The sequence below is a fragment of the Pelophylax lessonae genome (genome assembly GCF_965119305.1).
Source record: "Pelophylax lessonae genome assembly, chromosome: 13".
Lineage (NCBI taxonomy): Eukaryota > Metazoa > Chordata > Amphibia > Anura > Ranidae > Pelophylax > Pelophylax lessonae.
This window is the reverse complement of record NC_138780.1, coordinates 12,312,190-12,384,278: the sequence shown is the minus strand read 5'-3', so window position 1 is coordinate 12,384,278 and position 72,089 is coordinate 12,312,190. Positions and strand designations below refer to the sequence as shown.

General features: G+C 44.4%; 1 protein-coding gene across 1 annotated transcript; it reads right to left on the bottom strand.

Annotated features, from left to right (window-relative positions):
• Window positions 1-27,827: 27,827 nt before the first annotated feature.
• On the bottom strand, window positions 27,828-53,179 carry LOC309543408 (cortexin-3-like). Its single transcript, XM_082242884.1, has 2 exons — window positions 53,069-53,179; window positions 27,828-28,574 (listed from the first exon to the last, which is right to left on the bottom strand). Exon 2 carries the CDS (start codon window positions 28,542-28,544, stop codon window positions 28,299-28,301), a length of 246 nt encoding a protein of 81 aa, XP_082099010.1. The 5' UTR covers window positions 28,545-28,574; window positions 53,069-53,179; the 3' UTR covers window positions 27,828-28,298.
• Window positions 53,180-72,089: the final 18,910 nt, after the last annotated feature.

Here is a 72,089-nt window from a genome sequence, read left to right as displayed (position 1 = left end):
GAGAAAAATTCACACCATTATATTCAGACAATAAAAAAGAAAACTGTCGGATGGCAACCTCAAACCACAAACAGTACATAGTCCATGCCATGCCACAATCCCCCCCCCAAGGTTATCACATATACGTACAGTTCGATCCACGTTACAGAGAACATAACATATGTAAATGCAAGAAACTCCCCCCCCCCAGTGCTTGCTTTTTTAACTTTTTTTTTTTTTTTTTTTTTTTTTCTTATTTATTTTTTTTTTTTTATGCTGGTTTCTCATGCAAGGTAACACCGACACCTTCCAAAAATGAATACAAATTTATTGTTAAGGTTATATATTCACCTTTCTGTGCTAGATTTCAATGGAAATGCATAAAAAAATGCAGTGCTTGCATTTTTTTTTTTTTTTTATGCATTTGTTTTCTGGTTTCTCTTGCAAGATAACAAACACCTTCTAAAAATTAATACACATTTTTTTTTTTTATTGTTAAGAAGGTTATGTATTCACCTTGCTGTGCTAGATTCCAATGGAAATGCATAAAAAAAATACAGTACCTGCATTTTTTTTTATTTCTTATGCGTTTGTTATCTTGCAGGAGAAACCAGAAAACAAACGCATAAAAAAAAAAAAAAATGCAAGCACTGCATTTTTTTTTATACATTTCCATTGGAATCTAGCACAGAAAGGTGAATGTATAACCTTAGCAAAAAAAAATGTTGTATTAATTTTTGGAAGGTGTCTGTGTTATCTTGCAGGAGATAGCAGACCCCTTCCAAAAATTAATACAAATTTTTTTTTTTTTTTTGCTAAGGTTATGTATTTACCTTTCTGTGCTAGATTCCAATGGAAATTTTTTTTATATCTTGCAGGAGAAACCAGAAAACAGACACCTTCCAAAAAATAAAAACACTTTTTTTGGCAAGAAGGATAGGATATATATTCACCTTTCTGGGCTAGATTTCAATGGAAATTCCTAAAAAATGCAGTGCTTGCATTTTTTTTTTTTTTTTTTTTTTATGCGTTTGTGTTATCTTGCAGTAGAAACCAGAAAACAAAAAATGCATAAAAAAAAAAAAATGCAAGCACTGCATTTTTTATGAATTTCCATTGAAATCTAGCACAGAAAGGTGAAATATATAACCTTCTTAATAATAAATGTGTATTCAGAAGGTGTCTTATCTTGCCAGGAGAAACCAGCAAAAAAACACATTTAAAAAAAAAAAAATGCAAGCACTGCATTTTTTTATGAATTTCCATTAAAATCTAGCACAGACAGGTGAATACATAACCTTCTTAGCAAAAAAAAAATTTTTATAAATTTTTGGAAGGGTTCTGTTTTCTGGTTTCTCCTGCAAGATAACACAGACACCTTCCAAAAATTAATACAACATTTTTTTTTTTTTGCTAAGGTTGTACATTCACCTTTCTGTGCTAGATTTCAATGGAAATTAAAAAAAAAAAAAAAAAAAATGCAGTGCTTGCATTTTTTTTTTTTTTGTTTGTTTTCTGGTTTCTCCTGCAAGATAACACAAACACATAAGAAATAAAAAAAAAAAAAATGCAAGCACTGCATTTTTTTTTTTTTTAATTTCCATTGAAATCTAGCACAGAAAGGTGAATATATAACCTTCTTGGCAAAAAAAAAAAAAATTTATAAATTTTTGGAAGGGTTCTGTTTTCTGGTTTCTCCTGCAAGATAACACAGACACCTTCCAAAAATGAATACAAAATTTTTTTTTTGCTAAGGTTATATATTCACCTTTCTGTGCTAGATTTTAATGGAAATTCATAAAAAAAATGCAGTGCTTGTATTTTTCTTTTTTTTTTTTTTTTTTTTTTTTTTTTTTTTTTGCTGGTCTCTCCTGGCAAGATAACAGACACCTTCTAAAAAAAATTTTTTGAATCAGAAAAAACTTTTATTGAAAAATGGCATAAATCAGAAAAACATTGTACAGAAGATCTAGAAATCAGTGCAAATGTACATACAACCATAAAGGATCGCAGAAGATAAGTCTTTCCAGTCCTTCTAAAAACTTAATACAGATTTATTGTTAAGGTTAAATGTTCACCTTTCTGTGCTAGATTTCAATGCTCCAAAAATATTTTGGAACGTACTCCCAAAATTTTTCTCATATGGGAACAGAAGAGCTTTTTTTCCTTTTTTTTTTTTTTTTTTTTTTTTTTTTTTTTTTTGTGTACTGTTTTCGTACAAGAAAAATCCAAAAAGACTTTCTGCCCATGACCATTAACAATAGAAAAAGTAAATGGATAACAGCTCAACCTGCTCTTAAGGCTCGTACACACTAAGAAAATAGGGCGAACATTTTCATCCAAAATAATTTTTTTTTCTACATAAAAACCAAAATGTATATCAACTTAAAACATGGATTGAATTAATATCCATGAGCAGCGCTAAAAAATGATCTCTGTAGGAAATGACTGAGAAGATTCAGTCCAATATAGTCCATGGGATATTAATCCAATGAAGCTCCCTTAGGATCCAAGTAGGGGGATATTCACCGGTGCTGGAGCCATAAGAATGACTCCATCCCTTCCCTCACTGAGTGATCCTCTCCCAGAAATTGGACAATTATTCGCCCAGTTTTCTTATAGCGTGTACCCCACTTTAACCACTTGACCCCCACCCACCGTACATATATATACTGCAGCAGGGCAAAGCGACGTATCCCTACGTCGCTTGCTCAGGCACCTGAGCTCTTGCCCCCGCTTGTCCCCTTGGGAGCCAGTGCATGTGCTGTACTAGTAAAAAAAAAAAAATAAAAATTACATAAATCTTTCCTGTAGTTAGTAAACGCAATAACTTTTGCGCAAACCAAAATACGCTTATTGTGATTTTTTTTTTTTTTTTTTTTTTTTTTTACCAAAACTATGTAGCCAAAAACAAATTGGCCTAAAATGTTAAATTTTGTTTTTTACATATTTTTGGTAAAAAAAAAAAAAAAAAATGTAAAAATTAAAAGTTTTTATCATTTTAGGCCAATTTTGTTTTCTGCTACATATTTTTGTTTAAAAAAAAAAAGTAGCAGAAAACAAATTGGCCTAAAATGTTAAATTTAGATTTTTTTTTTTTTTTTATTTTTTTTTACCAAAACTCTGTAGCCGAAAACAAATTGGCCTAAAATAAATTTTGTTTTTTACATATTTTTGGTAAAAAAAAAAAATGTAAAAACTTTTAATTTTTACATCATTTTAGGCCAATTTGTTTTCTGCTACATATTTTTGTTTAAAAAAAAAAAAAAAAAAGTAGCAGAAAACAAATTGGCCTAAAATGTTAAATTTAGATTTTTTTTTTTTTTTTTTTTACCAAAACTATGTAGCCGAAAACAAATTGGCCTAAAATAATTTTTGTTTTTTTACGTATTTTTGGTTAAAAAAAAAAAAATGTAAAAATCAGAAGTTTTTATCATTTTAGGCCAATTTGTTTTCTGCTACATATTTTTGTTTAAAAAAAAAAAAAAAAGTAGCAGAAGGCAAATTGGCCTAAAATGTTAAAATTTATTTTAGGCCAATTTGTTTTCGGCTACATAGTTTTGGTAAAAAAAAAAAAAATCTAAATTTAACATTTTAGGCCAATTTGCCTTCTGCTACTTTTTTTTTTTTTTTTTTTTTTTTTTAAACAAAAATATGTAGCAGAAAACAAATTGGCCTAAAATGATAAAATTTATTTTAGGCCAATTTGTTTTCGGCTACATAGTTTTGGTAAAAAAAAAAAAATCTAAATTTGTTTTTTACATATTTTTGGTAAAAAAAAAAAAATGTAAAAATTAAAAGTTTTTATCATTTTAGGCCAATTTGTTTTCTGCTACATATTTTTGTTTAAAAAAAAAAAAAAAGTAGCAGAAAACAAATTGGCCTAAAATGTTAAATTTAGATTTTTTTTTTTTTTTTTTGAGAATTTCATATAAAAAAAAATTTGAAAAATATTTTTTTTCAAAATTGTTGCACTTTTTTTTTTTTTTTTTTTTTTTTTTTTTTTATCGCACAAAAAATCAATATCGCACAGGTGATCAAATACCACCAAAAGAAAGCTCTATTTATGGGGGGGAAAAAGGGACGTTAATTTCGTTTTAGGTACAGCGTTGCACCACTGCGCGATTGTCCGTTAAAGTCACACAGTGCCGAATCGCAAAATAGGGCCTGGTCATTGAGCAGCCAAATCCTCTGGGGCTAAAGTGGTTAAAGTAGAACAATGCGTTGCTATAATGTGAAATAAAGAAAATTGTAAACAAGTAACCAGGTTTTGTTTGGAGAGATTGAGCCCCGGTTCACACTTTATGCGATGTGGGAAGGCTGCGAATTCGCAGCCTGTTCCCGCATCGCAAACGCACCCCCGGCAGTTCACACTGCCATATGCGATACGCTGGGGGTGTCAATGTAATGTTAACGACACCCCCAGTTTGATCGCATATCGCAGTGCGATCTTACGCTTCGCACAGGATCGGATCGCACAAGTGTGAACCGCTGTGCGATCCGATCCTGATGCGGCTCAAAAAAAGGGTCCTGTGCGTCTTTGCTGCGCGTGCGGTGTGAATTTAGCCATATAAATTGTATGGCTGAATTCGCACTGCACATCCGATTGCATGTAATGAAGGAGCAGTGCGCTCCGATATTACATGCGATCGCCTCAGCCGCACATATGTGAACCGGCACAAGGTTAATCCAAAATTTCACCGCATTTACATTCAGTCCATATTTTATGGTATATGCGTGGCTGACTTAGGGTTACCACAATCAAAAAAAAAAAATAATTTTTTTCACAATTTTCTTTTTCACATTATACACATTGTTCTAGTTTGTGAAGATTGAGGGGGTAAAAAAAAAAATATTCACAATTTTCTTTGTCACATTATAGCAACACATTGTTCTAGTTAAGGAAAGGTTGAGCTGTTTATCCATTTATTTATTTTATTTTTTTTTTTTTTTTTCTATGCATTATATTGTGGAGAAGCTCCCCCTCTGTTTGTTTCTAGGTGACCAGAAACAAACAGCAAAAAAAAAAAAGCCTTGGTCTTGCAAGAATTTTCGTACAAATTTTCATTCGTCGGTTTCCATTTGCTGTGAAACAACAAGGAAAATCAGGACGATCGTTCACCCAGTGTGTATCACACTTTAGGAGGGGGGTTGGGGGCAAGCATGACAACTACAAGGAATACGGATGACCTTTCCAATCATGTCCATATTTCTGGATCTGTTGATTTCTTCACCGTTTTTAACATAAATATTTTTATTTATTTAATTTTTATTATTTTTTTCTTCCCCACATATGCTACATTTTGACTTCCGGAATTGTTTTATTTTTTTTTATTATTTCTTCCCCACATATGCTCCATTTTGACTTCCGGGATTGTTTTTTTTTTTTTTATTATTTCTTCCCCACATATGCTACATTTTGACTTCCGGGATTGGTGGCAGGCTCACTTTAAAGTGCAATCCCCCCCCCCTCCCCCCATACCCATAAATGTGAGGTTGGTATACAGAGATGCCTCCAGAGAATATTTTTGTGGCTTCTTAACCACAAATTTGAATTTTTTTTTTTTCTTATTTTATACATGTTTTATTATGAATTATAAACACATTTTATTTATATATGTGAGACGGAGCATCTGATAGTTTATCGTGTACAGGATTCCTGTTCTTTTTAATTTTTTTTTTTTCCCGTTCCAAAAAAAGTCTTTTGAGTTGGGTCTGTATTTGAAGTACTTGTGAATTATGGTCTACAGCGGGGGGGTCTTCAAACTACGACACCGCAGGGGCCTCAATATCAAAGCTGTACAACGTAGACCGGGGGGGGTCTTCAAACTACGACACCACAGGGGCCTCAATATCAAAGCTGTACAACGTAGACCGGGGGGGGGGGTCTTCAAACTACAACACCGCAGGGGCCCCAAGAAAGCTGTACAACGTAAACCGGGGGGGGGGTTCTTTAATGTAGACCGGGGGGGGGGGGGTCTTCAAACTAAGGCCCTCCAGTCTGCCTGGTCATGTCAATGTCAGCGTTTTGCAATGCCTCATGGGACGTGTAGTTCCGCAAACAGCCAGAGGGCCGTAGTTTTGAGATCTCTGGTCTACAGGGGATCCTCAAACTACGGCCCTCCAGCTGTTGCGGAACTACACGTCCCATGAGGCAGAGGCTTAACTAGAACCTTCAGGGCACCGGTGCAAGAAACCATGAAGGGCCCCCTGGATTCCCCCCCCCCCCCCAAGCTCTTCCCCCAATGATCCTGGGGCCCTTTACTCTTGTTGCGGGGGCCTTTATTCCGGTCCCGCATCGGAACCTATCCACATAAACCCACCCCCCCTCTGGTCTATGTTGAAGACCCCCCCCCCGGTCTATGTTGAAGACCCCCCCCCCCCCCCCCCCCGGTCTATGTTGAAGACCCCCCCCCCCCTGGTCTATGTTGAAGACCCCCCCCCCCCCTGGTCTATGTTGAAGACCCCCCCCCCCCCCCCCTGGTCTATGTTGAAGACCCCCCCCCCCCGGTCTATGTTGTACAGCTTTCTTGATATTGGGGCCCCCGCAGTGTCTGTGTACTTATATTATTTTGGGGGGGGGGGATTTACTAAAACTGGAGCAGTCAGCAGCTGTGCATGGTAGCCAGTCAGGCTACTTCAGCTTGTTTTAATGAAGCTTTAACAATAAGCCCCGCCCCTCCTCCATTCACCCCGGTGCGACTCGTCATGCGATTTGACAGTTCGAAATCGCTTGACAATTCGCACCCCATTGCCAGAAATGGAACCGTTCATGTCACGGCGATTTATGAAAAACTTTCCCTGCCGATTTTCGTTGCGACTTGCATAGACTTCTGTTAAATGAAATCGGTAGTGCAAGTCACACTGGTGTGCGGCTTTGAAATAGCGCAATTTTTTTTTAATCTGCGCCAGTGTGAACGGAGGGTAAACTCTGGAGGCTGATGCTTGGTTACATGTGCCAGATTCTGTGTGCACCAGTTTTATTAAATCCTTGGCACCCCAGATGTTTTGTAACTACATTTCCCTATGATGCAGTGTAGTTGAGCATCATGGGAAATGTAATTCCAAAACATCTGGGGTGCCAAGGTTCACCATCACTGGGGTATCCTAATCCTAGCGGCAGGTGCTGGGAGCTGCACTATGCGGTTTTCTTGCGGCCGTCGCTTTCCTTGCGCGCGCCCCCCTCCCCAGTTCAAATGAATGGGCTGTTATGCCTGAGCAAATGCAGCTGCGGGGAAACCATATAGATTTGAATCAGGGCTCAGAACATTTCACATGCGGTGCTCCCCTCCTCACTGCTCGCTTTGACCCCTTTCTTGCTGCGGCAGTTGTTCACTTGACCGAAAAGGGACAGGGGGTGTAATTCCTGCTGCAGACACTAAGCAAAGCATTGCAGCCATGGCATGTGTATACGGCAAGCCACTACCTCTGTTGCTAAAGAGGGTAGCGATTGGGGAGTGGTAAATGTGAGGCTTAAAGATGAGGATTTACTACTCCTGATCCCGCGTGTGTGAACAAGCCTTAATGGACCTTTAAGTAGAAAGATCCGCACACCAGTAGTTGCTCTTAAAAAAAAAAAAAAAAATCATCTTTATTTAGGTACCACAAAACACAACTGCTTATAAGATCAGTTGATGGGTTTCAGCCTATAAGGCCTTAGTCATAACTTTCTGTGGTTCCTGAATAAAGATGAAGAATTTTTTGAAGGCTTTATAGGCTGAAACCCGCCAACTGATCTTATCAGCAGTTGTGTTTTTGTGGTTCCTGTAAAAATCTTCATCTTTCTTCAGGAACCACAGAAAGTTATGACTAAGGCCTTATAGGCTGAAACCCGTCAACTGATCTTATCGGCAGTTGTGTTTTTATGGTTCCTGGAAAAAATCGTCATCTTTATTCAGGAACCACAGGAAGTTATGACTAAGGCCTTATCGGCTGAAACCCGTCAACTAATCTTATGAGCAGTTGTGTTTTTTGTAGCTCCTGAATAAAGATGAAGATTTTTTTTTTAAGAGCAACTACCGGTGTGCGGATTATCTTTCTACATATGCACTCAGTTAAATGGCTGTGGATCGTGCACCATGGGAGCTCGTTTATTGGTGAGCTGTATAGGTAGTAGCACTGCTCCTTCTGTTTGCTTATTGGACGTTAACCCTGAGGATTTACCCCCCCCCCCCCCCCCAAGTCCTAAAATGCAAGATCTACTTTTACTGTCTGGCCCCCCCCCTTTTTTTTTTTTTTTTTTCTAAACTCCCAATATTCATAAGTTTCTGCCTATAAAGAAAAAAAAAAAATAGTTTGGGGTTACACTTACCTCTGAACGCCGGCTTCCTCCCGCAGCAGCTAGGCGAGGACAACGTTGCACGCTTTGCGGCGAGAGATCCTGCAGAATGCAGAGCATCCAAAATCTGGCGAGGAAGTTATTTTTGCAGAGCACGGGAGTGTATTCTTGCGAGATTTCGCTCGCTTTGCATCCCCTAGGAATCGAAGATGGCGCAGAAAACAGTAGTAAGGTAGGCATAATTCTTACACTTTATTTTTATTATTTTTCTTTTTAATTTATTTGGGGTTTTTTAATATAAATAAATAAATATATATATATATATCTCTGCAAAGAAATAAAAAATAAAATTGAATTAAAACCCCAAAATAAAATAAAAAAACCTAATACACATACATACACTTCATTTTTTTTTTTTTTTTGTTTTTAACTTAATTTATTTGGGTTTTATATATATATATATATATATATATATATATATATATATATATATATATATATTATAAAAAAAAAAAACAAATACATCTAAGTGAAATAAACAAAAAAAAAATGAAGTGTATGTATATTTTTTTTATTTTGTGGGTTTTTAATTAAATTTTATTTTTATTTCTTTGCAGGTATATTTTTACATCTACTACAACAGTAGCAGCTTCATTAAGAGGGAGGGTCCCAGGGAAATTATGAATAGACCTTGCATTTTCTTCTGCCTGGTCTGCTTTTATTACCTTGATTTTTAGATGCATGGAGATATTTTATATATTTAGGGGATGTGTTGGAAAATACTGCGTTGAAAAGATAGGTGGCGCTCCATTCCATATTTTTCTTCTTTTTTTTTTTTTTTTGTTTAGCTGGAAGTTTTTGGGATAGCGCGGTGAGGGGTTAGAATCTCCTTTTTATTGTTATCTAAGCGGAGATTCGCTCTCATTAATTGTCCCGATGTCATCGGAAGTAGCGGGGAATCCAGAATTTGTCCAGGAATAGAAGGGAAATCTCCTTGTTTGGCTTTTTATTATGTTTTTGTTTTTATGGGGGTTTTTTTGCGTTCGTTTATTTATTTTTTTCTGCCTCCATTTTAATTTAGGAATTTTTTTTTTTCTTTTGAATATATCGATTAAAAAAATTTTGCCGTTCACCACCACCTGCGAGGGCGTTGGCTGGCTCGTTTTTTGTTTTTTTTTTTTTGCCTGAAATCCTTGCCTGCCCGGAATTGGATCCCTTCACGACGACACGCGGGACTCTAAAGGCTCGGCGGAAGAGATTGACGCGTCGATACCAAAAAATTTGTATTAATGCCGAGCGCAGCAAAATAACAAAGCCCAGCGACTCGGGCAGAGCCGCGAGGTTACAAAGCTTCTGACAAGAGTTGTCTCCGATCGGCGCTCTTGTCGCCATGGCAGCCGACCTCGGCCCACTTAATATTCATTAAAAACCTGCGACGTTCGAATTTAGCGGCCCGTAGCAGCAGTCGCTCTTCATTAACTCGGCGCTGGATCCCCCCCCCCCCTTTTTTTTTTTTTTTTTTTTGTTTTTTGTTTTTTGTTTTTTTCTCAAAGTGGTGCTTTGCCGTATTAAATTTTTTTTTAACGACACGAAGTAGAAAAAAAAACCAAAAAAAAACTTTAAGGTCGCTTTTAAGATGTGCTTGTTATGTTCCATGTTTTTTAGTCCTTGTTTTTAGGTTGAAGTTTAACCGCTTGTCTACCGCTGCCATTATTTTTTTTTTTACTTTTTTTTTTTTTTTTCCATTGGTTAACCTGATGTTCGCCCCAGCGTCCATATACACACACACACACACACACACACATATATATATATATATATATATATATATATATATATATATATATATATATATATATATATATATATATATATATATCTCTCTTTCAAATCTTCCCAGGGAGGTTTCAAGCATCATTGGTCGTCTAGTAAACCTAGATCTAGCTTCTCTGGACCCGCAGACAAGACCCCTTCAGCATGAGGGTTTGCCCTCGCCCATTATTGGGGTGGGGGGACATCTTTGCTGGTTTCCGGCCACATGGACCTCCTACCTGAGCGTCAAGGGGATTCACAAAATGATTCTTTTGGGGGTACCCAGAAAGGGATACAAAGCTTGTCCTTTTTCAGGTTTCTTAGGTCCTGAGTCTCCTTGTACGGATTTAATTAGTGCAAAGGTTCAGGTGATTTCCAAACTACCTAAGGTCCCCCCTATCCCTGTCCAAGGAATTTATTTACCTAGGTCTGATTCTAATTCTAACCCGAGTGGTCCTTCCTCTGGACAAACTTCAGGAACCACAGGCCGTGATTCACCGACTGCTGTCACACAGATAGTTCTCTCTCCCACCTTGCATAGAGGTTCTGAGTCTGGTGGTATCCACCTTAAAGACAGTTCTGTTTTGCACAGTCCTACATGCAGCTCCTTTAGCAGGTTTGGCTCCACAGGAGGATACCGAGGTTCGTGGCGAGATCACGGGTTCCTCTGGCAGACGTCCAAGGGCCACGGCAAGGCCAGGATCATCCTTGGCTCAGGCGGCTTCCTGCAATTCCTGTGAGGAATCGAGGGCTAGGATCTTCGAATCAGTCTGAGGGCCATAAATGTCCCTTTGGGGCTTCCTCTCAGAGAAGACCAGTTGTCCCAAGGGCTGATCTACCATCCTGCTTTACAGTAGCTGGTTTTAATGGCTTGGCTATTAAAAGCTAGGCACTGAGGGTTAAAGGTCTGTCTGAATCAGTAATCCCTACTATGGTGAAGGTGAGGAAGTAGTCTTCCAGCAAGATATACCATTGTACGTGGAAAGTATACATTTCATGGTGTAAATCGATTGCCGCTCATCCTTGATCCTTCTCTGTGGCTTGGATCTTGACTTTCTTCAACAGGGCGTTGATCAGAAGTTGGCCTTGAGTACCATCAAGGGCCAGATGTCTGCCCTGGCAATCTTCTTTCAGCGGCCCCTAGCCACACACTCTTTAGTTCGTACCTTCATTCAGGGGGTTCGACATGTAGCCTCACCTGTACGGTCTCTTTTGCCGCCATGGGTTTTAAATTTAGTACTTTTTGGTTCTCCAGAAACCTCCATTTGAGAATATTCGGGAGATTCCCTTGCCTATGTTATCTCGAAGGTGACATTCTTGGTGGCTATTACTTTGGCCTGCAGGGTATGGGAATTGGCGGCATTATCCTGTCGCAGTCCCTTTTTAGTGGTCCATAGGGATAAAGTGGTTCTTCGTCCCTGTCCATCATTTCTGCCCAAAGTTTTTTTTTTTTTTTCTGACTTTTTTTGGAATGATGACGTTGTGTTGCCTCCCTTGTGTCCCAAGCTGGCTCATCCCACGGAATTTGCTTTGCATACCTTGGATGTGGTTTGTGCGATTCGGGTGTATCTGGCAGCTACGGAGTCCTTTCGGAGGTCAGACTCGCTTTTTCTGGTTACGGACGGATCAAGAAAAGGGCTGGCCGCTTCTTCGGCTTCCATCTCCAGATGGATCAGACAGACGGTGACTCAGGCCTATTCCATTAAAGGTCGGGTTCCACCTTTCCCTGTCATGGTGCATTCTACCCCTCCATTTTCTTTTTGGCACTGCTTTTGGACGTCCCAGTAGTTATTATTCATGGAGTGCTGTGTCCGTCGATGAATTTAGAGAAATTTTATTTTTACGGTGAGTACAAAAATCCAATTTGTATATCATAGTTTCAGTTAAAAATACACTAAAGCTAATTTTAGAGCATGTAAACTCGACATATTAACCAATTCTTATGATTGTCCATGGGTAATGCTTTAAAAGCCTTTGCACGTCATCTGTTTAGAGTTTACTGTGAATGATGGTCCTAGAATTATTAGTCTCAGACATTTGTGATGATACTCATTATGTGACCCCCAATAAATTACTTAAGGCGCCTCTCCAAGAGCTGACTGTTCTACTTCCAGTGATCCACAGAATCTACACTGGTATGGACTGGGTAATGTGTTAGGATCTATACTGGTATGGACTGGGTAATGTGTTAGGATCTATACTGGTATGGACTGGGTAATGTGTTAGGATCTATACTGGTATGGACTGGGTAATGTGTTAGGATCTATACTGGTATGGACTGGGTAATGTGTTAGGAAGGAAAGGATGCCACATCATTTGATGGGAATGAAAATTATCACCCTACAGAGGGCTGAAGTCAGACACCCCAAAAATCAAAATGAAAAAAATGATGCAGCTGGCGAGTCCATTTTGCTGAAATTTCATTGCAGCAACTCAGAATGGTCCTCAGTAGTTTGTATGGCCCCCATGTGCATGTATGCATGCCTGACAACGTCGGGGCATGCTCCTAATGAGACGGATAGTGTCCTGGGATATTTCCTCCCAGATCTGGACCAGGGCATCACTGAGCTCCTGAACAGACTGAGGTGCAACCTGGTGGCGTTGGATTGACCGACATAATGTCCCAGATGTATTCTATTGGATTTAGTTCAGGGGAGCGTGGGGGCCATTCAATGGTATCCGTTTCTTCATCCTCCAGGAACTGGCTGCATACACTCGCCACATGAGGCCAGGCATTGCCGTGCACCAGGAGGAACCCAGGACCCACTGCACCAGCGTAGGGTCTGACAATGGGTCCAAGGATTTCATCCTGATACCTAATGGCAGTCAGGGTGCCATTGTCTAGCCTGTAGAGGTCTGTGCACCCCTCCATGGATATGCCTCCCCAAACCATCACTGACCTACCACCAAACCGGTCATGCTGGACGATGTTACAGGCAGCATAACGTTCTCCACGGCTTCTCCAGACCCTTTCCCGTCTGTCACATGTGCTCAGGGTGAATCTGCTCTCATCTGTGAAAAGCACAGGGCGCCAGTGGCGGACCTGCCAATTCTGGTCAATTGCAAATACCAATTGAGCGCCATGGTGTCGGGCAGTGAACACAGGGCCCACTGCAGGACCTTCGACAATCCTCATGTTTGGTCAGAGACATTCACACCAGTGTCCTGCTGGAGGTCATTTTGTAGGGCTCTGGCAGTGCTCATCCGGTTCCTCCTTGCACAAAGGAGCAGATACCGGTCCTGCTGATGGGTTAAGGACCTTCTACGGCCCTGTCCAGCTCTCCTAGAGTAACTGCCTGTCTCCTGGAATCTCCTCCATGCTCTTCAGACTGTGCTGGGAGACACAGCAAACCTTCTGGCAATGGCACATATTGATGTGCCTCTTATGTGGTAACGTAATACATGACATGTCCTCCTTTAAGTAAACATATCAGGGGTCTAGTATACTCCTGGGAGGTTGATTTACTAAAACTTGGAGTGCAAAATATGGGGCAGCTGTGCATGGTAGCCATTCAGCTTCTAACTTCAGCTTGTTCAGTTAAGCTTTGACAAAAAAAAAAAAAACATGGATTCTATGCATATCTGCACCAGATTTTGCACCCTCCAGTTTTAATAAAACCAACCCCACCATGTTGCCGCTGGACCCCAGTGAAGCTGATCGAGCATAGATGGTTCTTGATGAACAGGGAAGTGACAAGGATCCCTTCCGGGTTCAGATCGGTTATTCCTTAGCCAGGGATGAAGCTGATCAAGCATAGAGGGTTCTTGATGAACAAGGAAGTGACGAGGATCACTTCCGGGTTCAGATCGGATATTCCCTAGCCAGGGATGAAGCTGATCAAGCATAGAGGGTTCTTGATGAACAAGGAAGTGACAAGGATCACTTCCGGGTTCAGATCGGTTATTCCCTATCCAGGGATGAAGCTGATCAAGCATAGATGCTTCTTGATGAACAAAGAAGTGACCAGGATTACTTCCGGGTTCAGATTGGTTATTCCCTAGCCAGGGATGAAGCTGATCAAGCATAGATGGTTCTTGATGATCAGCTTCATCCCTGGCTAGGGAATAACCGATCTGAACCCGGAAGTGATCCTTGTTACTTCCATGTTCATCAAGAACCATCTATGCTCGAAGTGACAAGGATCACTTCCGGGTTCAGATCGGTTATTCCCTAGCCAGGGATGAAGCTGATCAAGCATAGATGGTTGTTGATCAGCTTCATCCCTGGCTAGGGAATAACCAATCCGAACCTGGAAGTGATCCTTGTCACTTCCTTGTTCATTCGCTGGAGGGGGGAAGATCGGCAAATGATTGCTCGCTGATCCCCCCCCTCCCCCCTCTGCTCTATATGCTGATGCCTGCCATACCCATCCTGGACCTGCAGGTGGGGCAGAGGAGCCTTAGATGCAAAATAGGAGCGTGTTTTTAAAAGCCTTTGCTATCGGTTGATGTTAATAAACAGCACTGATGGCCAAAATGTTAATCGGATTAAATGTTGCCTTCCCTGCTTCCTTCCTTCCTCTCATCATTTTGTAAATAAAGACTTTTTTTCTTTTTTATTACATATCTTTTAGACCTAGTGATGTCATTACTGGCTCTCCATGCTTCTTTATGCAATGCAGGCAGATCATGGCTGGTGGGAGGAGCCATCAGGGGGCTGTACATAGCTTCCTGAACACATCACAGCACCCTGCCCTCAGTGCAATTTTTAAGAGTCCTGAGGCAAGCAGTGGGAGGAGTTATGCAAATATAAAAAAAAATGCCTTGATGGGCCAGTGTGGGGGCATTCCTAAGCAGACTAGGTTTGCATAGGTAACGCCCACATGTGATGCTGAGCCTGCATGATTGAGCTGAGATCCAATGAATGAAAGGGGGTGGGGCCCAGACAGTCAGAGCTAGATGATGCTGGATGTCTTCCAGCCAGGAAATGAGGCGGGGCTCTGTATGACTTGCTGCAGCTTCTAATGCACATGGTGAGAAGCTCACAGTGTGCAGTTAAATCGGGGTAAGCAAATTCAGTCCAGGAGTGGAGACGGCAAAACTGAAGGGCAGTCAAAATGTTTTGTCAATCTGAGCGACTTTTCTAAAAAAAAAAAAAAAAAAAAAAACCCTCCCTGCTCTGTAAGAAGTCCCCCCCCCCCCCTTCTGTGTATAGGCATAATGCTTGTCCTGCTTAAAGAAGACTTTTCTGCATACAGCAAAAAAACAGACCATATTTATATGTTCACCCCTCTTGTAAAGTGTTACCTTGTTAAAGCTTTATGTACAGTAAGTTTAATTTCTATCTGAAATATTTTTGTAAATTTTTTTTTTTCTTGTTTGGAGTTTTTTTTTTTTTTTTTTTGTTTATAAATGTGATATGATCAATATGTATGTTATACTTTTTTTTTTTTTCTACTAATTTGTAAAGATTTTTTATATTTTAATAAATGATTTATATTTTGAACTCTACCCCCCCGTGTCCGATTCTTTGACTCGTGGATCGCGAGAGGGTTAATAGCCCAAATGTTTGGGAGGTCTTGCAAGGAAAGGAGTTTTCCCCGCACAGAACGGACCGGAGGTTAATGGAAAGATCGGGTGGGCAAGCTTTCCTGAAATGGGTAAAGCCCTATTCTTGAGTCAATGTCAACCCTTGACCACCCCCCCTTTATTTAATCACTATTAAAAAAAAAAACAAAAAACGTAATGCCCATTTTTGCTTGCCAAAACCCGCAGTCATGTGATGCCGCCACCCCAGGCCTTCTCTTCTGTTGTTTACTTCCCCCCCCCCCCCCCGGGTGTTTCTTTGAGTATCCAAGTCATCACCTTCCTATTCCAGGCCTTCTCTTCTGTTGTTTACTTCCCCCTTGGGTCCTTCTTTGAGTATCCAAGTCAGTGCCTTCCTATTGGATGTCCAGTGGTGAGGTTCTCTCAGGATCCAGAAGAGTACGATGTCATTGTGGGGGGGGGGTGCATTGGTAATCTTCAGGCAAAAAATTTGGGGGAGCATACCCATGTATTTCCAAAGCTGCTGCAGCTATGAACCAAAAGACATGTATATTAAAAAAGAATAGCGCGCAAATGCAAAAGAAATAACTACCAAATCTGAAGAGAGTCCATAAATAAAAATGGGGATTTGGTCCCACCATATGGCCATATCGTGCTCAAGCCCACTACTGCGTCAAAGTACCCCATTATCAGTGGGTCCGACACTATCCATGAAAAAGAGATGAATCCAGCCCTTCTAACCCTTGGAGATAATACTCCTTGCTGGGAAAAATGTGCAAATGCACTACAGGGGACTCCTCCTATATCCACTTGATGGTGGACACTGATTGAGTACAGGTGTATGTGGGGGGGTGGGGAGGGCTGCTCAACCTCGATAGTCTGGTCAGACCGAATACATAATAAACAGGCAAAAAATTTGGGGGAGCATACCCTTGTATTTCCAAAGCTGCTGCAGCTATGAACCAAAAGACATGTATATTAAAAAAGAATAGCGCGCAAATGCAAAAGAAATTACTACCAAATCTGAAGACAATCCATAAATAAAAATGGGGGTTTGGTCCCACCATATGGCCATATCGTGCTCAAGCCCACTACTGCGTCAAAGTACCCCATTATCAGTGGGTCCTACACAATGGGGTACTTTGACGCAGTAGTGGGCTTGAGCACGATATGGCCATATGGTGGGACCAAACCCCCATTTTTATTTATGGACTCTCTTCAGATTTGGTAGTAATTTCTTTTGCATTTGCGCGCTATTCTTTTTTAATATACATTGGTAATCTTGCCTCCATTTTCAGTCTACTGCACCCCAGAGCTGACGTGGCATGGGACTGGAGGGGGAACTTGGGTGAATATATCTTGGCGTTTACAAGGGGTAATGTAAAATGGACTCGTATTGTTGGTTGGTACCTCAAGCCAAATTGTGGGTGGGGACTTTTAAGGAAAGTGGAAATAATAGTACTATATCTTTCGGGATGCGGCTAAGGTTCTCGTTTTATTCTAAAGGGAAAACACAATCACACATGGAAGGAAAACATTTATGTATGTATACATTTTTCTTCGATACCACATTGAATAAAATCAGTGGTATTTACTATAAGATGAGGAATAACTGTATCTGTATAATCACTCCAGAACGAGTGACTACAAACTACCCTTGAAAAAGGCTCAATTGAGAGCCGAAACGCGTTGGAGAAAAAAAACGCAGGAGAAATTCTCTGACAATACAGAGATTTATCCTAAATACAGTCACATGAATAAACACCTGTCACGAAACTCTTAATTACTTTGCACCTCTCTCACTTGGGTCTATAACCCTTCACAATTGATGGTTGTACTTTGTATATATACTACTGAGTACAAGATATATTAAATACTTGTTTTACTTTTACTACTATGTATCCTTACTATTATTTCCACTTGCCTTAAAAGTCCCCACCCACAATTTGGCTTGAGGTACCAACCAACAATACTATTGCAATTGGGACGACGGCAAAACCCTTATTTCTAAATAGGTTGATAGAGATCAAAACTTCTTTCTCTATGTAAAATGGATTCAGCTCAGCGCTTCACCTGCTGTAAGAGGTCCCTTCATTTTGGGGGGGGGGGGGAGGGGTTGAATATTGGTGATCTTGGGCTCCATTCTCCGTCTACTGCAATCGTTACCAGTGGTGGCAGAGGGGCCTGGAAGGGGAACTTGGGTGAGTACATCTTGGCTTCATGAGGTAAAGAGTATTGTAAAAATGGCTTCAGCTCTGCTCTCCACCTGCAGTAGAGGTTTCTCAGATGCGTTTTTCCCACTAGTGGCCTTAATTGGTGAGGCCTCTACTAGGGATAGACCGATATGGTATTTTAAGGGGCCGATACCAATATTTTGGTCACAACGTATCGGTATCGGCCGATATTTTGTACATTTAAAGTCTTGAAAAATAAGACAATTTTTGACACATCTGGTACTGAACATGTTAATTTTTGTTTAATGCCTAATTGCTGTCTGGCACCCTGTGGTGAGTGGCTGGCTGGCACAGGGGCTGTGGGTGGCTGGCTGGCACCCTGTGGTGACTGGCTGGCACAGGGCCTGTGGGTGTGGGTAGCTGGCTGGCACCGGGCTGCTGTGGATGGGTGTATGGCTGTGATACACTCCCGTGAGACTAGCCCCGACTCCAGACGAGGCTGTCCAAGGCCAGGGAGGTATGTGACTCAGTCTTCTTTACATCCTCCTTGATTCCTTTAAGTGTCCAAGTCATTGCCTTCCTAATCAACGTCCAGTGGTGAGGTACTTTCAGGAACCAGAAGAGGATGACACCATCTTGGGGGGGGGGGTGAGGCAGTAGGGTATTTTGGGGATCTTGGGCTCCATTCTCTGTCTCCTGGAACTGGTGGTAGCAGGGGCCTGGAGGAAGGGACTTTCGAAAGTATATCTGGCTTAACAGGGTAAGGGGGGGGGGTGGTAAATGCCTAGTTGGATGGGTTAAAGGTGGGTGGTGGGGGAACAGAAAACTTTTAACCCAGGATAGGGCTTTAACCCCTTTCCACCTGCCTGGCCACCCCCTCTAACATAATCACTAGGGAATAAAAAAACCTAAGATAAATGCCCGTTTTTTACTTACCATAACTTGTGGTCATGTAACACCATCACCCTGAGTCTTCTCTTCTGTTTACTTCCTTGGGTCCTTCAAGTGTCCGAGTCAGTGCCTTCGCATTGGATGTCCAGTGGTGGGGTTCTCTCAGGATCCTGAAGAGGAAGACTTAAGCTCAGTGGGGCAGTAGGGTATTGGTGATCTTGGACTCCATTCTTGGTCTCCTGGAACCGATGGTGGCAGGGGCCTAGAGAAGGGACTTAGGTGAATATATCTGGCTCCACAAGGTAAGGCGGGAAAATGCCTAGTTGGATGGGTTAGAGGTGGGTGAGGTGGAAAAAAAATTATTTTAGCCAGGGGATAGGGCTTTAACCCCTTTCCACCTGCTTGGTGTACTTTAAAATAATTACGTACTGCACATACAAAGCAAGCCCAGTCCTTTCTTGTATTAACAGAGGTATGGACTCCAGAGAGAGATATCATTTTGCCCCTGTACAAATCATTAGTTAGACGTTATCTGGAATATACAGTTCAGATTTGGGCACCAGTTCTCAAGAAGGATATCGGGGAACTGGAGAAAGTGCAGAGAAGGGCAACCAAACAGGCATGGAGGAGCTCAGCTATGAGGAAGGATTAGAGGAACTGAATTTATTCTCTCTTGAGATTAAGTGGGGGATATGATCAACATGTACAAATACATAAGGGGTCCATATAGTGAACTTGGTGCTGAGTTTTTCACTTTAAGGTCAACACGGAAGACAAGGGGACACTCTTTACGTCTTGAGGAAAAGAGATTCTGTCTCCAAATAGGGAAAGGTTTCTTCACAGTAAGAGCTGTGAAGATGGACTCCCTACAGAGGTGGTTCTGGCTAGTGCAGTAGATTGCTTTAAAAAAGGCCTGGATTCTTTCCTAGATGTAAATGGATATTTATAGGTAAAGTTGATCCAGGGAATATCCGATTGCCTCTCGGGGGATCAGGAAGGAATTTTTTTTTTTCCCCCTGCTGTAACAAATTGGATCATGCTTTGCTGGGCTTTTTGGCCTTCCTCTGGATCAACTGTGGGTATAGGATTGTATAGTTGGGTTTTCTTTACTGTTTTTTTATTGGTTGAGCTAGATGGACTTGTCTTTTTTCAACCTGACTAACTATGTAACAATGTACTGCTGGTGGTCGGCAAGTGGTTAAAAAATATATTTAGTGGCATATTAATAATTACAGAGCTGCATTCATTGTAACGTTTATATCTGCCTAGAGTTCAGCTTTTAATGTGATCTAATCTATCCAAATATCACTTTCAGTCTGAAATTGGATCATTTATATCCTGGACTGTCTTTAGAGAAACTGAACGATGAATAAAAAAAAAAATAAAGTACATTGATTGTACAGTTTTATTTTTCTAGTAGGAAATAGCAAAAAGAAGGGAGCTGAGGTTAATACCAAGCAGAAAAACACCTTCCAGGTCCAAACTAAGCTATGCATTAGCATTGCGAAACGCGTTGACGTCACTAGCAGCCAAGACGCCTCTCCAACGATCCCCGGATGGGTGGCCAGCTGTGGAGCGCACGGCAAGGACTTCCAGATTTACACAGTGACCGACACGGGAGTTACTTTCTCTGAGGAGAGTCAAAGCTTTAAAGGTTGCCACTGGAGTCCTCTTCCCCTTCTCCATGATGACATCACAGAGCTGGTGGATGTTAGAGACCTTGCACTCCTCCACCTTCTGTTTGAGGATGTCCCACAGATGCTCAATAGGGTTTAGGTCTGGAGAGATGCTTGGCCAGTCCATCAACTTTACCCTCAGCTTCTTTAGCAAGGCAGTGGTCATCTTGGAGGTGTTTGGGGCGGTTATCATGTTGGAATATTGCCCTGCGGCCCAGTCTCTGAAGGGAGGGGATCATGCTCTGCTTCAGTATGTCACAGTACATGTTGGCATTCATGGTTCCCTCAATGAACTGTAGCTCCCCAGTGCCGGCAGCACTCATGCAGCCCCAGACCATGACACTCCCACCACCATGCTTGACTGTAGGGAAGACACACTTGTCTTTGTACTCCTCACCTGGTTGCCGCCACACACGCTTGATGCAATCTGAACCAAATAAGTTTATCTTGGTCTCATCAGACCACAGGAGATGGTTCCAGTAATCCATGTCCTTAGTCTGCTTGTCTTCAGCAAACTGTGGGCTTTCTTGTGCATCATCTTTAGAAGAAGCTTCCTTCTGGGACGACAGCCATGCAGACCAGTTTGATGCAGTGTGCGGCGTATGGTCTGAGCACTGACAGGCTGACCCCCCCCACCTCCTGCAGCAATGGTGGCAGCACTCATACATCAATTTTCCAAAGACAACCTCTGGATATGACGCTGAGCACGTGCACTCAACTTCTTTGGTAGACCATGGTGAGGACTGTTCTGAGTGGAACCTGTCCTGTTAAACCGCTGTATGGTCTTGACCACCGTGCTGAAGCTCAGTTTCAGGGTCTTGGCATTCTTCTTATAGCCTAGACCAGGGCTTCCTAAACTTTTTAGGGCCGAGACCCACTTCTGAATACAGTTATTTTTCGGGACCCACTTGCTTGTAATTGAATATTGTAAAGCGCTATAGAATTTGTTGGCGCAATATAAATGCAAATAATAATAATGCATATTTTAAAGGGGGGGGTGTTAAAGTGTTGTCAATTTATTATTGAATACACTTTCCAAATTTTCTAAGTGAGGGGTCAGAAACCTGTGGCATATAAGCGGAGTTGTAAGTAATCAGCACCCTCATAGACAGTAGAAGGCAGGCAGAGGACAGAAATCAACCACCCCAGGACAGTGATCAGCAGGCTATATGGCACTCACCCTTCTTCTTCTCCCAGCGGTCCACAGTGAAGGTGAAGCCCCTATTTGTCCTCTCCAGGGCCCAGCACACTATACCCAGAGTCTCTATGCTGGTCTTGGTGTCCTGGCTCTTCTTCAGATCCTGGGGTCACAGAAGCTGCCATGAACTCCTGACCCCGCCGGGCCACCTTGTCCTCCCATGACACCGAGGCTGCCGTCTCTGCCCGCTATAGCTGAGAGAATCCCGCCGCCAGTCTAGCCACGGCCACCAGCAGGACCGAGGAGCTGGCTCTACACCCCATGAACATATCCTACATAACAGCCCACATACGTACTCACTGATGCAAGTATCCTCCTCGCGGGAAATGCAGACCAGCCTCTGTAAACTGTGTGGGCGGGGTCCTGAATCCATCGCGATTTGACTGCTCTGGCTCTCTGTAATTTGCGCAGGCTCGCACAGCACAATTTCAGTGATTTCCGCCTCAGCTGGACCCACTCAAACGCAGCTCGCAACCCACCAGTGGGTCCCAGCCCACAGTTTGGGAACTCCTGGCCTAGGCCATATTTACGTGGAGCAAGAATTATTTTTTTTCAGATCCTCAGAGAGTTCTTTGCCATGAGGTGCCATGTTGAACTTCCAGTGACCAGTATGAGAGAGTGAGAGCGATAACACCAAATTTAACACACCTGCTCCCCATTCACACCTGAGACCTTGTAACACTAACGTGTCACATGACACTGGGGAGGGAAAATGGATAATTGGGCCCAATTTGGACATTTTCACTTAGGGGTGTACTCACTTTTGTTGCCAGCAGTTTAGACACTAACCCCTTGCTGACCGCCGCACGACTATTTACTGCGGCGGTCAGCCGCTCCTGGGCAAACCGACGTAGGGCTATGTCGCTCGCCCAGGAGCCTGTAGGGGCCGAGCGCCCGCCGCTGGAGGTGTGCTCCCGCCCCTGCTCGTTCACAGTGATCCCCGCACGCGTGACCGGCGGCTCCGATGTCCGCCGGGCACTCGCGATCTCCCGCAGGAGAGGGAGAAAGGCAGACGGCTGATGTAAACAAAGCCGCCTGTCATTCTCCCTGATGTAAGTGCAGAGACTGTATGATCCTGCTATGTAGGATCGTATGTCTCTGTGATTACATCACAAGCCCCGCCCTCCCACAGTTAGAATCACGCCCCTAGGGATACATTTAACCCACTGATCACCAATAAAGTTAACCCCTTCCCTGCCAGTGTCATTTTTACAGTAACAGCGCATATTTTTAGCACTGATTACTGTAGTGATGTCACTGGTACTCCCAAAAGTGTCAAAAATGTCAGTCAGGGGTCCGATCTGTCTGCCGCAATGTCGCAGTCCCGCAAAAAAAGTTGCAGATCGCCGCCATTACTAGTTAAAAAAATAAAATAAAAATGAAATAAATCTTTACCGTAGTTAGTAATTGCAAAAACTTTTGCGCAAACCAATCCAAAAACGCTTATTGCAATTTTTTTTTTACCAAAAATATGTAGCAAAAAACAAATTGGGCTAAAATCTTAAAACATTTTGATTTTTACATTTTTTTTGAGAATTTCATGTAAAAAAAAATGTGAAAAATATTGTTATTTTTTCAAAATTGTCGCTCTTTTTTTGTTTATAGTGCAAAAAATAAAAAAAGCACAGGTGATCAAATACCGCCAAAAGAAAGCTCTGTTTGTGGGGAAAAAAAGGACGTCAATTTCATTTGGGTACGGCGTCGCAATACCGCGCAATTGACTGTTATATTCACGCAGTGCCGAAACGCAAAATAGGGCCTGGTCAGGAAGGGGGTGAAATGTTCCGGGGCTTAAGTAGTTTTAATGGCTGTGTGTTGAGTTATTTTGAGGGGACAGCAAATGTACACTGTTATACAAGCTGTACACTCACTACTTTACATTGTAGCAAAGTGTCATTTCTTCAGTGTTGTCACAGGAAAAGATAGAATAAAATATTTACACAAATGTGAGGGGTGTACTCACTTTTGTGAGGTACTGTATGTAGGGATGACATCATAAATATAATTTTCTCTGAGCCAAGCCAACACTATGCCCCCCTCCGAAACCATAAACTTGTACGTTATGACAATCTAAGCGTTGCCTTCTTACCAAAAAAGAATCTTTCCCGATAACAAAAAAAAAACAAGATTGGTAGCTGAGTATTGCCCGCATCTTCCACCACTTTCTGATGTCTGCAGCCAGCTGCATGCAGTAGTTAGCCTGGTTGTGTTAGTTGTGCATCAGTCGGTCCATGGCTCGGGGCTGTGGTCTATGCGCAGTTGCTGCTGCGCGTGTTGTGTCTAAGATGGGCATCACCTGGTTACCTGTTACCATGGAAACTAAAATGCAAATTGCAGCTCGGTTGCTGTCTGCGTTCTTGTTTTATACAAGGTAACGGGCACATTGTTGCTGTACTGCTTTTATTTTTTTAAGTGCCTCTACTATATTCTAATAATTACAGAAAGAGGGCAGCTGATGGAATCACCTGAGCTGCCACCATCATTAAAAGCCACCTCCTGCAAAAAAAGATGTGTAACGCAGCGCACATGTCACTACCCAACCTTGCTGTACTTTATGGCTGTGTATTGTGGTGCCAACATCATTCTGCAAGCTCTGTACCACCACTCCACTCTCTTCTTCATCACAATCTTTTGTGCTCTGTGCCATTGCCCCGCCCTTTTTTAGCACAATCCTTTGTGCTCTGTGCCATTGCCCCGCCCTCTTTAGCACAATCCTTTGTGCTCTGTGCCATTGCTCCACCCTCTTTAGCACAATCCTTTGTGCTCTGTGCCATTGCCCCGCCCTCTTTAGCACAATCCTTTGTGCTCTGTGCCATTGCTCCACCCTCTTTAGCACAATCCTTTGTGCTCTGTGCCATTGCCCCACCCTATTTAGCACAATCCATTGTGCTCTGTGGAATTGCCCCACCCTCTTTAGCACAATCCTTTGTGCTCTGTGCCATTGCCCCGCCCTCTTTAGCACAATCCTTTGTGCTCTGTGCCACAGCCCCCACCCTCTTTAGCACAATCCTTTGTGCTCTGTGTCATTGTCCCGCCCTCTTTAGCACAATCCTTTGTGTTCTGTACCAGAGCTCCACCCTCTTTAGCACAATTCTTTGTGCTCTTTACCACAGCCCCACCCTATTTAGCACAATCTTTTGTGCTCTGTGCCACTGCCCTGCCCTCTTTAGCACAATCCTTTGTGCTCTGTGTCATTGCCCCGCCCTTTTTAGCACAATCTTTTGTGCTTTGTGCCATTGTCCCGCCCTCTTTAGCACAATCCTTTGTGTTCTATGTCATTGCCCCACCCTATTTAGCACAATCCATTGTGCTCTGTGGAATTGCCCCACCCTCTGTAGCACAATCCTTTGTGTTCTGTGGAATTGACCCACCCTATTTAGCACAATCCTTTGTGCTCTGTACCACAGCCCCACCCTATTTAGCACAATCCTTTGTGCTCTGTGCCATTGCCCCACCCTCTTTAACACAATCCTGCAGGTTCTGTGCCCCTGCCAACCCCCTTTTTTACAATCCTACAAGGAGTTCCCACCATCCCTGTGCTGAGTTCCCAGGTCTGTACACCTGCTGTGCCCATTATGAGGGGTTCCCACCATCCCTCTACTGAGTTCCGGGTCTGTACACCTGTTGTGCCCATTATGAGGGGTTCCCACTGAAGATTGGTATATGCTTTTAAAAAGAAATTAATCGATAAAAATAATTCGCTACATATTGATTTGTGGAAATAAGTTGAGATTCTCCTACCACACAGATCTTTGCTTATTGACATAAATGGATACACTGTGATATTCAGAGCAGTATAAATATTCTGACACCACCATCCTTTTACTGAGTTCCCGGGTCTGTACACCTGCTGTGCCTATTATGAGGAGTTCCCAGCATCCCTGTGCTGAGTTCCCGGGTCTGTACACCTGCTGTGCCCATTATGAGGGGTTCCCACCATCCCTGTGCTAAATTCCTGGGTCTGTACACCTGCTGTGCCCATTATGAGGGGTTCCCACCATCCCTGTGCTAAATTCCTGGGTCTGTACTTCTGCTGTGCCCATTATGAGGGGTTCCCACTATCCCTCTACTGAGTTCCGGGTCTGTACACCTGTTGTGCCCATTATGAGGGGTTCCCACTGAAGATTGGTATATGCTTTTAAAAAGAAATTAATCGATAAAAAGAATTCGCTACATATTGATTTGTGGAAATAAGTTGAGATTCTCCTACCACACAGATCTTTGCTTATTGACATAAATGGATACACTGTGATATTCAGAGCAGTATAAATATTCTGACACCACCATCCTTTTACTGAGTTCCCGGGTCTGTACACCTGCTGTGCCTATTATGAGGAGTTCCCACCATCCCTCTACTGAGTTCCCAGGTTTGTACACCTGCTGTGCCCATTATGAAGGGTTCCCACCATCCCTCTACTGAGTTCCTGGGTCTGTACACCTGCTGTGCCCATTATGAGGAGTTCCCACCATCCCTGTGCTGAGTTCCTGGGTCTGTACACCTGTTGTGCCCATTATGAGGAGTTCCCACCATCCCTGTGCTGAGTTCCTGGGTCTGTACACCTGTTGTGCCCATTATGAGGGGTTCCCACTGAAGATTGGTATATGCTTTTAAAAAGAAATTAATCGATAAAAAGAATTCGCTACATATTGATTTGTGGAAATAAGTTGAGATTCTCCTACCACACAGATCTTTGCTTATTGACATAAATGGATACACTGTGATATTCAGAGCAGTATAAATATTCTGACACCACCATCCTTCTACTGAGTTCCCGGGTCTGTACACCTGCTGTGCCTATTATGAGGGGTTCCCACCATCCCTCTACTGAGTTCCCAGGTTTGTACACCTGCTGTGCCCATAATGAGTGGTTCCTACCATCCCTGTGCTGAGTTCCTGGGTCTGTACTTCTGCTGTGCCCATTATGAGGGGTTCCCACCATCCCTGTGCTGAGTTCCTGGGTCTGTACACCTGCTGTACCCATTATGAAGGGTTCCCACCATCCCTCTACTGAGTTCCTGGGTCTGTACACCTGCTGTACCCATTATGAGGGGTTCCCACCATCCTTCTACTGAATTCCTGGGTCTGTACACCTGCTGTGCCCATTATGAGGGGTTCCCATTATCCCTGCTAGATTTTTTGTATATGGTGGAGAATGCTGGCAACACAATGGCTTATTGATTAGCACTTATGCCGTGCAGCATTAGGGTCCTGGTTTTGAGTCCTGGCCAGGACACTTATCTGCATGCATCTTGCATGTTCTCCCCATGATCTTGGCTTGTTGTAGAAACCAGAAAAAAAAAAGCTTTACGGTTCAAAAACTTCACTTTTATTTCTTAGGGTTTTGCACACAGAAATGGCTGAAACACATTAGCTACTAAGCAGACACTTTTTCGGCACTGGTATCGACAACTGATGGTCTTCCTTGCTTTAATACTCCATGCCTTTACTGCACATGTTTGCGTGAACATCACACCCCCTCCCCACAAGCCTGGTTCATACATTTTAACGGAAAAAAAAAAAAAAACACTTTCTAAAATGTACTCCTCAGTTTCCATGGAGACCAGAGATCTCATCTTCTTTTTTTTCGTTGTCGAGACGCACCTGTGTCTTTGGCACAGGGCAGGCAGGCAGTTAATCGTAGATCATTGCTGGCAGTGACAAATTGGTCCTCTTCGGCCCACTCTTTAGCATTGACTGCAGACAGCAGGGATGTCTACGGACACCTTGGACCCCTTGCCTGACAAAAATTAAAAAAACATCATGCCTTCTGGGGCTCAAATCTGGCTTCCCCCAAAATGGGAGACGTGCTTTATTCTACAATTTGTGCTTGTTTTGTTTAATTAATGGCGCCCTTGCCGGCCCCATGACGGTGCCACCATGGACGCCACCTTTGGAATGTGTCGGCCAAGAATCAAAATTGGCATCTGGTCCCTTTTTTCGTTGTTGCTTTTGTTCCTTGGTCATGACGGCAATGAGGCGATGGAAGTTTTGGTTAAGCGATACAATTCACTTTGTGTGCTCGCAACTACCCACATCGAAAACGACGACTTGAAACGTTAAAACGGCGCTCAAAGCATCGGTAAAAAGACTTTTAGAATCGGCTGAGGATCTTTTTCGGCAAAGTTTTAGGTCCTAGGGTAATCTGGGTAAAGCTTTTCCCGCCTCTCACGGGCGTAAAAAGGTAACATTTTTTTTTTTTGATCAAGGCAACTTTTTGGCCAACTGGCAATTTTCGACATTTTGAAACGCTGTAGTTTGTCTCCTTTTTTGACATCACATCGGTCTAAAAATTTAAGACTGAGGTATTTTTTTCTTTTTTTTTTCTTTTTTTTTTGGATTCGTTAGTAGTACCAGTTAAATCGAAGGAAAATTTGCTCACACTAACAAAAAAAATTGAACTGTCCCTTCGTTTTTGATGTCTCAACACACACCTACAATATCGATAAGACACCCACGACACACTACAGACAACGGCAAGAGTTTACGGCAAAGGGCTTAGTCCACAAAGCCCTGGCGTAGGCTGGCACCAAATGTGCGATTGTTGAGGCTTTTTTTCTTTTGATTTTGTATTGGCAGAATTAGTTTTCACTTTTTTTTTTTCACTTTGACTGGAGCATAGCGTCGGTTATAAAGCTTCGCAGTCGATGTAAACATCACACACAAATAGGCTTTAAGGATACAAAATAGCAACCCAACTTCCCGTCCCCACCCCCCCCACCCCCAAGGTGATTTTTCCCGAAGGCCACCAGTGAAAGTTGGGATCATAGTTTTGAATCCCATAGATTGGGATGAGATCCCAACGTCAGGCCCAGCGGTAATCGAAAGTGTCCTTCTCCATGTAGTCTGTCCATGTTGAAGAGGGCATGCTGCGGTAGGGATCGAGAAGTATCCTAAAGCATCGGATGATGAGAAGGCCCAAGAAGATGAAGAGCAGGAACACCAGGACGAAAGCGGCCTTTTGCTCTAGGGTCAGGGAGCTGACGGGAAGAGCGGAGCCCGGAGTCGACATGATTGTGCTCAGAAGTTCCCCGGTCATTGTTAGAAGCATTTTGGCACCGATTGTCCTCCGACTCTCAACCTGCAGAGAGAAACAATGTGAGAGAATAGGTCTTGCTTTATGGAAATTGTGTTAGGATCCCGAACATATAAATACATCTTTGACTATGGCTGGATGAGATTCATTTTGGGGAGAAGGCCAGTGCTCTAGTTATGGGTCTCACTGATGGTTGATGGACCTCATGTAGGTCCTAGACTCAGTACCGGGACAAGGTCACCTAGAGCTCAGGTTCGACATGCTAAACTGCACCCCCCTCAAAATGTATGAGCATTGTGTGTCAGCAAAACCCCCCCCAAAAAAAAAAAAAAAAACTATGTACAAATCTTCAATGCCTAAAATTTCCCCTCTGAGTAAACATCCCCCCCACTCCAGATCCCCTTCCAGCACAAATTCCCCCTATCCCCTCTCAGATCCCCAAATTTCCCCTCCTAGCAAAACTAGCACAAATACCACCCACTGATGGTTGATGGACCTCATGTAGGTCCTAGACTCAGTACCGGGACAAGGTCATCTAGAGCCCAGGGCCGACATGATAAACTGCACCCCCCTCAAAATGTATGAGCATTGTGTGTCAGTAAACCCCCCCCCCCCCAAAAAAAAAAACTATGTACAAATCCTCAATGCCTAAAGTTTCCCCTCCGAGTAAACACCCCCCTTTCCAGATCCTCTTCCAGCATAAATCCCCCCTATCCCCCCTCAGATCCCCAAATTTCCCCTCGTAGCACAACTAGCACAAATAACCACCCACTGAGGGTTGATGGACCTCATGTAGGTCCTAGACTCAGTACCGGGACAAGGTCACCTAGAGCTCAGGTCCGACATGCTAAACTGCATCCCCCCCAAAATGTATGAGCATTGTGTGTCAGCAAAAATCCCCCCCCCCAAAAAAAAAAAAACTATGTACAAATCTTCAATGCCTAAAATTTCCCCTCCGAGTAAACACCCCCCCCCCCCACTCCAGATCCCCTTCCAGCACAAATTCCCCCTATCCCCCCAGAGTCCCCTCCTTACATTAGAGTTCTCAGTGCTCCTTCCTAATTTAGAGCCCCAAGAGTTTTTTACTTACATCAGAGTCTTCAGAGTTTCTCCTTACCGTTTAAGGGAGTTCAGATGTAAAGGAGAACTCTGCATGTTCAGATGTAAAGGAGAACTCTGCGCGTTCAGATTGAACTCTGTGAATGCAGATTAAGGGGAACTTTGCAAATTCAGATTAATAATCAGATTAACCTAATACCAGAGTTACCCTTTACACCAGAGTCTACAGTGTTTCCCCTTATATCAGAGTGTGCAGAGTTTCCCCTTACCGTTTAAGGGAGTTCAGATGTAAAGGAGAACTCTGCAAGTTTAGATTTAACTCTGTGAATGCAGATTAAGGGGAACTTTGCAAATTCGGATTAATAATCAGATTAACCTTATATCAGAGTTACCCTTTACACCAGAGACTACAGTGTTTCCCCTTACATCAGAGTCCCCTCCTTACATTCGATTTCTCAGTGTTCCTTCTTAATTTAGAGCCCCAAGAGTTTTTTACTTACATTAGAGTCTGCAGAGTTTTCCCTTACTGTTTAAGGGAGTTCAGATGTAAAGGCGAACTCTGCATGTTCAGATGTAAAGGAGAACTCTGCGAGTTCAGATGTAAAGGAGAACTCTGTGAGTTCAGATTTACCTCTGTAAATTCAGTTTAAGGGGAACTTTGCAAATTCAGATTAATAATCAGATTAACCTTATATCAGCATTGCCCTTTACACCAGAGTCTGCAGTGTTTCCCCTTACATCAGAGTCCCCCCCTAACATTAGAGTTCTTAGTGTTCCTTCTTAATTTAGAGCCCCCAGATTACATCAGAGTCTGCAGAGTCTCCCCTTACCGTTTTAGGGAGTTCAGATGTAAAGGAGAACTCTGCGCGTTCAGATTGAACTCTGTGAATGCAGATTAAGGGGAACTTTGCAAATTCAGATTAATAATCAGATTAACCTAATATCAGAGTTACCCTTTACACCAGAGTCTACAGTGTTTCCCCTTACATCAGAGTCCCCTCCTTACATTAGATTTCTCAGTGTTCCTTCCTAATTTAGAGCCCCAAGAGTTTTTCACTTACATCAGAGTCTGCAGAGTTTCCCCTTACCGTTTAAGGGAGTTCAGATGTAAAGGAGAACTCTGCGCGTTCAGATTGAACTCTGTGAATGCAGATTAAGGGGAACTTTGCAAATTCAGATTAATAATCAGATTAACCTTATATCAGAGTTACCCTTTACACCAGAGTCTACAGTGTTTCCCCTTACATCAGAGTCCCCTCCTTACATTAGAGTTCTCAGTGTTCCTTCCTAAATCAGAGCCCCCAGAGTTCTCCCTTACATCAGAGTCTGCAAGAATTAAACATACAGCCAGAATCAGCAAAACAAGAGGCTGTAACCCCGGCCCATTATACCCACAAATAAATAAATAAATAAATAAAAATAAGAGTTATGGGTGGAGTTAATCTTTAACCCTTTCCTCTATACAGCCACTTAACCCAGATGCAGTTACTGCACAATGAGCGATTTCAGCTCCAAGCATTCAGCTTGGGATGTTAGCACCATGTCTTTATCCTGATGACAGGTCCTCTTTAAGCCGCGACTGCACATTTTCTGGGATGGATCGGCTGGCCTTGTCCAGTAATTGTGTCTTGGCCTTGTCAGGACTTTCTTATTTCAAGGCTATACCTCCCGTCCCTCAGGAAAGCCCCGAATTCAATGCTTTTTATCGGCAAACAATACAACGTGCCTTGCTTTTAATTAAGATTAATCGGGGCATCGCTCCGGCCCTGACTATTTCCCTAACCAGCAGAAAGCGCCGCCATATTTTTAAAGCGAGCTTGTCTCAATTAAAAGCAGTGGTTTTATAAAATATATATATATATATATAACATATAGAATAATGATCTGCTGAAATCTCTATCTGTATTTCCGCTTTGGGGAGCGCCCAATGGAAGATCTGAGAGTCCAAAAGATTTTATTATTTGTTCACAAAATTCAACCTAGAATATCCAACATTCACCGATACACTGATCCTGGTTGTATCCAATTTTTTTATACCTTAACCCACTGGTGGCGAACCTTGGCACCCCAGATGTTTTGGAACTACATTTCCCATGATGCTCATGCACTCTGCAGTGTCGTTAAGCATCATGGGAAACGTAGTTCCAAAACATCTGGGGTGCCAAGGTTCCCCATCACTGCCTTAACCACTTTCCGACCAGCTGCCGTACATATACTGCGGCAGGTCGGCTCTGTCCCACGAAACGTTGCACCTGTATGTCGCTTCGCGAGCTCCCATTCGCCAGAGGGGAAGCCAATTAACGGGTCCGGCGGCCGCGATTGCCACCGGGCACCCGCAATCGCTCCCCCGTGGAGCCAGAACGGCGGTCTGCCGTTGTAAACACAGCAGACCGCTGTTCTGTCAGTGATGAACACTATTTAGGAACACAGGTCTCTGTGTTCATGCAGCAAGCCCATCCCCATCCCAATACTATCACTGTATTAATGACACTGGCAGGGAAGGGGTTAACGCCAGGGGCGATCAAAGGCTTAAATGTGCCCCTAGGGCAGTGATGGCGAACCTTGGCACCCCCAGATGTTTTGAAACTGCATTTCCCATGATGCTCAAATGCACCACAGAATGCATGAGCATCATGGGAAATGTAGTTCCAAAACATCTGGGGTGCCAAGGTTCGCCATCACTGACCTAGGGGCACATTTAACCCTTTGGTCGCCCCTGATGTTAACCCCTTCCCTGCCAGTGTCATTAGTACAGTAACAGTGCATATTTTTAGCACTGATCACTGTAGTAATGTCACTGGTCCCCCCGAAAGAGTCAAAAATGTCAATAAGTCCCCATTCACACTAGCGCGACTTGTCAGGCGACTTGGTCGCCTGACAAGTCGCGGTGGGTCGCCTGCCATTGATTAGTACAGGACCCGTTCTAATAGGATCGACACAAGTCGCTCCGACTTAGAAAAAGGGTCCTGTACTACTTTGGGGCGACCTGGAGGCGACTTGCATTGAATTCAATTATATGAAGTCCGTGCATGTCGCGCCGAGGTCGCGGTGCACACAGGTCGCCCCAGCAAGTCGTGTCGCCCCTGTGTGAATGGGCTCTTAGGGGTCCGATCTGTCCGCCGCAATGTCGGAGTCCCGCTAAAAATCGCAGATCGCCGCCATTACTAGTAAAAAAAATTAATAAATAAAAAACAATGACATAAATCTTTCCCCTAGTTTGTAGACGTGATAACTTTTGCGCAAACCACTCAAAATACGCTTATTGGGATTTTCTTTACCAAAAATATGTAGCAGAATACAAATTGGCCTAAAATGACTCAGGAGTCTCCCTAAAAACTTCACAACAGCACATTCCAAGGACAATGTCGTGATAATATCTTTTTTGCAAAATAAAGGACATCCCAGCAAGAGAAGCTGTTATATAAAGAATCCTAACATTAGCATATAAGCACTTAATATCGTCATTTATCCCTCCTCCCCCATGCTAATGCACATGTACATTAGACCAGTGGCAAGAGATCACAATAACAGTCACACAGGATCTCCCTTAAAATGTCTTTCATCCTAACTCATTAGGAATTTGCCCAAGACGCACATAAGAAGTATTACAAGAAACGTTCATTTCTGGTATTAAGGGATGTTAATTTCTGCTATTTTGGAACACCTTATCAGCTTAACCACTTTAGCCCCAGCCCTATTTCGGACACTTTTTGTTCACAAGTTAAAACCAGTATTTTTTCCTAGAAAACTACTTAGAACCCCCAAACATTATATATATTTTTTTAGCAAAGACTCTGGAGAATAAAATGTCGGTCATTGCAAAATTTTTTGTCACGCGGTATTTGCGCAGCGGTCTTTAAAACGCCATTTTTTTGGAAAAAATTTGAAAAATCACATTTCACTGCATTTAAAAAATACTAAACAGTAAAGTTAGCCCATTTTTTTTGTATATTGTGAAAGATGATGTCACGCCGAGTAAATAGATACCAAACATGTTACGGTTTAAAATTGCGCCCCCCCGTGGGATGGCGACAAACTACGGTCAATAGAGATCTCAATCTGCGACGCTTTAAATTTATTTAACGGTTACCAGTTTAGAGTTAGAGTGTAGCTCTTTTTTTTTAATTATTGCCCACGCTCTGGCGATCGCGGCGATACCTCACATGTGTGGTTTGAACAGCGATTTCATTTGCGGCTCGACTTGCGTATACGTTTTTTTTTGTGCGCGAGCTAACGGTGACGGGGACGGCTACATTTTTTTTTTTTTTTTTTTTTCCTATTTATTTTTTCTTTTTTTTTAAACTTTATTACAGGTTTTTAAAAAAAAAAAAATCTGATCACTTTTATTGCTGTCACAAGCAATGTAAACATCCCTGGTGACAGCAATATGTCGTGACAGGTACTCTTTATGGAGGGATCGAGGGTCTAAAAGACCCTAGACCCCTCCACTACACTTCCCTGTATGCAAAACGCCGAAAACGGCATTTTTGCATACAGCCGTTTTTCAAATCTGCCGCCTTTTGCAGCACAGTAACCCGGACGTGACGTCATGGACGCCGCCTCCGGGTTACGTCATCGGAGACCCGATCGATGCCGTTTCCGGCATTCATCGGGACTCCATCCAGCCGGCGGACGTGCCGGCTGGGTGCTCGGGGCTCCCGGTGGGACGGTAGCCCCGAGCAAAGCCGCGGAAGGCGGCGGGAGGGGGGGGACGTCCCCTCCCGCCCCCCCGGGTAACGATCGAGCGGCTCCCGAGCCGCATCGATCGTTACCGACGGAAAGCCGACCGTCGGCTTCAAACAACGGTACCGGGATGATGCCTCTAGCTAGAGGCATCATCCCGGTATAACCACTCAAAGTCTGATCACGTAGAGGTTACGTGACTGGTAGTAAAGTGGTTAATCCAGTGCGCCTTACAATGTTAGGAGACCAGTTACTGTACAAACTACACAACAGCACATTCCAAGGACTTTGTTCTAACAACATCTTCCTGCAAAAGTAAAGGACATCCTAACAAGAGAACCTGTTATATAAAGAACCCTAACATTAGCATATAAGCACTTCATTATTAAGTACTTATATGCTAATATAATAATCATTACCAGGTCCTGGGCACTGGGTTGTGATGCACAGAAAGGCATGCGGTTCTTCTAAGATGCCAATGGTATGATTCAGGGGCGTGACTACAGGGGTTGCAATTGCAACCGGGCCCCATGCTTCAGGGGGCCTGTACGGCTCCCCTGTACACCTGGATAGGAGGGGTGGCGGGGGCTGCATGTAGAGAAATCACTGTCTTCCTTTTTCCTCCTGTAGCTGCATGAAGGAAAATGGAGGAGATTGGTTCCTCTGTATGCTGCCCCCGCCCCTCCTCCTATCCAGTTCACTTGTGTTCTGCTGTCTCTGGGCCCCTGTGTGCTCCCCTGGTCCCCCCCTACTGTGCTGCCCCCCCCCCCACTCCTCCTATCCAGTTCACTTGTGTTCTGCTGTCTCTGGGCCCCTGTGTGCTCCCCTGGTCCCCCCCTACTGTGCTGCCCCCCCACTCCTATCCAGTTCACTTGTGTTCTGCTGTCTCTGGGCCCCTGTGTGCTCCCCTGGTCCCCCCCCCCCCACCTACTATGTGCCCCCCTTCACTGTGCTCCCTCCCCTCTCCTGCCGGCTGCTGCAGGGGATGTGTCACAATAGAGAACCAGGAAGGGGTCGGTAAATATGTAATTTACCAGCTCCTTCCTTTTCTGAATGGACAGAGTCATAGTCAGTGACATTGTAAAAAAATAAAATAAAATGATAAAAAATAATACAATTAAAATACCAAAAAATAAAAACTACTGACACCAGTGGGTGAACTTCCAGGATCGCAAAGGTCACACTTGCGACCGGGCCCTGGCATTCCACCACCGTGGGGAGGCCCCAAGATGGCAGGAATGGGGGCCCACTGCAGAACTTGTGAAAGGGTCCCGCTGCGGGACCGTAATAAAGAGTAAAGGGCCCCAGGATCAGTGGGAAGAGCCCCAGGCTTGAAGGGAAGGGCCCCCGCCCAGGGGTCCGGGTGGGGCCCTTCATGGTTTCTTGCACCGGGGCCCTGAAGGTTCAAGGTACGCCTCTGGTATGATTTGTCTCGCACATACAGCTAACACTTAGCGGATCTCCTCTTTAGTATGCAGAAGCCGGCGCTGTCAATATTGTTTATGTACGGCATCATCTTTGACCGGTAATTCCGGGTGTTTGTCATGACTGCGGATCCGCGTTGCTGCAAATGTCTGTGATTACGCGGCTTTGGCCGGCGAGCAGTAAACACACATTAATTATCCTCTAATGTTTCCACAACCGCGTCCAAGTTCTCTCGCAGCATCTGCTAGGTGGAGGAATCGGAGGAAGCAGCGAAACGGGTGTAAATATGGTTCAAAGACTCAAAAATCATCAATCGGCATTCACTTTTTTTCTTTTCTTCCACGAATATGCAAATTAGCCGATAATCTATTCGATTAAAGGAGCACTCTACCTAAAACTGGCATTTCAGTGTTCGATGTTGGAGAATTAAAGAACTTGATGGCTTTTTCTGGGGACTTTTTAGGCACTTGGGTTCCCAGTAGGGATCAGTCGAATGGACCTGGTCCGATTTGGCGAATGTTCGGCAAATGTAACCTGTAGTTCGGATTCAAACCTGTTAAAATCAATGGGAGCCGATCGTTCAATCCAATAAAAGTCCTTTATTCCTCCAAGATGGGACAAACAGCACAGGGACTTGGCAAACACTTAACGCGTTTCACTCAAAAAAGTGCTTTATCATAAGGTTTAACATAGTAGCTGTTTCTAACAGGACAGTCTCTTGTAATGCAGTAGCGTAATGTGATGTAACAGCCCATGGTCCAAACCTATCACACCCTTCTTCTGGGCGGTACAGCTCTCTTTCTGAGGTTCCCTGCCCAGATGAACCCTCATTTGGCACCCACATGGTCCCTGAATGATTAGGGGGAGGGCTGAACAATAAGTGGGTGTGATATGAGGGGGCCGGGGACAAGGGGTGGGCAGGAGGGACGGCTGTTCTGGGCACTGTGACATCATGTGAGGTGGGGGGTATCATTAGGAGATGGCGCGGAGGGGATTTGTGTTGGGTGCAGAAATTTGGGGGGCAGCAAGGGGTAAGAATTGTTTTAGGAGGGGAAATGTGGCGGTGTGTGCTAGGAAGGGTGATTTGGGGGGGGGGGGGATTTGTGTTGGGAGAGGGGCTAGGGGAAGAGGATTTGTGCTAGAAGTTATATGGTAGAGGGGATTTTTGCTAGGAGAGGACATTTTTATGGGGGGGGGGGGGGGGGGTGTTGTGCTAGTTGGGATGTTTGGAGGGTATTTGTGCTAGGATAAGTTTGGGGGAGGTGATATTTGTGCTAGGAGGGGTGATGGGGTAGCTTGTGTGCTGGGAGGGGGGCTTTGGAGTGGGGGGATTTGTGCTCAGAGGGGAAATTTGAGGGGTTAAGGACTAGTGCTAGGAGGGGAAATTTGCGGGGGCGTGAGATTTGTGCTGGGAGGAGGGATAGGGGATTTGTGCTGGGAGGAGGGCTTTGAAGTCGGGGGGGGGGGGGGATTTGTTCTCAGAGGGGAAATTTGAGGGGTAGATAATTAGAGCTAAGAGGGGTAATTTGAGGGGGGGGGGGTTAGATTTGTGCCGGGAAGAGGGATGGGGGGATTTGTGCTGGGAGGTGAGATTCTGAGTGGGTGGAGAGGATTTGTACTCGGAGGGGAAATTTGAGGGGTAGAGGATTTGTGCTGGGGGGGGGGGGTGTTGGGGTATTTGTGCTGGGGAGATTTGAGGAAAGAGAGGATTTGAGCTGGGAGTGGAGTCGGGGGGGGGGGGGGATAGATTAATCCTGGGAGGGGCAATTTCAGCAGGGGACTGATTTGTCCTGGGAGGAGGGGCTATGTATTCTTAGGGGGCATTCAGATTAGTGCTAGATTTGTTTTGGGGGGGATTTTTGCTAACACACAATGCTCACATATATTGGGGGAAGGGGCCCAGTTTGACATGTTCGCCCAGGGCTCTAGATGGCCTTGCCCCGGCACTGTGAACGGCACCACATGGCAAGTGGGCGTGATCCAGGCGATACCACCCAGAGGAAGGGTGTTATAGATGTGGACCATGGGCGGGGTTGATAGTATACTGGGGGCATGATATGTATGCGCCATGATGGGGGGGGGGGGGCACCAGTCCTCCTGTAGGGGGCCCAGGCACACAGGGGGGCCCCAACAGCACGGGCAATCAGTACGGTAGGGCAGAGGGGCAATTACAGAAGGAGGTCCTGTATGGCTCTCTGCAGCAGCTAAAAACTATTTTCTCCCCCCTCATGCCAGCTTTCAGCTGCTGTAGGGAGAGACACAGACACAGGGCATTGTTCCTGTAATTACTTCTCCGACACTGGCGATCACCCTTCCCCCTGTTCTGCCTGCTTCTGATTCCCCCCATGTGCCCCCTTTTCATTGTGCCAATCCCACAGTGCTGCAGGCTTCCTTGTCCTGTAAAAAAATAGAGAATTGTAAAAAAAAAAAAAAAAAAAAAAAAGAATCTTTAAACATTGTAATGAATCATTTAAAAAAAATGTAAAATAAAATAATTGTAAACATTTTTAACATTTTAAAAAAATATATAATTATAATTTTTTTTTTTTTAAATGTAAAAACCAATTAAAAAGGGCTAATTCACACAAGTTCTCTGTTATGTTTGTGTCTGCTAATAATGATTTTAGTGTATTTTTTGTGAAAATAATGTCTTGGGGGCGGGACCCTGCCAGGTAGGCTGTGGTAGGCCCTGTGATTTCTAACAGCAGCCCTGCCCATGAGCAGGGCCATCTTTAACACAGGGCAAAGGGGGCAGCTGCCCTGGGCCCAGTCATTGTTGTGGGGCCCAAAGCAGGCAGCCTCTTGAGCCCGCATTGCCTGAAAATAGGTAATAAGTGGATTTTGGAGGGCCCAAGAAAATGTTTGTCCAGGGTCCAATTAATATTAAAGATGGCCCTGCCCATGAGCAACCAATGTTATCTGCACATGCTCAGTAATTCAATGAAGGGTGGTGCTGTGATTCCAGGACTGAGCCCAGGGCACGGCATCATCAAGATAGAAAATAAAGATGCAGGACTGCTGCCAGCTATTCAATGTGTCCAAATTTGAACTCAGGTCTCAGAAAGGGGAGTTACATAGCACAAAATCATGTGACAAGAGGCTGCAGTCCCAATCAGAAGCACTGTAGCAGCCCTGTTCAATCTGGCAGCAGGGGGTCATGTAACCATGCATTAAAGGGCAGCAATGTTTTTCTAGCACTTGCAGTTTATCGACTGAATTTACTATTTGCTGGCAGCTGGTATTTTACACCCGCACGTTTCGGCTATAGCGATAAAAAGTAATATTTGCCTAAGACAGATTGTTGGGAGCTGAGTGCCGCCAGCGACGTTCCTGCAATAAATCTAAATAGTATAGAAATAACCGAGGACACTTGTGGTGGGATGAAATACGGCCACCTGCATCCCTCCTAAAGAGTCCCAGCGACAGCTGTGAGGATATACGAGCCGTATTACACGGAGTTGGGTGCCGGAGGGACCGGAGTTTGCCAACCTCTGCCATGGAAGCCACTGGATCAGCATGAAAGCATTAAGGCTGGGCTCACACCATACAGGTGCAACCCAACATGGGTGCATTTCCGTGCTTCCCTTCTGTGATAGGGACCTGAGTATAAAGGGGGGACTCTAGACCCTATTATAAGGGGGGACTATGATGTGGACCTGGGTGTAAGTGAGGACTCTGATGGGGACCCTGGTGTAATGGAGACGCTGATGGGAACCCAAGTGTAAAGAGGGACTATAATGGAGACCCTGTTGTAAGGGGGGATGCTGATAGGGAACCAGGTATAAGGGGGGAATCTGAAGGGGACCCGGGTGTAGGTGGGGACTCTGATAGGGACCTTGGTGTAACAGGGACGCTGATGGGAACCCAAGTGTAAAGAGGGACTCTAATGGGGACCCTGTTGTAAGGGGGGATGCTGATGGGAACCCAGGTATAAGGGGGGAGGGGACCCGGGTGTAAGTGGGGACTCTGATAGGGACCTTGATGTAACGGGGATGCTGATGGGAACCCAAGTGTAAAGATGGACTCTAATGGTGATCCTGTTGTAAGGGGGATGCTAATGGGAACCCAGGTATAAGGGGGGACTCTGAAGGGGACCTTGGTGTAATGGGGGGGGTGCTGATGGGGGCCCAAGTGTAGGGGGGACTCTGAAGGGGACCCTGGTGTAAGGGGGAACTCTGAAGGGGACCAGGGTGTAACTGTAAGGGGAACTCTTATAGGGACCAAGGTGTAAGGGGGGACTCTGATGAGTACCCTGATGTAAGGGGACTCGTGTGTGTACACTGATGTAAGGAGGAACTCTCATGAGGACCCTAATATAAGGGAAACCCTGATGGTGATCCTGATGCAATGGGGAACTCTGATGGTGATCTTGATGTAAGGGGGGACTCTGATGGTGATCTTGATGTAAGCGGGGACACTGATGGAAACCTTGATGGGGATCCTGAAGGAGGGAAAGCTCTGATAGGAACCCCAATCTAAGCGGGAACTCTAATAGGGACCTGAGTGTAAAGGGGGGGGGGGGGGGGACTCTGAACCTGAGGACCTGAGTGTAAGTGAAGACTGTGATGGGGATCCCTGTGTAAGGGGGATGCTGATGGGGACCCAAGTGTAAAGGGGGACTGTGATGGGGACCCTGGTGTAAGAGGAGACTCTAATAGGGACCCTGATTTAAGGGGACACTGGTGGGGACACTGATGTAAGAAGGAACTCTCATGAGGACCCTAATATATGGGGGAACTCTGATGGGGATCCTGATGTAAGGGGGAACTCTTATGGGGATCCTGATGTAAGGGGGAACTCTGATGGGGATCCTGATGTAAGGGGGAACTCTGATGGGGATCTTGATGGAGGGGGAGCTCTGATGGGGACCCCAATCTAAGGGGGAACTCTGATAGGGGCTTAAGTGTAAAGGGGGGGGGAGACTCTGAAGGGGACCTGAGTGTGAGGATTGTGATATGGACCCCTGTGTAAGGGGGATGCTGATGGGGACCCAAATTGAAAGGGGTACTCTGTTGGGGACCCTGGTGTAAGGGGAGACTGTGATGGGGACCATGGTGGAAAAGTTTTGAGACCTCTGGACAATGGAGAAGGTAGGAGGTCCTTTCAGATAGTATTCTCTTCTCAGTAGCAAACAATGTCTAGAAATGTTCCTTGGACTTCGGCACAGCTGTATGGGAAGGCGCACTCATCACCATCCGGAGAAGATACCCCCCACCCTTCCCCTTTCCTTTGTCTGTCAATACGAGGTCACTTTTGCTGGTTTAACACAATCGTGACCTTCGATTACCAATCTCTTTCCAGGTCGTCACCCAGAAGGCTCAATACACGTCGGCGGTTTTGATGTAGCGCTCTGAGCCGCTCCGCGAGCTTGTCAATCCTTGATATACAGCGACACCGTCTAACCTCGCATCAGTCACGGCGGAGGCGATTTAGTGCACGGTCAGCTGATATAGATTACCCTGCCAATACTCTGACCGCCCATTGTATGCTTCATGGAAGACACCAAATACATAAAAATATATAGAGAGATCAATAAATGTCCAAAGACACCAACATCCCAAACGTCGAAATATACTTTCAATGCAATTCAAGGGATTTTTAAGGTACCGAAGGTAAGTAAACCAACACATCATACGTTTATTACCTTGCTAGTACCGGGTTGGACCTCCTTTTGCATTCGGAACTTACTTAATTCTCCATGGCATAGATTCAACAAGGTGTTGGAAACGTTCCTCAGAGATTTTGGTCCATAGTGACATGATGGCATCACGCAGTTTCTGCACATCCATGATGCCAATCTCCTGTTCCACCACATCTCAAAGGTGGTCTGTTGGATGAGATGTGGGGAGTGTGGAGGCCATTGGAGTACAGTGACCGGATCTGGTGAGTGCGGAGGCCATTGGAGTACAGTGACCGGATCTGGTGAGTGTGGAGAACATTGGAGGACAGTGACCTCATTGTCATGTTGAAGAAACCAGTGGTGAGATGATTGGAGCTTTGTGACATGGTGCATTATCCTGCTGGAAGGAGCCATCAGAAGATGGGGACACTGTAGTCATAAAGAGATGGACATCCATGATGCCAACCCCCTGTTCCACTACATCTCAAAGGTGCTCTATTGGATGAGATCTGGTGAGTGTGGAGGCCATTGGAGTACAGTGACCGGATCTGGTGAGTGCGGAGGCCATTGGAGTACAGTGACCTCATTATCATGGTGAAGAAACCAGTGGTGAGATGATCGGAGCTTTGTGACATGGTGCATTATCCTGCTGGAAGGAGCCATCAGAAGATGGGGACACTGTAGTCATAAAGGGATGGACATCCATGATGCCAACCCCCCATTCCACCACATCTCAAAGGTTCTCTATTGGATGAGATGTGGGGAGTGTGGAGGCCATTGGAGTACAGTGACCGGATCTGGTGAGTGTGGAGGCCGTTGGAGTACAGTGACCAGATCTGGTGAGTGTGGAGGTCATTGGAGTACAGTGACCGGATCTGGTGAGTGTGGAGGCCATTGGAGGACAGTAACCTCATTGTCATGGTGAAGAAACCAGTGGTGAGATGATTGGAGCTTTTTGACATGATGCATTATCCTGCTGGAAGGAGCCATCAGAAGATGGGGACACTGTAGTCATAAAGGGATGGACATGGTCAGCAACAATACTCAGGTAGGCCGTGTCATTTAAACGATGCTCAATTGGTACTAAGGGGCCCACAATGTGCCAAGAAAATTTCCCCCACACCATTACACCACCAGCCTGAACCGTTGGATGGATCCATGCTTTCATGGTTTTTACTCCAAATTCTGACCCTACCATCTGAATGTCACAGCTGAAATCGAGACCAGGCAATGTTTTTCCAATTTTGGTGAGCTTGTGCGAATTGTAGCCTCAGTTTCCTGTTTTTAACTGACAGGATTTGCACCTGGTGTGTTCTTCTGCAGCTGTAGCCCATCTACTTCAAGATTCAATGTGTTGTGTGTTCAGAGATGGTATTCAGCATACCTTGGATGTAATGAGTGGTTATTTCAGTTACTGTTGCCTTTCTATCATCTGGAACCACTGTCCATTCTCCTCTGACCTTTGACATCAACAAGGCATTTTCCTCCACACAACTGCCGCTCACTGGATATTTTCTCTTTTTCAGCCGTTCTCTGTAAACCCGAGAGATGGTTGTGCGTGAAAATCCCAGTTTTTTAAATACTCAGAACAGCCCTTGTGGCACCAACAACAATGCCACGTTCAAAGTCACTTAAATCCCCTTTCTTCCCCATTCTGATGCTCGGTTTGAACTTCAGCAAGTTGTCTTCACCATGTCTAGATGCCTAAATGTATTGAATTGCTGCCATCTGATTGGCTGATTAGCAATTTGTGTTACCAAGCAAATGAACAGGAGTACCTAAGAAAGTGGCCGATGAGTGTTAATAAAGAGCTGGCCTTGTTCTGTACTTTCTTAAATAAACGTCATCTTAGATTGCACTTTCACACCGGTTGGTAACGCGGGTCGCATTATTTCGATTACATGCGTCTAATCTATCTATTATCAGGATCTATACTGATGGTTGTACCTGTGGTGGACAGTTAAACTAGGGATCGACCAATTATCGGCAATGCCAATATATCGGGGGCCGATATGCACTTTCCCCGATATATCGGAATCGGCCCCTGAGGTTGCCGATATTTCAGGAAAGTGCTGTACCGGAGTGATGCCTGCATCTAGAGGTATCACCCCGGTACCGGCGTCCATAGCCGACGGTCGGCTGTCTTGTAATGGCAACCGATGCGGCTGAGAAGCCGCTCGGCTGTCATTACAAGGAGCGGGAGGGGACGTCTCCCCCCTCCCACCGCCTTCCACTGCTCCCACCGGGAGACCCGGGCATCCTACCTGCACGGCCGCTGAAGACCCGATCAAAGCCGCATTCGGCTCTGATCGGGTCTCCATGTAAAAAACCCAGAAGTGATGTCATGACATCACTTCCCGATACTCGGCGCCAAATTAAAAAAAATGTGAGCGTTCAAAACCGAATTTGGCGTTTTTAATGCTTTTAAGTGCAGAGGAGGGGTTTTGGGTCTTTTAGACCCCCAGATCTCTCCACCAGAATACCTATGAAAAAAAAAAAAAATTTTAATTGTCCGAAAATATCGGTCATAATCAGCCGATACCGATATCCGATGACCAAAATATTGGTATTGGTATCGGTATCGGCAATAAAAAAACGATATCGGTCGATCAATAATTTAAACACGCCTGGTCTTTCAGATTGTGTTGTAGATGGTTTTACAAGTGTGTTTTGTTTGACATATATGTTTTTTTTTTTTGTTGCAATACTTTTGTTACAATGTTTCAATGTGTGTAATAAAAGTGATATATTATTATTCTTTTAATGCCTAGCACCAGGGGAGGGCAAAAGCTGGGTCTGTTTTGGTTGACCAAACTTAATTCTACACAATATTCATTTTGGACCTGGGAAGATCCATAAGGCCTGGTTCACACTAATGCCATGTCATGTAGTGCAACTTGCATGCGACTTTGATTTCCATTAAGGGTGCTTGATTTTATAAATCACAAAAAAGCCTATCGTTGGTTGGACTATAAATTGGCCTTACACGTACGAAAAGATCTTCTAGCTCAGACCATGTTGTACTTTACATTCTTTACATTGCATCGATAATGCTAAAAAATTGTTAATTTTTTTATTTTATTTTTTTTACATGCTAGTACATAGTTACATAATTATTCTGGTTGAAAAAAAAAAAGAAGCAAGTCCATCCAGTTCAACCAACATAGAAAAAACACACACAAATAGAAAACCTTCATATACAGTATACAATCCTATACCCACAGCAAGGGCAGCCATCAGGGGGGTACAGCCCATACAGATGTAGGGGGCCCAGGCATCCCGAGGGGCCCAGTCCCTCGGGGATGCTCCAGGCTCCAAGTTGGCACCTCCCCTTTTGTTCCTTTTTACCCCTACACTGACTAGTCCCGACTCCCGCTGGTGCCACCCACTGCACTGGCTCCTGACTACCATCCTGCTGCTGGCCACCGCTGTCAAAATTATTGGTTGCTAGGACCGCCTGGCGTCCTAGCAGCCAAGCATATGCATTCAAAGGCCCTCGCAGAGAAAGAGGACGTAACCTGGTGGTCAGGTCCTGGGGGCCCAGGCCTAAAGTTGTGTAAGGGGCCCCAAAATTTCTGATGGCCACCCTGCCCACAGCTGATCTTGAGGAAGGCAACAAAAAAAAAACCCTAACAAAGCATAAAATCCAAAGCATTGAAAAAAAAAAAAATGACTAAAAACTAATGACCCCCTCCAATCACTCCAACGGCAGACCTGGACCCCCTCCAATCACTCCAGCGGCAGACAGACCCCCCTGGAATCCCCTCCAATCACTCCAGTGGCAGACAGACCCCCTGGAATCCCCTCCAATCACTCCAGCGGCAGACCTGGACCCCCCTCCAATCACTCCAGCGGCAGACAGACCCCCTGGAATCCCCTCCAATCACTCCAGCAGCAGATTGACCCCCTTCAATCACTCCAGCGGCAGACCTGGACCCCCCTCCAATCACTTCAGTGGCAGACAGACCCCCTGGAATCCCCCTCCAATCACTCCAGCGGCAGATGGACCCCCTTCAATCACTCCAGCGGCAAACCTGGACCCCCCTCCAATCACTCCAGCGGCAGACAGACCCCCTGGAATACCCTCCAATCACTCCAGCGGCAGACCTGGACCCCCCTCCAATCACTCCAGCGGCAGACAGACCCCCTGGAATCCCCTCCAATCACTCCAGCGGCAGACCTGGACCCCCTTCAATCACTCCAGAGGCAGACGGACCCCCCCTCCAATCATGCCAGCGGCAGACGTACCCCCTGGAATCCCCTCCTAACTGACACATTTGTAAAGATCTCAACAAATGCAAAAGCTTGGCCTGTGTCGACATCTACAGAACAGAAGCAGGTAAAGTTCCGCAGTAAGGCCCCATTCACATCTCAGCATTTTATCTTGAAGCTCCAAAATTCTGGAGGAGAAAAATGTAATTATCCTCTATGGAGATGGTTCACATTTCCACTACAAGTCACCTAAAGCAGAAAGCCTGAAGTTCAAAAAAGTTCTGGAGCTTGAAAAGGGCAGATTGGTGTTTTTTTTTTAACATTTTTTTGTTCTATAGAGATTCAAAGAAATGCTTAATTAGCACATTTTTGAGTGTTTTAGCATATTTTGTCATGCCTTTCTGAGCATTTTTCTGCTTATATGCAATAAATAAAAACAAATAATAATATTGAATAAATAATAAATAAAATAAATAAATAATAAATAAAGAAAAATAAATAATAAAAAGAAATAAAGAAATAAAATAACCCCAACTGTAACCCTAATATTAACCCCTAATAATAACCCCTAATCCTAGCTCCTAACGCTAACCCTTATGTTAACCCTAGCTTGAACAGGGCGGTTTGGTGTGTTTTTTTTTAACATTTTTTTGTTCTATAGAGATTCAAAGAAATGCTTAATTAGCACATTTTTGAGTGTTTTAGCATATTTTGTCATGCCTTTCTGAGCATTTTTCTGCTTATATGCAATAAATAAAAACAAATAATAATATTGAATAAATAATAAATAAAATACATAAATAAATAATAAATAAAGAAAAATAAATAATAATAAAAAGAAATAAAGAAATAAAATAACCCTAACCCCAACTGTAACCCTAATATTAACCCCTAATAATAACCCCTAATCCTAGCTCCTAACGCTAACCCTTATGTTAACCCTAGCTTGAACAGGACGGATTGGTGTGTTTTTTGAACATTTTTTTTTGTTCTATGCAAAGAAATGCTTAATTAGCGCATTTTTGAGTGTTTTAGCATATTTTGTCATGCATTTCTGAGCATATTTCTGCTTATATGCAATAAATAAAAACAAATAATAATATTAAATAAATAATAAATAAAATACATAAATAAATAATAATCATAAATAAATATTAAATAAAGAAAAATAAATATTAATAAAAAAAGAAATAAAGAAATAAAATAACCCTAACCCCAACTGTAGCTCTAATATTAACCCCTAATAATAACAACCCGTAATCCTAGTTCCTAACGCTAACCCTAATATTAACCACTAAACCTAATTTTAACTCCTTATCCTAACCCTAATATTAACTCCTAATCCTAACCATAAGCCATAACAAAATAAATACGTTCTGGAGCTTCTTTTTGGAGCTTGCATAGGGCAGATTGGTGTGTTTTTTTTAACATTTTTTTTTTGTTCTATAGAGATGCAAAGAAATGCTTAATTAGCGCATTTTTGAGCATTTTAGCATATTTTGTCATGCATTTCTGAGCATTTTTCTGCTTACATGCAATAAATAAAAACAAATAATAATATTGAATAAATAATAAATAAAATACATAAATAAATAATAATCATAAATAAATATTAAATAAAGAAAAATAAATAATAATAAAAAGAAATAAAGAAATAAAATAACCCTAACCCCAACTGTAACCCTAATATTAACCCCTAATAATAATAACCCCTAATCCTAGCTCCTAACGCTAACCCTAATATTAACCCCTAACCCTAATTTTAACCCCTAATCCTAACCCTAATATTAACCCCTAATTCTAACCATAAGCCCTTACAAAATAAATAAATATTGATAATAAGTAAACAATAGTAATAAATAATAGTAGTAAATAAATACAATAAATAAATAAATTAACCTCCAACCACAGCCTTTGACACTTAACCCCTTACAAAAAATATAAAAATTAAAATAATAATAATAATAATTAAAAATATAAATAAATAAAAAATATTAAATAAATAATAAATAAAAGTGGACGAAAATCTAAAAAAACATGGCAATAAATGATGAATCAGATGATATTTTTCTCTATTGGCCAATTAAAAAAAAAAAAAAAAAGACCAAAGCTCAAAAACGCACTAAAAAACACTGTTCAAAAACATTTATAGAAACGCCTGAAAAACTCTCAAAAACGCGACCCTCAGGTGTCAATGAAGCCTAAAGCTTTCTGATCTGATTGGAACGTGTAGAGTTTAGTAAGGGTGCTTCTGCGTTTTATGTCTCTGCAGCAGGTAGCATAACTGATGTGACTTCTAACAAACTGAACTCTTACTTCTATTGCGTTAGGATGGTTTTGCCCAAATACTAGAGTTGGTTTAAATTGGATTGGGCTTCTTTATTACCTAACTTTGCCATGTTCCTACATTTGGTGATGGGTTGGGGGGTTGGATGTGGAATATATAATAGCATTTGTATTAAGCTGATTGCTAAACGCTATACACAAGTGTCAGCATATCCTGGGTACAGCACCAATGGGCAGTGCAGGGGCAAGGTCATCTAGCGCCCAGGGAGAAGATGCCAAATGGCACCCCTCTCCCCCAAAATGTATGAGCATTATGTGTCACCAAAATTTCCTCCCCACTAAAAAAAAAAATGTGAGCACTAATCTTCACATTTACCCCCTGAACATAAATTCCATTTGCAATTTCCACCCAATCAAAAATTCCTCCTCTTCCAGTACAAATCCCCTCTCCCAGCTCAAATCCCCTCCCTCCCCAAATTCCCCTCCTAACACAAATATTCTGCCCCTCAAATTTCCCCTCTGAGCATAACCCCCCCCCCCCCCCACACTAAATCTCCTTCTCCCAGCACAATCCCCCCACCCCAACCCCCTTCCTAACACAAATATTTTACCCCTCAAATTTCACCTCTGAGCATAAATCCCCCCCACTAAATCTCCCTCTCCCAGCATAATCCCCCCCCCCCAACCCACCAATCCCCCTCCAAACACAAATATTTTACCACTCAAATTTCCCCTCTGAGGATAAATAATCACCCCCCCCCCTCCCCGCCTAATTATCCCAATGCAAAAGGTCATCTAGGGCCCAGGGCGAAGATACGACGCGGTGCCACCAGGTTATGTAGCCAGGTGGCCCCACCCCTTGCCTCTAAAGGAAATAGATTTACATCGAGGGACACTATTTTTTTATTTTTTAATAAAGAATTTGTCAAATACTGTCTGGTGTTGTTATTACTTTTCTACACTTTTTTTGGTGAATGTGTAGGGGTGCTATGTACCCGATAACCATTCACATTGAGGGGGGGGGGCTCAGATTTGGGTGCCCCTATGTTAAAGGGGGCTTCCAGATTCCAATAAGCCCCCCGCCCACAGACCCCAACAAACACAGCCCACAGGGTTGTTGGGAAGAGGCCCATGTCTCCATTGACATGGTGACATGTTGTGGTGACAAGGTGCTTTGGGGTGGGGGGGCTGAGCCCCCTTGCCCCTAAGCACCCACCTCCCCATGTTGAGGGCATGTGGTCTGGTATGGTTCAAGAGGGGGGGGGGGTGTTCTCTCATCCCTGTCAGGCCGCATGCCCAGATAAGGGTCTGGTATGGATTTTGGGGGGAACCGCCATGCCATTTATTTTTTATTTTTTGGGGGACTCCCCTTAAAATCCATACCAGACCCGAAAAGCCTGCAATTGTAACCACAATTCATTTTAAATGGGATTTGACTTGTTTTTTCCTCTTTAGAAATTTCATTTTTTTGCTGCAGCATGTTTTATGCATGCTACAGATGCGCCACTTTACAGGCACATTAAGGGGACCCCCCCCCCCCAGGCACTATATTAAAAGGAATTTTTAATTTTTATTGTTGCGCTTTAAGCATAATTAAAACCACTGCTCTCCTGTAAAAAGTATTGTTTTTCTTATTGATTCATGTCCCCAGGGCAGTACCCACACCCCCATACCCCTTTTATGGCCAATTACTTGCATAAGCCTTCAAAATGGGCAATTTTGGTTCATCCTGCTTGGCTACCAAAGACTATAATGGGGTTTGCCATTTGGGTTAGAACATTTCCCCTGTTCGGAAGTTCTGCTGCAAACATTGGGGGGGGGGGGGGGGGGGGATGTTCGGCCCATCCCTAATCCCTAGGTATCTAAGGAAAAGGGTTTTTCCCGGTTTACATCTACTGTAGCCTTTTTGTTCCCCTGTACCTAATAATGGAGGTTACTCCTGGTTGGCTTCTTGGATCTTGTCATTCCGTGTTATCCAAGAAAAAACATTATTCTTTTGTAGGGGCTCTGAGAACCTATAGTCCACTGATATCTAAGAATAAAAGATATTCTTAGTTGCCCCACGGGGTACTGGAATTTGTGGTCCTCTGATATTTAAGGAAAGAGGTAGTTCCTGTTGGCTTAGAAACTACTTCAACTTTTTATTCCTCCAGTATCTAAAAAAGGAGGTCTTAGTTGGCATCTAGTCTTGGACTTGTGGTCCCTGATATCTAAGGAAATAGGTTATAAGTTGGCACCTAGTCTTTCTTGCATTTGTAGTGTTCTGATATTTAATGAAGCAGGTTCTTCTTGGTTGGCTTATAGCTTGGCTGTAGCCAAAGCTGTTGGCACAAGGCATACAGTGCAGATTTTTCTCCTATCTTCTAAGGGGTCAACTTTTCTCTCTTCTACCTTGGACCAGTATTAGAGGACCACTCATCCCAGCCTCTCCTCCACCCTGTACCAGTCTAAAGGCATGCCTCATCCCGAGATCCCATCCACCTTGTAAATGTAGTAGGATATCTTTCATACCTGCTTCTACTCCACCCTGTATTAGTATTATTGACAACTCATCCCCATCCTCTCCTCCTCCCTGTACTAGTATTAGTGTACCACTCATCCCAGCCTCTCCTTCACCCTGTAGTAGTATTGAGGTACCTCTCATCCCAGCCTGCCCCCACCCTGTACTAGTATTAGGGTCCACTCATCCCAGCCTCCCCCCTACCCTGTACTAGTATTAGGGACCACTCATTCCCAGCCTTTGCCCACCATGTACTAGTATTAAGGTACCACTCATCCCAGCCCCCCCACCCTGTACTGGTAATAGGGACCACTCATCCCAGCCACTCCCCCACCCTATACTAGTATTAGGGTACCACTCATCCCAGCCTCTCCCCACCCAGTACTAGTTTTAGAGTACCACTCATCCCAGCCCCCCCCCCCCACCCTTTACTAGTATTAGGGACCACTCATCCCAGCCTCCCTCCACCCTGTACTAGTATTAGGGACCACTCATCTCAGCCTCCTCCACCCTGTACTAGTATTATGATACCTCTCCTGCCAGCCTTTACCCACCCTGTACTAGTATTGGGGACAACTCATCCCAGCCTCTCCCACCCTGTACTAGTATTAGGGTAGCTCTCCTCCCAGCCTTTCCCCACCCTGTACTAGTATTAGGGACCACTCATCCCATCCCCCCCCCTGTACTAGTATTAGAGACCACTCATCCCATCCTCCCCCCACCCTGTACTGTATTAGGGTACCTCTCATCACAGCCTTCTCCTCACCCTGTACTAATATAAGGGTTCCACTCATCCCAGCCTCTCCTCACCCTGTACTAGTATTGGGGACCACTCATCCCAGCCTCTCCCCAACCCTGTATTAGTATTAGGGTACCACTCATCCTAGCCTCCCCCCACCCTGTACTAGTAATATGGATTACTCATCCCAGCCTCCCCCCACCCTGCACTAGTATTAGGGTACCCCTTATTCCAGCCTTCCCCCACCCTGTTTTAGTATTAAGGTATCTCTCATCCCAGCCTTCCCCCACCCTGTACTAGTACTAGGGACCACTCATCCCAGCCTCTCCTCACCCCCCTGTACCAGTATTAGGAACCACTCATCCCAGCCTCTGCCCACCCTGTACTAATATTAGGCTACCACTCATCCCAGCCTCCCCCCCCCCCCACACTGTACTAGTAATAGGTACCACTCATCCCAGCCTCCCCCCACCCTGTACTAGTATTAGGGTACCTGTATCCCAGCCTTCCCCCACCCTGTACTAGTATCACGGACCACTCATCCCAGCCTCTCCCCCACCCTGTACTAGTATCACGGACCACTCATCCCAGCTCCCTCCCCACCCTGTACTAGTATTAGGTTACTAGGTTACCTCTCATCCCAGCCCCCCTCCACCCTGTACTAGTATTAGGGACCACTCATCCCATTCTCTCCCCCACCCTGTACTAGTATTAGGGACCACTCATCCCATTCTCTCCCCCACCCTGTACTGATATTAGGGACCACTCATCCCAGCCTCTCCCCCGCCCTGTACTAGTTTTAGGTTACCTCTCATCCCAGCTCCCCTCCACCCTGTACTAGTATTTAGGACCACTTATCCCAGCCTCTACCCACCCTGTACTAGTATTAGGGTACCATTCATCCCAGCCTCCCCCCACCCTGTACTTGTATTAGGTTCCACTCATCCCAGCCTCCTCCACCCTGTACTAGTATTAGGGACCACTCATCCCAACCTCCCCCCACCCTGTACTAGTATTAGGGTACCCCTTATTCCAGCCTTCCCCCACCCTGTTTTAGTATTAAGGTATCTCTCATCCCAGCCTTCCCCCGCCCTGTACTAGTACTAGGGACCACTCATCCCAGCCTCTGCCCACCCTGTACTAATATTAGGCTACCACTCATCCCAGCCTCCCCCCACCCCGTACTAGTATTAGGGTACCTGTATCCCAGCCTTCCCCCACCCTGTACTAGTATTAGGGACCACTCATCCCAGCTCCCTCCCCACCCTGTACTAGTATTAGGTTACTAGGTTACCTCTCATCCCAGCCCCCCTCCACCCTGTACTAGTATTAGGGTTCCACTCATCCCAGCCTCCCCCCTACCCTGTACTAGTATTAGGGACCACTCATCCCAGCCTCTCCCCCACCTTGTACTAGTATTAGGGACCACTCATCCCAGCCTCTCCCCCACCTTGTACTAGTATTAGGGACCACTCATCCCATTCTCTCCCCCACCCTGTACTAACTAGTATTAGGGACCACTCATCCCAGCCTCCTCCACCCTGTACTAGTATTAGGCACCACTCATCCCAGCCTCCCCCACCCTGTACTAGTATTAGGGTACCACTCATCCCAGCCTCTCCCCCACCCTGTACTAGTATTAGGGTTCCACTCATCCCAGCCTCCTTCACCCTGTACTAGTATTAGGGTTCCACTCATTCCAGCCTCCTTCACCCTGTACTAGTATTAGGGTACCTCTCATCCCAGCCTCCCCCCACCCTTTACTAGTATTAGGGTTCCACTCATCCCAGCCTTCCCCACCCTGTGTCAGTATTGGGGTCCCCCACCCTGTCTGAGTATTGGGGTCTCTCTTCCTGTCTGAGTATTGGGGTCCCCCACCCTGTCTCAGTATTGGGGTCCCCAGTGATCTCTGCCATGCTGGGTGCCCCCTGCCCCCTCCTGCCATGGCACAGTCCATACCTCCTCCATGCAGACACCGGGTGATGGGCTCTCCCCTCCTCCAGCCCACCTCTTACCTGTTGATGAAGAACTCCGACATTCCGGTCCCCGTCCTCCCCGATCACTGCCGCCTCCCCCGGCTTCTCCTCCGCCTCCTCTCCGCCGCCGTCTCCGCCAAGCCCCGCATTCTCCTCTGCCTAGGCGGACGGGGCTCCCCGGTTGCTAACGACAACCGTACCTATGGCAACCCCGGGGGTGAGCATCCGCAGCTCCGATCTCCGGGAGAGCACGGGAAACCCACCTCCGCCTCTGATTGGCTGCGGGGAGGATGAGGATGTATGTGAGAGCGGGTTCCCCTGGGGGGCCGGGGGTGAGGAGGATCCGGTGTATGGGGACACAGGGGGGTGAGGAGGATCCGGTGTACGGGGACACAGGGGGTGAGGAGGATCCGGTGTACGGGGACACAGGGGGGGGGGTGAGGAGGATCCGGTGTACGGGGACACAGGGGGGGTGAGGAGGATCCGGTGTACGGGGGCACGGGGAACCCTCTAATACTGGGATTGCTGCAATGAGGGGGAGGAGAGGGGAGATCAGCAACTGGTGGAGGAAAAAAAGAGAGGAGAGGAGAGGGCGCTCTGATCCTTTGTTATGCAACATCCTCTGATTTTCATATTTGTATCATAGTGACCATGATTAATTTGCTGCTCAGATATTCTCCTCCACCCTTCTCTTCCATCATCTCATTCCTCTCATCAATCCTCTATTGTTCCACATTCTTCAATATCTACCTCTCCTCTCCACTTCTCCCTCTCCTCCCTACTTCTCCCCCTCCTCTCCACTTCTCCCTCTCCTCCATACTTCTCCCTCTCCTCTATACTTCTCCCTCTCCTCTTTACTTTCCCCTCTCCTCTCCACTTCTCCCTCTCCTCTATACTTCTCCCTCTCTTCTCCACTTCTCCCTCTCTTCTCCACTTCTCCCTCTCCTCTATACTTCTTCCCCTCTCCACTTCTGCCTCTCCTCTATACTTCTCTCTCTCCTCTATACTTCTCCTTGTCCTCTGTATTTCTCCTCGCTCTCCTCTATACCTCTAACTCTTCTCTATACTTCTCCTCCCTCTCCTCTATACTTCTTCCTCTCCTCTATACTTCCCCCCTCCACTTCTCCCTCTCCTCTACACCTCTCCCTCTCCTCTACACCTCTCCCTGTCCTCTATATTTCCCCTCTCTCTCCTCTATACTTCCCCCTCTCCTCTATGCTTCTCCTCCCTCTATTCTATAGATCTCTCTCTCTTCTATACTTCTCCCTCTCCATTTCCTCTATACTTATCCTCTCTCCTCTATACTTCTCCTCTATACTTGTCTCTCTCCTCTATATTTCTCCTCTATACTTCTCCTCTATACTTCTCCCTCTCCTATATACTTCTCTCTCTTCTCTATACTTCTCCCTCTCCTATACAGGTCCTTCTCAAAAAATGAGCATATTGTGATAAAGTTCATTATTTTCTGTAATGTGCTGATAAACATTAGACTTTCATATATTTTAGATTCATTACACACAACTGAAGTAGCGCAAGCCTTTTATTGTTTTAATATTGATGATTTTGGCATACAGCTCATGAAAACCCCAAATTCCTATCTCAAAAAATTAGCATATTTCATCCGACCAATAAAAGAAAAGTGTTTTTAAAACAAAAAAAGTCAACCTTCAAATAATTCTGTTCAGTTATGCACTCAATACTCGGTCGGGAATCCTTTTGCAGAAATGACTGCTTCAATGCGGCGTGGCATGGAGGCAATCAGCCTGTGGCACTGCTGAGGTGTTATGGAGGCCCAGGATGCTTCGATAGTGGCCTTGAGCTCATCCAGAGTGTTGGGTCTTGCGTCTCTCAACTTTCTCTTCACAACATCCCACAGATTCTCTATGAGGTTCAGGTCAGGAGAGTTGGCAGGCCAATTGAGCACAGTAATGCCATGGTCAGTAAACCATTTACCAGTGGTTTTGGCACTGTGAGCAGGTGCCAGGTCGTGCTGAAAAATAAAATCTTCATCTCCATAAAGCTTTTCAGCAGATGGAAGCATGAAGTGCTCCAAAATCTCCTGATAGCTAGCTGCATTGACCCTGCCCTTGATAAAACACAGTGGACCAACACCAGCAGCTGACATGGCACCCCAGACCATCACTGACTGTGGGTACTTGACACTGGACTTCAGGCATTTTGGCATTTCCCTCTCCCCAGTCTTCCTCCAGACTCTGGCACCTTGATTTCCGAATGACATGCAAAATTTGCTTTCATCCGAAAAAAGTACTTTGGACCACTGAGCAACAGTCCAGTGCTGCTTCTCTGTAGCCCAGGTCAGGCGCTTCTGCCGCTGTTTCTGGTTCAAAAGTGGCTTGACCTGGGGAATGCGGCACCTGTAGCCCATTTCCTGCACACGCCTGTACACGGTGGCTCTAGATGTTTCTACTCCAGGCTCAGTCCACTGCTTCCGCAGGTCCCCCAAGGTCTGAATCGGTCCTTCTCCACAATCTTCCTCAGGGTCCGGTCACCTCTTCTTGTTGTGCAGCGTTTTCTGCCACACTTTTTCCTTCCCACAGACTTCCCACTGAGGTGCCTTGATACAGCACTCTGGGAACAGCCTATTCGTTCAGAAATTTCTTTCTCTGTCTTACCCTCTTGCTTGAGGGTGTCAATGATGGCCTTCTGGACAGCAGTCAGGTCGGCAGTCTTACCAATGATTGCGGTTTTGAGTAATGAACCAGGCTGGGAGTTTTTAAAAGCCTCAGGAATCTTTTGCAGGTGTTTAGAGTTAATTAGTTGATTCAGATGATTAGGTTAATAGCTCGTTTAGAGAACCTTTTCATGATATGCTAATTTTTTGAGATAGGAATTTTGGGTTTTCATGAGCTGTATGCCAAAATCATCAATATTAAAACAATAAAAGGCTTGCACTACTTCAGTTGTGTGCAATGAATCTAAAATATATGAAAGTCTAATGTTTATCAGTACATTACAGAAAATAATGAACTTTATCACAATATGCTAATTTTTTGAGAAGGACCTGTATACTTCTCTCTCTTCTCTATACTTCTCCTCTATACTTCTCTCTCTCTCCTTTATACTTCTCTCTCTCCTCTATACTTCTCCTCACTCTCCTCTATACTTCTCTCTCTCCTCTATACTTCTTCCTCTCCTCTATACTTCTTCCTCTTCTCTATACTTCTCCCTCTCTTCTCTACTTCTCCCTCTCCTCTATACTTCTCTCTCTCCTCTATACTTCTCCCTCTCCTCTATACTTCTCCTCTATACTTCGTCCTCTCCTCTCTACTTCTCCTCTATACTTCTCTCTCTCTCCTCTATACATCTCCTCTCTACTTCTCTCTCTCCTCTAGACTTCTCCTCACTTTCCACTATACTTCTCTCTCTCCTATATGCTTCTCCTCCCTCTCCTCTTTACTTCTCCTCCCTCTCCTCTTTACTTCTCTCTATTCTATACTTCTCCCTTTTCTCTATACTTCTCACTCTCCTCTGTGTGAAGGAACTGACCTACAATGTGCTTGAGTGTTTCAGTCAGTATGCAGCTTCGTCCAGGCGTGAACATAGATATCAGATATTATAGCCGCATAACATACAAGACTAGCCGACAACTCAGCTTGTATGAGATCTGGAACACTTTATTGAACAAACTCACACAGAATATATACCCCACAGGAGGACACCCCCCTCCTGATCATATATTACCCAAACAATACAAACTGCACACAGGAATATAATTATGATAGCTAAACATGAGGTTAAATAAACACCTGGACAATCAGGGATCTCATTCCAGGTCAGACTTGCCAAGATTGAACTCAAAGTACAATATACATTATCCGGAGTGTCCATTAAGTAGTTGTCCATCATTTTCTTGATCACCCTGTGGCCCTTATAGACACAGGGGACATAAGAGGGACCTGAGAGAGGGATTTCCCAACCTCTCCAAGGTAAGCTGGGTTCCACAGGGCCCCAACCAAAGTGACTCCCGTCACACTCTGTACTTATCACTCTTCTCTATACTTCTCTCTCCCCTTAATACGTCTTCCTCTCCTCTACACTTCTCCCTCTCCTCTACACTTCTCCCTCTCCTCTATACTTCTCCCTCTCCTCTACACTTCTCCCACTCCTCTACACTTCTCCTTCTCCTTTACACTTCGCGCTCTCCTCTAAACTTCTCCCTCTCCTCTACACTTCTCCCTCTCCACTACACTTCTCCCTCTCCTCTACACTTATCACTCTCTTCTACACTTCACCCTCTATTATATACATCTCCCTCTCCTCCATGTTTCCCCCTCTGTTCTAGTCTTTCCTCTCTCTTCTATTTTTCTCCCTTAGCTCTACACTCCCCCCATAGTTCTCCCTCTCTTCACTTCTCCCAATCTTCTACACTTCTCCCTCTGTTCTATCCTTCTTCCTCTCCTCTATGCTTCTCTGTCTTTTCTATACTTCTCCCTCTCTCCTGTCCTATTCCCGCTTGTCTCTACTTCTCCTTCTCTTCTCTTCTTTTCTTCTCCCTCTATTCTGTTCTTCCCTTTCTCTATATTTCCTCATCTTTTCTATACTTCTCCCTCTCTCATGTCCTATTCCATCTATTTTAGACTTCTTCCTCTTTTCTACTTCTCCCTTTCCTCTATATGTCTTCCTCCTTTCTATCCTTCTCTCTTTCTTCTGTTGTTTCCCCTCTGTTATATCCTGCTCCCTCTCTTCTATACTTCTCCCTCTCTCCTGTTCTTCCCTTCTTTTATTTATGGATCCCTCTCTTCTATACTTCTCCCTCGCCCCTTATACTTCTCCCTCTCTTCTGTTTTTCTTCCTCTCTTCTCTTCATTTCCCTCCCCCCCCCCTTTTTCTCACTCTCTTCTATATGTCCTCCTCCTTCCTATACATCTCCCTCTCCTCTATTCCTCTCCCTCTCTTCTATTATTTTCTCTCTCCTCTATATCTCTCTCTTTTCTATACTTCTCTATCTTTTCTTTACTTCTCCCTCTCTTTAGATCTTCCTCCTCTCCCCTACTTCTCCCTCTCTTCTATATGTCTTCTTATTTATATACTTCTCCCTCTATTCTATACTTCCCCCCCTCTTCTGTTATTATCCCTCTGTTCTATTCTGCTTTCTCTCTTCTATACTTCTCCCTCACTTCTATACTTCTCCCCCTCTGCTATACTTTTCCCCCTCTGCTATACTTCTCCCTCTCTTATACTTCTCTCTCTCTCTTCTATACTTTGCCTTCTCTTCTATCCTTCTCTTCTATACTTCTCCCTTACTTCTATACTTCTCCTTCTCTTCTATACTTCTCCCCCTCTTCTATACTTCTCCCTCTCTATTATACTTCTCCCTCTCTTCTTTAGTTCTCCCCCTCTTCTATACGTCTCCCCCTCTGCTATACTTCTCCCTCGCTTATACTTCTCCCTCTCTTCTTTACTTTTCCCCCTCTTCTATACTTCTCCCCCTCTTCTATACGTCTCCCCCTCTGCTATACTTCTCCCTCTCTTATACTTCTCCCTCTCTTCTATACTTCTCCCTCTCTTCTATACTTCTCCCCTCTACTATACTTCTCCCTCTCTTCTATACTTCTCCCTCTCCCCCTATACTTCTCCCCCTCTTCTATACTTCTCCCCCTCTTCTATACTTCTCCCCCTCTTCTATACTTCTCTCTCTCTTCTATACTTCTCTCTCTCTTCTATACTTCTCCCCCTCTGCTATACCTCTCTCTCTCTTCTATACTTCTCCCCCTCTTCTATACTTCTCCCCCTCTTCTATACTTCTCCCCCTCTTCTATACTTCTCTCTCTCTTCTATACTTCTCTCTCTCTTCTATACTTCTCCCCCTCTGCTATACCTCTCTCTCTCTTCTATACTTTGCCTTCTCTTCTGTTCTTCTCCCTCTGTTCTACTCTGCCCTCTCTCCTCTATACTTCTCCCCCTCTTCCATACTTTCCCCCCTTTTCTATACTTCTCCCTCTCCCCCTATACTTCTCCTTCTCTTCTATGCTTTTCCCCCTCTTTTATACTTCTCCCTCACTCCCTATAATTCCCCATTCCTCCCCATAATTCTCCCTCTGTTCTGTACCTTTCCCTCTCCTCTATACTTCTCCCTCTCTTCTATACTTCTCCCTCTCCTCTATACTTCTCCCTCTCCCCCTATACTTCTCCCCTTTTCCTATACTTCTTCCTTTCCTCTATCCCTCTCGCTCATTCCTATACTCCTTCTCCATGATACTTCTCCCTCTCTGTGTTCCAATTCATTCCAAAGATGTTCGGTAGGGATGAGGTCAGGGCTCTGTAGAGGACATTCAACTTCTTCCACACCAAACTGGTGGCACCTTGTCTTTTTTGAGCTGGTTTTGTCCTGAGAGTCAGTCATGCTGGAACAGAAAAAGTCCTTCCCCACACCTAAAGGGTTTATGGGCACATTTCCCAAAAAGTCTTTGAATTAACAGGACCCTTCACTGAAAACTTTGTGTGATTTTCTTCTTCTGTCTGTAGATGCACACTGAATCTGAAACAATGTATCGCTCTCCTCCTTTCTGACATTTATGAAGGTTGCAGTCTTTGGCTCTTCGCAGGTCTCTTCTATTGTGCCCGGCTGGTGTTAAAGCTGAGGTTCTGCTTATATTGTGACTTCCCTGATTCATTTATCCCTCATCACCAACATGCTATTCAAATGTTCACATAAAAGCCCTTTGTTTTTATTACATACCTTATTTTAGCAACCAGTGATGACATCACTGGGTCTCTGTGCTTCTCTATGCAAGGCAGGTTGACTCCTTTTCCACCTGGCTCATTGATCTGCAAGAGGGTGGCAACTGACCACCCACTGATTGAATTTCAGACGGTTCATCAGGAACCAGCCGAAATTCACACAGTATATAGCCAGCTTAACATATTACCAATGACAGCCCTGATGAAGCAGATTATATAAAATCCCGAAATGCGTCGGAAGGCAGCAACAATCAACATCTTTGATTAAAGACCTATTTGTCAGCCTATTACTTGATAAGGCTTCGTCCCTCTGGATTGGGGTATTTTGCATTCCACGGAAGGTAAAGCATTTTTAGGGCCATGGTGTGTATGTGAACAGTCCATACCAGTGGTCTCCAAACTGCCCGGTGGCTGCATGCGGCCTTTTCCTTGCTTTTATTTTGCTATTCCTCCCACTGACACCAATGATGGGGCACTATTCCTCCCACTGATACCAATGATGGGGCACTATTCCTCCCACTGACACCAATGATGGGGCACTATTCCTCCCACTGATACCAATGATGGGACACTATTCCTCCCACTGACACCAATGATGGGGCACTATTCCTCCCACTGATACCAATGATGGGGCACTATTCCTTCTACTGATACCAATGATGGGACACTATTCCTACCACTGACACCAATGATGGGACACTATTCCTACCATTGATACCAATGATGGGGCACTATTCCTCCCACTGATACCAATGATGGAGAATAGTTCCTCCCAATGACACCAATGATGGGGCACTATTCCTCCCACTGACACCAATGATGGGGCATTATTGCTCCCACTGATACCAATGATGGGGCACTATTCCTCCCACTGACACCAATGATGGGACACTATTCCTTCTACTGATACCAATGATGGGGCACTATTCCTCCTACTGATACCAATGATGGTGTACTATTCCTCCCACTGATACCAATGATGGTGTACTATTCCTCCCACTGACACCAATGATGGGTCACTATTCCTCCCACTGACACCAATGATGGGGCGCTATTCCTCCCACTGACACCAATGATGGGGCACTATTCTTCCCACCGATACCAATGATGGGGCACTATTCCTCCCACTGACACCAATGATGGGGCACTATTCCTTCCACTGATACCAATGATGGGGCACTATTCCTCCCACTGACACCAATGATGGGGCACTATTCCTCCCACTGATACCAATATGAAGCACTATTCCTCCCACTGACACCAATGATGGGACACTATTCCTCCCACTGATACCAATGGTGGGGCACTATTCCTCCCACTGATACCAATGATGGGGCATTATTACTCACAGTGGCAACAATGATGGGACACTATTCCTCCCACTGACACCAATGATGGGTCACTATTCCTCCCACTGACACCAATGATGGGGCACTATTCCTCCCATTGACACCAATGATGGGGCACTATTGCTAGAACTAACATCCTGTCTGGTACTGCTGTAACGGGAGCCCCACATCACAGGAAAAAATCCGACAAGGATTCTAAAAATAAATAAATGAACTAAATAAATAAATAAATACATCACATACATTATTTAATAAAAAAAAATAAACACATACATAAATACATAAAATAAATAACAAAATAAACAAATAAATAATAAATACATAATAAAGTAAATATAAAATAAATAAACTGATTAAATAAACAACTAAATAAATAATACATAAATAATTTAAATAATACATAAATGAACAAAATGAATAATACATAAGTAAATTAAATAAAAAATAAATAAATAAAATAATAAATCAATACATAATTAATACATTAACTAAATGAATAATAAATTAACTAAATGAAAAATACATAAGTAAACTAAATATGAAAAATGAAAAAATGAATTAACTAAATAAAAACCACATAAATACATAAAGCCCCTGTTCACATGGAAACCACACTACTTCGGCGCAATTTCAAAGCCGCGGGGCAGTGCGGTTTCATGCACAGATGTCAATGCAAGTCGTACATGAAATCACGAAAATAGTGCAGGAATTATTTTTAAAATTTACGCTCCTTCAAATTGCACTGATTAAAACAGTGCCACAGAAATACACGAGATGCTACTTCAGGTGTGATTTTGTATTTCACATATCGCACCTAAAGTCGCACCAGTTTGAACAGGTGCTGAATCAATCAATCAATTATTTAATCAAATTAATAAATACATTTATAAACTAAATGAAGAATACATAAATACATTAACCATTTCCGGCCCGACGACGTCATATGAGGTCGTGGACTTTGAGTGGAGATATCTTAATGATGGGTGCAGCTGCAGGCATCATTCTGATGTCTTCTTTTTTAGCCGGCGATTCCCTGCACTGTAAAAACAGCGATAGCGGCTGAACTTATAGACCCCAAATCTCTCTGTAAAGAGGACCTGTCATGCCCTATTCATATCACAAGGGATGTTTATATTCCTTGTAATAAGAATAAAAGTGATGAAAAAAAAAAAAAAATTCAAAAAAACAAACAAAAATAACACAAAAAAAACACAAAAAACAAATATATATATATATATATATATATGTATATATATGTGTATATATATATATATATATGTGTATAATTATATATATGTGTGTATAATTATATATATATATATGTATATATATATATATATATATATATATACTGTATATATATATATATATATATATATATATATATATATAATGGGAAAGTGTCAAAATATAAAAAATAAATGTAAAATAAACAAAAAAAGAAAAGAAAAAAAAAGCGCCCCTGTCCCTGCGTGCTCGCACATATGTAACCGGCGTTCAAACCACACATGTAAGGTATCGCCGCGAATGTTAGAGCGAGAGAAATAATTCTAGCCCAAGATTTTTTCTCTAACTCCAAACAGGTAACCTGTAAAATTTTTAAAAAAATTCCCCTATGGAGATTTTTAACTACTTGCTGACCGCCACCAGCTCTGTCCCGCGAAACAACGTACTAGTACGTCGCTTAATGGGACCGCGGATAGGGGACGTGCGCGCCCGTTTGCCACAGTGAAAGCTGATCTGCGGGTCCGGCGGCCGCGATTGCTGCTGGGCACCCGCGATCGCTCCCCGTAAAGACAGAACTTCGGTGTGCAGTTGTAAACATGGCAGACCGCTGTTCTATCAGCAATGAACACAGGGATCCTGCATTCCTTCTATTTAGGAACACAGGTCCCTGTGTTCATTCTATAAGTCCACCCCCCCCCACACAGTAAGAAAGCACTCCCTAGGGACACATTTAACCCTTTGATCGCCCCTGGTTTTAACCCCTTCCCTGCTAGTGTCATTAGTACAGTGACAGTGCATATTTTTAGCGCTGATTACTGTAGTAATGTCACTGGTCCCCCCCAAAAGTGTCAAAAATGTCAGTCAGGGGTCCGATCTGTCCGCCGCAATGTCGCAGTCCCGCTAAAAATCGCTGATCCGCCATTACTAGTAAAAAAACTAACTAAATAAATAAAAATGACATAAATCTTTCCTATAGTTTGTAGACGCGATAACTTTTGCGCAAAACCAATCAATACACACTCATTGGGGTTTTTTTTTTTTTTTTTTTTACCAATAATATGTAGCAGACAACAAATTCGCCTAAAATGATGAAAAAAAATTAGATTTTTACATTTTTTTTTAAATTGGGAATGTTATATAGCAGAATGTGAAAAATATTCTTTTTTTCTGTTTCAGAATTGTCGCTCTTTTTTGGTTTAAAAATGACATAAATCTTTCCCGTAGTTAGTAAGCGCAATAACTTTTGCGCAAACCAATCAAAATACGCTTATTGCGATTTTTTTTTTTTTTTTTACCAAAAATATGTATCAGAATACAAATTGGCCTAAAATGTTAAAAAAATTTAGATTTTTACATTTTTTTTTTTGAGAATTTCATATAAAAAAATGTGAAAAATATTGTTATTTTTTCAAAATTGTCACTCATTTTGTTTAAAGTGCAAAAAACGAAAAACCACACAGGTGTTCAAATACCACCAAAAGAAAGCTCTGTTTGTGGGGGAAAAAAAGGATATGCATTTTATTTGGGTACAGCATCGCCCGACCGCGCAATTGTCAGTTAAACTAATGCAGGGCCAAATCGCAAAAAATGGCCTGGCCATTAAGGGGGAAAATCTTCCGGTCCAGAAGTGGTCAAGTACCAAAGTTTGGCGCCATTCCACGAGTGTGCGCCGCAATTTTAAAGCGTAACATGTTAGATATCTATCTACTCGGCGTAACATCCTCTTTCACATTATGCAAAAAAATTGGGCTAACTTCAGTGGTTAGGTTTTTTTTCAAATTCATGAGTTTGTTTCTCAAAAAAAAAAAAAAAAAACGCGTTTTAAAAATTGCTGCATAAAAAATCGTGCGACATTTTATTCCCTAGGGTCTCTGTTAAAAAAAATAAAAAAATAAAAAAAAAACATTTATAATTTTTGGGGGGTTCTGAGTAATTTTCCAGCAGCAAAAAAATTATAATTTTTACATGAAGGAGAGAAGTGTCCGAATTGGTCTAGGTTTCGAGTGGTTAAATAAATGTACAATAAATATATAATTTAAATAAATAAATAGGATTTGGCAGGACATGCTTTTTAAAGAAATAAAAGGACAATGGTCTGTCTCTCCATTGGCTGCGTCCTATGAACGCGGTGGGTGTAGGCGTTGTATGGTACATCACCCAGGTATCACTCGTAAGGATGCCGCCACGTGTCTTTCCACATGTATCTGCGACAAGGTAGTTGCGCTGCCATCTTGTGGTTATAAGTTGAATTTAAAGATGGGCTGTGATTTTTTACAATTTATTTTTTTTAGATCAATTAATGGGATGTTAAGCCCTCTCACCCGCTGATTTGACTGTGCTGGGGGGGGGGGGGGGGAATCTTTCAATTAGGACACTAATAGGGCAACCAGGGATTCCCTTGTTTTGGGGGCATTTCTTCTCACTTCCTGTTTTGGCTATGGGACAGGAAGTCAAGGGAAATCTCTCCAATGGGCTCACAGATGGCTAAAAAAAACTGAAAGATGTTATACCTTTCCCTTACTTTATCCAAAAAAAAAAAAAAGGTTTGCTATCAGTTCCCTTTAAGAGTTTAGGGAGAATTACAATAAGTAAAAAAAAGATATTAGGCGTCTTATTTATATGTTGTTTTACTATATTATTTATTGAATTTATATTGTTGCAGACCTAAAGGGTAAATCTAAAGCTAAAACTTAGTTTTACAGTTTTGGATAGAACAGAGATGGGTGAAAACTCCCGTTATTTCTTTTCCTGTCTGTGTCCCCATTGAGAAAATTTCTCTTCATTTTCTATCCTATCGACCAGAGGTCTGAAAGCTGTGGCCTGGATACGGCCCTTTGCTTGCCTTTATCCTGCCCTTGGGACATTATTCCTTCCATTGATATGAGGCACTATTCCCCCCCACTGACACCAACATTGGAGCATAATTCCTCCCACTGACACCAATGATGGGGAACTATTCCTCCCACTGACACCAATGATGGGGCACTATTCCTCCCACTGACACCAATGATGGGGAACTATTCCTCCCACTGACAGCAATGATGGGGCACTATTCCTCCCACTGACACCAATGATGGGGCACTGTTCCTCCCACTGACACCAATGATGGGGAACTATTCCTCCCACTGATACCAATGATGGGACACTATTCCTCCCACTGATACCAATGATGGGGCACTATTCCTCCCACGGACACCAATGATGGGGCACTATTCTTCCCAATGACACCAATGATGGGGCACTATTCCTCCCAGTGATACCAATGATGGGACACTCTTCTTTCCACTGACACCAATGATGGGGAACTATTCCTCCCACTGACAGCAATGATGGGGCACTATTCCTCCCACTGACACCAATGATGGGGCACTGTTCCTCCCAATGACACCAATGATGGGGAACTATTCCTCCCACTGATACCAATGATGGGACACTATTCCTCCCACTGATACCAATGATGGGGCACTATTCCTCCCACGGACACCAATGATGGGGCACTATTCTTCCCAATGACACCAATGATGGGGCACTATTCCTCCCAGTGATACCAATGATGGGACACTCTTCTTTCCACTGACACCAATGATGGGGCACTGTTCCTCCCACTGATACCAATGATGGGACACTATTCCTCCCATTGACACCAATGATGGGGCACTATTCCTCCCACTAATACCAATGATGGGACACTATTCCTCCCACTGATACCAATGATGGGGCACTATTCCTCCCACTGACACCAATGATGGGGCACTATTCTTCCCAATGACACCAATGATGGGGCACTATTCCTCCCAGTGATACCAATGATGGGACACTATTCTTTCCACTGACACCAATGATGGGGCACTATTCCTCCCACTGACACCAATGATGGGGCACTATTCCTCCCACTGACACCAATGATGGAGCACTATTCCTCCCAGTGATACCAATGATGGGGCACTATTCCTCCCAGTGATACCAATGATAGGGGCATTCTTCCTCCTCCTACTGACCAATGGGGTTATATGTATTTTTTTACTCCCACTTACCACCAAGCCTGAGGCATTATCTATTCCTGCTGGTCACAGCCCGGCCCCCCTAAAGTCTAAAGGATAGTAGACTGGTCCTTTGTATAGAAAGTGTGCAGACCCCTGCTATAGACATACCAGGGGGAATCCTTTTTTCAGTTGTCCTTGGAACAGATGACCCCCATTGGAAGAGTTATCCTCACCTCCTGCATCCAGGGCAAATAGGGTGACTCCTCCTGGGGGGGAAAATACAGGCAGCATTTCAAACCAGACGGGTTCTAACCCTTTCAAATTCTACCCAAAGCTTCAAAAACATTTTGGACTGTACAAATCCCGACTTTTTCTTATTCAGTAAAAAATAATTTATTCTTATCCAGTTTGTAGAGGTGTGACTTCAGAGATATGATTTATGATTGGTCGCTTTGGATTACAGCGCTTAGGCTGCATTCACACTTGAACATAGCAGGAATATGCATTCCCGCTCGTATTATATTTATTGTACATCTTTCACGTCTTAACGTGCGTTGGGCCTAGGGCAGCCTATTCACCTAAATGGGCTGCCCTACGTGCCACGAACGCCTTAAAGTACACTGAACAAAATTATAAACACAACACTTTTGTTTTTGCCCCCATTTTTCATGAGCTGAACTCAAAGATCTAAGACTTCTTATTGGCCGGTTAAACCTCTCGGTCTCCTAAACCTTCGTGTTGGCCGGTTAAGCCTCTTAGTCTTCTGAACATTCCTATTGGCTAGTTAAGCCTCTCCATCTCCTGAATCTTCCTGTTGGCCGGTTAAGCCTCTTGGCCTCCTGAACATTCCTATTGGCTGGTTAAGCCTCTCGGTCTCCTGAACCTTCCTATTGGCCAGTTAAGCCTCTCAGTCTCCTGAACATTCCTATTGGCTGGTTAAGCCTCTCGGTTTCCTGAACTTTCCTATTGTCAGGTTAAACTTCACGGTCTCCTGAACCTTCCTATTGGCCAGTTAAGCCTCTCAGTCTCCTGAACAATCATATTGGCTGGTTAAGCCTCTCGATTTTCTGAACATTCCTATTGGCCGGTTAAGCCTCTCAGCCTCCTGAACATTCCTATTGGCTGGTTAAGCCTCTAAGCCTCCTGAACATTCCTATTAGCTGACTAAGCCTCTCGGTCTCCTGAACCTTCCTATTGGCCGGTTAAGCCTCTCGGCCTCCTGAACATTCCTATTGGCTGATTAAGCCTCTCTGTCTCCTGAACCTTTCTATTGGCCGGTTAAGCCTCTCGGTCTCCTGAACCTTCCAATTGCCCGGTCAAGCCTCTCAGTCTTCTGAGCCTTCCTATTGGCCGGTTAAGCCTCTCGGTTTCCTGAACATTCCTATTGGCCGGTTAAGCCTCTCAGTCTTCTGAACATTCCTATTGGCCGGTTAAACCTCTCAGTCTTCTGAACCTTCCTATTGGCCGGTTAAGCCTCTCGGTCTCCTGAACCTTCTCATTGGCCAGATAAGCCTTTCGGTCTCCTGAACCTTCCTATTGGCCAGTTAAGCCTCTCTGTCTCCTGAACATTCCTATTGGCTGGTTAAGCCTCTTGTTCTCCTAAACCTCCTTATTGGCCGATTAAGCCTCTTGGTCTCTTGAACCTTCCTATTGGCTTGGCTGGTTAAGCCTCTAGGTCTCCTGAACCTTCCTATTGGCCAGTAAACCCTTTCAGGTCTCCTGAACATTCCTTTTGGCCGGTTAAGCCTCTCAGTCTCCTGAACCTTCCTATTGGCCGGTTAAGCCTCTCAGTCCTCTGAATCTTCCTATTTACCTGTTAAGCCTCTCGATTTTCTGAACATTCCTATTGGCCGGTTAAGCCTCTCAGCCTCCTGAACATTCCTATTGGCTGGTTAAGCCTCCCGGTCTCCTGAACCTTCCTATTGGCCAGTTAAGCCTCTCGATTTTCTGAACATTCCTATTGGCCGGTTAAGCCTCTCAGCCTCCTGAACATTCCTATTGACTGGTTAAGCCTCTAAGCCTCCTGAACATTCCTATTAGCTGACTAAGCCTCTCGGTCTCCTGAACATTCCTATTGGCCGGTTAAGCCTCTCGGTCTCCTGAACCTTTCTATTGGCCAGTTAAGCCTCTCGGTCTCCTGAACCTTCCTATTGCCCGGTCAAGCCTCTCAGTCTTCTGAGCCTTCCTATTGGCCGGTTAAGCCTCTCAGGTCTCCTGAACATTCCTATTGGGCGGTTCAGCCTCTCAGTCTCCTAAACATTCCTATTGGCCGGTTAAGCCTCACTGTCTCCTGAACTTTCCCATTGGCCAGTTAAGCCTCTAGGCCTCCTAAACCTTCCAATTGGCTGGTTAAGCCTCTCGTTCTCCTGAACCTTCCTATTGGCTGGTTAAGCTTCTTGGCCTCCTGAACATTCCTATTGGCTGGTTAAGCCTCTCGGTCTCCTGAACCTTTCTATTGGCCGGTTAAGCCTCTCGGTCTCCTGAACCTTCCTATTGCCCGGTCAAGCCTCTCAGTCTTCTGAGCCTTCCTATTGGCCGGTTAAGCCTCTCAGGTCTCCTGAACATTCCTATTGGGCGGTTCAGCCTCTAAGTCTCCTAAACATTCCTATTGGCCGGTTAAGCCTCACTGTCTTCTGAACTTTCCCATTGGCCAGTTAAGCCTCTAGGCCTCCTAAACCTTCCAATTGGCTGGTTAAGCCTCTCGTTCTCCTGAACCTTCCTATTGGTTGGTTAAGCTTCTTGGCCTCCTGAACATTCCTATTGGCTGGTTAAGCCTCTCGGTCTCCTGAACCTTTCTATTGGCCGCTTAAGCCTCTCGGTCTCCTGAACCTTCCTATTGCCCGGTCAAGCCTCTAGGCCTCCTAAACCTTCCAATTGGCTGGTTAAGCCTCTCGTTCTCCTGAACCTTCCAATTGGCTGGTTAAGCCTCTAGGCCTCCTAAACCTTCCTATTGGCTGGTTAAGCCTCTCGTTCTCCGGAACCTTCCTATTAGCCTGCTAGGCTGCTAAGCCTAACTTTATAATAATTGCCCAATTGGAATGTGCAAGAGGGGGCAAACCAGTACTAACTGCTAGCAGGATGTGTCATTATAACCCCTTGGTCTTGGGGGCACCCAGTTGGCATGCGTTATGGGGACACTGGTACCAATAAAACCACACCAGGGGTTCTAACCCTTCCACGCTCCATCCAAAACTTGCTATGGTTGGAGTCCTGCTTTAACTTTCCCAGCCTCTTCTTCATCAGCCACATCCTTCATCTGCCCTCTTCCACTTGTGAAATTTATTCCTCCCACTTGTCGGGTAATATCGCCGCCACCGCTTGATTTATTCCCCGCTCCCTGTCGTCGTTAATGTAAGGCCCTCTGCTGAAAATGAGTTTTGTGTTCCCTTTCCCTGCTTCTGATTATTCTGTTTAATTCCCTCTCTGCGCCTTCTGTAAGTTCCAAGACGGCTCCGCGCTCTAAACATCCAATTTATTTACACCCGAGATTTAATCTGCTTAGATTTTGCTTTCCCTGGTTCTTCCCCCCTCCCCCATCATCGACATGCTAATAGAGTATTTAAATGAAACTTTTCCATCTTCATTACCTACCTTATATTAGACCTGGTGATGTCATCGCTATACCTCTGTGCTACTCTAGGCAAGGCAAGCAGATCGCGGCTGGTGGGAGGGGTCGGTGAGTAGTGGGCTGGCTTTTGGGCGCGGTTACTGTATGCCAATGTCAAAATGTCTTGATTGGTGGATATCAGTCTGGAGGAGGGCGGGTGCTCCTAGGCATCACTGAGAAGCATCAGATGGAAGGATTTGGAAGATACGTGGAAAGGAACCAACAGACCCAAGAGAGCGACTGAGAAACCGACACGCCTATGGGGGATGTGCCCAAAAATGTTTCCTGGCAGGAGGCCTGTGCTCCTTTGCTTGACTCCAGGGCAGCAAAATCCAACAAATACCTTTAAAGGGGGCCCTAATATAAGTAGGACTCTAATGGGGGCCCTGATTGTAAGGGGGACCCTGATGTAAGGAGGACTCTGATGGGTACTCAGACGTAAGAGGGACTCTAAAAGGGACCCTGATGTAAGGTGGGGGGCTCTGATGGGGACCCTGATGTAAGGTTGACTCTAATTGGGACCCTGATGTAAGGGGGGACTCTGATGGGGACCCAGATTTAAGGTGGAAACTGATGAGTAGGGACTCTGTTGTAAGGGGGGTGTGCTCTGATGGGGACCCTGATGTAAGGGGGGCTCTGATGGGGACCTTGATGTAAGAGGAATTTTGATGGAAATCTTGATATAAAGGGGGCTCTGATAGGGGCCCTGATGTAAGGTGGATTCTGACAGGGACCCTAATGTAATGGGGAGGCTCTGATGGGAACTCAGATGTAAGGTGGAAACTGATGAGTACCCTGATGTAAGAGGAGACCCTGGTGTAAGGGGGGCTCTGATAGGGACTCTGTTGTAAGGGGAGTGTGCTCTGATGGGGACCCTGATGTAAGGCGGGCTCTGTTGGGGAACCTGATGAAGGGGGTGTGCTCTGATGGGGACTCTGATGTAAGGAGGACCCTGATAGGGACCCTGATGTAAGGGGTGATCTGGTGAGGCCCTGATGCAATGAGGACTCTGATAGTGACCCTAATGTAAGGAGGACTCTGATAGGGACCCGGGTGTAAGGGGGGCTCTGATGGGGACTCTATTGTAAGGGGACTGTGTTCTGATGGGGACCCTGATGTAAGGGGGATTCTGACAGGGCCCCTTTGTAACGGGGGCTCTGATGGGAACCCTAACGTGAGGTGGAAACTGATAGGGACCCTGATGTAAGGAGGATTCTAATGGGGACCCGGGTGTAAGGGGGGCCCTGATGGGGACTCTATTGTAAGGGGAGTGTGTTCTGATGGGGACCCTGATGTAAGGGGGGCTCTGCTGGGAACCCTAATGTGAGGTGGAAGCTGATAGAGACCCTGTGAAGCTCTGGGTTAAGGCAGTGCTGGAAAATAATGGTGGCCACACAAAATATTGACACTTTGGGTCCAATTTGGACATTGTCACTTAGGGGTGTACTCACTTTTGTTGCCAGCGGTTTAGACATTAATGGCTGTGTGTTGAGTTATTTTGAGGGGACAGCAAATTTACACTGTTATACAAGCTGTACACTCACATGGTGGAGTTGGATCACTAATATTCCTAGGACCGGAACCACTATTTGTTCTTACTTTATTTCATCCTTTGTTACATCTTAGTGCCGCTGATCTCCTGCAGCTTCTTTCAGCCACTTCCTGCCTACGTGCACTTTAGTGATGGCTGCATGGTACTGGGCTGGGTTTCCTGATGGTGACAGCAGAGGACCATTTCTGTGTAATACATGTAGAGGCGCCCACTTTATAGTCTCCAACATAAGCCTGTGTGACAAGGTGACAACACAGTATCACAATTGAGCAACAGGGACAGAGCGTTGTCATCCTATAACAAGAAGTGTCTGAACGAGGATCCAGTGTCACCGGCACATCATTGCTCCGAAACAGGGGTCTCAAAACTTTCTAAACAAAGGGCCAGTTTACTGTCCGTCAGACTTTAGGGAGGATGGACTGTGGTCATTGGGAGTAGAAATTGTTCTGACATCAGTGGGAGTAAACAATGAATCATTGGTGTCAGTGGGAGGAATAGTGCCCCATCATTGGTGTCAGCGACAGGAATAGTGCCCCATCATTGGTATCAGTGGGAGGAATAGTGCACGATCATTGGTATCAGTGGGAGTAAACAATGAATCATTGGTGTCAGTGGGAGGAATAGTGCCCCATCATTGGTG

What these genes read in the sequence shown, in the direction of transcription:
- LOC309543408 (XM_082242884.1), bottom strand. Translation starts at nt 28,544, where the DNA reads ATGCTTCTAACAATGACCGGGGAACTTCTGAGCACAATCATGTCGACT.